Source organism: Salmo salar, chromosome 02, assembly GCF_965601325.2.
Source record: "Salmo salar chromosome 02, fSalSal1, whole genome shotgun sequence".
NCBI classification, from domain to species: domain Eukaryota; kingdom Metazoa; phylum Chordata; class Actinopteri; order Salmoniformes; family Salmonidae; genus Salmo; species Salmo salar.
The window spans coordinates 17,480,081-17,543,632 of NC_138292.1; the positions used below are offsets into that span (position 1 = coordinate 17,480,081).

A 63,552-nucleotide genomic window follows, 5' to 3' on the forward strand; every position below is an offset into this window, starting at 1 on the left:
GAGAACAGAGTACATCTGTGGGCAGATAATATGTGATCCTCTAGCGCCCCCTGTCAGTAAAACAATGTACATTTACATTAGAGTAGTTTAGCAGATGCTCTTATCCAGAGTGAGTTACAGGAGTAATTAGGGTTAAGTGCCTTGCTCAAGAGCACATCAACATATTTTACACCTAGTCGATTACTGGCCTAATGCTCTTAACCACTTGGCCACCTGCCGCCATATACTGTGTTTAAACAGGGATCGTTTTCAACCATGGGGTTACTGTAGGATTTATTAACAGCAAGTAGACAGCGGACAATTATTAACTTTCTAGTCACAATATATATTACAACAGCCATATGCAAACTCCTTACATTTCATCAAATAAAACAATGGGCAGACTAGGTTTTAAAGAAACATACAGCATATTTCTACAAAATTAAATAAATGACCTCTGTATTGATCTCTCTCTCCCTCTTCATACCCTGGGTTGAGCCTATATACAGACAGGCCCTCTCCTCAATGTGTACTGGTCTCTTCAGTGCTTTGTTATTGTATGACTGGTGCAATACATATCATCCCTCTCACTTGAGGTAGAAGTTGACCCGAACCACAGATCCAAAATCAGATTGGCAACCCTCACTTCAACCTCATAGGAGTACAATGCTTCAGTGCTTTGTTATAAGCATATCGAGGGTGCATGTCAATGTTCATTCCTGTCACTGTGGTTTGTGAGGACGGTGTAGTACCACATCCACAGGCCCAGAGGGCAGTGTTCTGATCAAGGTCCAGGCCTCCAGCCTCCTCAGGCCCACCAAGCTCACACCCTCGATCTCCAACACCTCGTCCCCTGGAGACACCTGGTTCACTGGACCACCTGAAAGAGAAGAGGGGCTTATTGTTAGTGGAGGTTTACCTTGATATCTTTATCAGACACCTCATAACCAATGGTCTGAGCTTGGAGTTTGACATGTGTTTCGGCTGACTAAAGAGACTTTCATTTGAATGACCTCAATAGAAAGGTCAGCTCCTCTACCATGTGGTATATACAGTAAATGTGTTTGATTTATTTGGCCATTTAGTAACACAATATGTGTGGACAATGCATTATTGCAGTTTTTAAATCATCGAGGACGACAAAAAACTTTAAACTTATTTCCATTATGGTCCTCTTGAAAATACATGAAAGCAGAATATATACACAAGATGATAACATGAAAACAGAATATATACACAAGATGATAACATGAAAACAGAATATATACACAAGATGATAACATGAAAACAGAATATATACACAAGATGATAACATGAAAACAGAATATATACACAAGATGATAACATGAAAACAGAATATATATACAAGATGATAACATGAAAACAGAATATATACACAAGATGATAACATGAAAACAGAATATATACACAAGATGATAACATGAAAACAGAATATATACACAAGATGATAACATGAAAGCAGAATATGTCATTTTTTCAATAGGGAGGAAAACGTGAAAGGAATAAAATAGATGATCAAGTAACGTTCATTAATACTATTATATTTTGTAGGTAGGTTGACCTCTCACCCAGGAAGAGTTTCTGTACGGTGAGTGGTTTGTCTCCCAGGCTGGAACCCACTCCTCCCTCCAGACTGAAGCCCAGGTCTCTGCTGTGCTTCTCCAGCCTCACACACACCCTCTGACCTGACACACAGGACACACACACACGGTCAAAATGACTCCCACACACACGGTCAAAATGACTCCCACACAAACATTTGCCTACCGTCTCTGTCAAAACTACAGGTTCAGGGTGATAAGAGAGAAGCTGTGGAAAAACAACATGTTCAGGGTGATAAGAGAGAAGCTGTGGAAAAACAACAGGTTCAGGGTGATAAGAGAGAAGCTGTGGAAAAACAACAGGTTCAGGGTGATAAGAGAGAAGCTGTGGAAAAACAACAGGTTCAGGGTGATAAGAGAGAAGCTGTGGAAAAACAACAGGTTCAGGGTGATGAGAGAAGCTGTGGAAAAACAACAGGTTCAGGGTGATAAGAGAGAAGCTGTGGAAAAACAACAGGTTCAGGGTGATAAGAGAGAAGCTGTGGAAAAACAACAGGTTCAGGGTGATAAGAGAGAAGCTGTGGAAAAACAACAGGTTCAGGGTGATAAGAGAGAAGCTGTGGAAAAACAACAGGTTCAGGGTGATAAGAGAGAAGCTGTGGAAAAACAACAGGTTCAGGGTGATGAGAGAAGCTGTGGAAAAACAACAGGTTCAGGGTGATGAGAGAAGCTGTGGAAAAACAACAGGTTCAGGGTGATAAGAGAGAAGCTGTGGAAAAACAACAGGTTCAGGGTGATAAGAGAGAAGCTGTGGAAAAACAACAGGTTCAGGGTGATAAGAGAGAAGCTGTGGAAAAACAACAGGTTCAGGGTGATAAGAGAGAAGCTGTGAAATGAGTTTGGAACATTAATCAATGTTGTTCTGCTTTAGATAAGTTTTACCACAGTTCTAAAAAGTGCTACTGCAACGCTCCAACCAGCTGATCCATCTCACCAGTGTTAGCAGGCTCTGTCTGTGTCCCTCCCCGACTGTCAGTCACTGTTCCTCCCTTACGGGGGTCTGTTACCTCCCCTCTCCTCAAGACAACCACGCCCATTCCCTGAGTCCGTGCCCTCCTTAGTGTCCTCAGCACCTCCCAGTGGGAGGAGCCACACAGCGCTGTGCCGTTGATTGACAGGACCTTGTCTCCCTCCTGGATGGATCCCTCCTTAGCAGCCACCCCTGCCGGGAACACCTTATGGACCTGCAAGACAAACACCAGAGGTCAGAGTTGACCAGGAAGTGAAAAAACATGATGCCTAGGCTTTAGATCAGTGGGCTAATGTGGTCTTGAATTGTGTGGGCGACCTGAGTCGGTCACAGAAACATGGAAGCATTGGTACTGGTTGAGCAGTACTCACAATGACAGGTTTGTTCTGGTCCACTCCTCCTGCCATGGTGAAGCCCAGTCCCACACCAACATCCTTATGGAGAACCACCACCTGGACATCCTCATAGTTCTATAGAGCGGGGAGAGATAGTGAAGGGGGATAGAACAGCAACAGCACAAGATGGCAGCTGAGCATTAACAAATACTGCTGCTATTATTAATGCTAATTAGAATGGAATAACACTAATGTAATGTTTTAGCTGGTTGTTTAGTCTGGTATAGTGGAGATGGTTGTAGTACCTGCAGCGTTGTCGCCCCCAGGCCCTTTACATCGTCCAGCAGGCGGTTCAACTCATCACTGCCCAGGACAGACACACAGGACAGTGCCGACACGTCAGAAGACAGGCTGGCTGACCGGCTGGCTGACCGGCTGGCTGACCGGCTGGACGGCCACTCCTCACTGTCAGAGGAAGACTGGGGATCATAGTCCACCTCTCCGAAGTTACACAGCTCTGCCAGACTGAGGGAGAGAGCCATAGTAAGGGAATAAACAAAGATAAAGTTGAATGATTAGATAAAAAAAGTAACAGGTAGCCTGACAATAATCACACCTTTCTAGCTCTATATGGACTTTTAAACATGGTGCTTGTTGTGTCAGCGTAGTATTTTCATCATCAGTTGAAAACAGAAGTGACCCACCTGAGAGAGAAGCTCCTGCGATGTGATTGGCTAATGGCGCTGGTGACGGTCACCGAGGATTCTGCAGAGTCTGAGTCGTAGGTGGATTCCTCGTCCTTCTCTGTACCTTCATCATCAGTATCCTCATCACTCCATCCCCCCTCCTCTGAGTTCCATCGAGCCAGAGTGGGGAGGAGGGGTAGGCTGCTGGGGGAGGAGGAGGTGAGGGGAAGGGACAGGGAATCCCTCTCTAGGCCAGAGGGTGAGACTGGGATAGCAGGGTCAGTAGTGACCCTAGCCTGGGCTGTGTGTGTGGAGACTGGAGGGTTCTTCAGGGCAACCAGGCCTGAATCTACACCCTGTTGGTGTTTAGGCTGCAGGGAAGTAGTGGGGAGGTGTGGGGAGGTGGGAGGTGTGTTCTGGGGGTGGAAGGGGGAGTTCTGGGGGGTGTTGGTGGGTGTCTTGTCATCATCGCTCACTGGAGATGGCAGGTTAGGTGAGTCTCTACTGTGAGGCCTCCTAGACTGGTCAGGGCCACCTAGAACATCATTGGAGTTGTTCACAGAGTTAGACAGCTGGGAGGATGAAGTATCCTTGGCAGTGACTGTAGTAGTCTTTGTGTTGGTGCCTCTCCTACTCCAGTCCTGGGGTGTGACTGTGTGATTGGGGAGGTCTGGCTCATCAATGGAAAAGTCTCTCAGAGTGTCTCTGGTGGTTTTGCCATTCAGAGGGATGTCTAGTTTACCCGCGAGTTTGGAAAACGTACCAGAGCCAACAGCCTTCTCCCCCACTCTTCCTGTCTCCCCCACTCTTCCTGTCTCCCCCACTCTTCCTGCCTCCCCCACTCTTCCTGTCTCCCCCACTCTTCCTGTCTCCCCCACTCTTCCTGTCTCCCCCACTCTTCCTGCCTCCCCCACTCTTCCTGCCTCCCCCACTCTTCCTGTCTCCCCCACTCTTCCTGTCTCCCCCACTCTTCCTGTCTCCCCCACTCTTCCTGTCTCCCCCACTCTTCCTGCCTCCCCCACTCTTCCTGCCTCCCCCACTCCTCCTGTCTCCCCCACTCCCTGTACTAAACCTCTATAACCCACTCTGCCTATCTCCCCCACTCCCCCGCTCTCCCCTACTCCCCCTCTATAACACACTCCCCCTCTCTCCCACACTCCCCCTCTCTCCCTGCTCCCCAGCCTCACCTCCTCCACTGACATAGACCTCACCACCCACCCTCTATCAGCCTTCCTCTCTTCTCTCACTACCTCACCTCCTCTCCCTCCACCAAGTACTTTATCTGGCACACTCTTCCTTACCCCTTCTCCTCGTCCTCTCACCCCATCCATAGTTACAATCCCTCCCTCTCCTCCTCCTCTCCCTCTCTCCCATACTCCCGCCACCCTGCCTACCTGTCTATCCAACCCCCTCTTCCTGACCCCGTCTCCAGACTCACTGAGCTGCTCCGGGACAGAGAAAGCCCGTCTGGGCTTCAGGTAGTTGGGCACTGGGACCTGAGATGTCTGTGTCAGAGCTTCAAACTGGTGGATCTTGTTCCTCACACTGGCTGCAGAGGGCACTACCAGTTTCCCAGGTAACTTGGTATTTTCAGTGTTCTGTAATGTTATCCTCTGTGGGGTGTTGGCTTCAAACACATCTTCTGACAGGCTCTGTTCCCTGGCCATGCCTCTAGCAGGGGTCTTGCTCCTGTCATAGGTGTCAGTTTTCCCATTAAGCTGATTGGTCAGGAGGGGGTTTGACCCTGTGGTGACCCCTACTCCGGATGTTGTGATAGGCTGAGAGTTCCTGGTGGGTGTCACTGATAGTCTGTGCTGGGGGAGAGAGACTTCAGCGTTATCTCTCCCTCGCTTCTCCACCTCCTTTTTCTTGTGTCCTTTTCCTTCGACATCAGTCCGTTTCTCTTTTTCCTGAGCCATGCTCCCCACCCTTAGTCTCTCCTTTTCGCTGTCTTCACCACTTCCACTCTTTTTGCCAACAGTGTTTGTCACCTCCTTATTCCCTCTCTCCTGTTTGTCTCCTAATGGAGGGGATAGTGAGGGGTCCCTAATGCACACTGATGACCCCTCCACTAACGGTGTGTGTGAGGGTTTGTATGACAGTGTGGGTGTGGTCCACCCTGACACTGGAGATACTGAGGGGCTGAAACCAGACACCTTGACGGCACTATTCTGATGTCTCTGTGGTGTGTGTGCAGTGTGTGTGGTGTTCTGTTCTACCAGGGGTGTGTGTGTGGTGTTCTGTTCTACCAGGGGTGTGTGTGTGGTGTTCTGTTCTACTAGGGGTGTGTGTGAGAGCAGGCCGTTCCTCTCCCCCCTGGATAATCCACTGAGGGGGGAGGAAAAGGGGGAGGAGAGGGGGGAGACAAAGACAGAGTCTGTGGTGGACTTCCTGCGATTGGCTGCTGTATCCTCTCCATCCCTCTCCAATAGAGACCAGTCTCCTACCGGTGCTGAGAGACGCTTGGTTCTGGTTGAGTCCTTCACATCCCTCTCCAATAGAGACCAGTCTCCTACCGGTGCTGAGAGACGCTTGGTTCTGGTTGAGTCCTTCACATCCTCATCTCTGTTAGTAGCTTTATCAGGTCCAGTAGTCCCATAGAGCTTCTGTATCCGGTCCCAGATACTCTGACCCCTGGAGGATCCAAGAGATCCACAGGCTGGTTTTCTGGTTCCAGACCCAGGACCAGGACTAGACCTCAGCCTCATGGGGAGGGACTGGCCCCCACTGGCCCGCTCCAGAGATAGAGCCACATACTCTAGACCCACAGGGGACATCCCTTCACCAAGGGAACACCCTGACCCCCCAACGGGGCTCATCACTTCCCCTGGTCCAACTGAGTTAAAGGCCTTCACCCTGGACAACACATTACTCTCTCCTGCCCCCCTACTCTCCAAACTCTCTGCTCGTTTAAGTGTGGACCCCCCTAGGTTCCCAGAAAACCTCAGCAGCCCAGTCCTGAGCCCTTCGCCAGGGCTAGCCCCCCTTCCTCTCCAGTCTAAACTCTTACTCCTTTTGGGCAGGTTTAGCCTTCTCCACTCTGTCCTGCCCCGGTCTCCAGCCAACTTCCCTGCATTGCCACAGTTTCCTCCCCTGTCACTGCCATCCTCTGGGATCACGTCCCTCACACCACCATTCTGTCTCAACTGTCCGGTGGCCATTGTGGAGCCTGTTGTGTATTTCCCCTCACTGGGGAATGGGTCCAGTGCGAGTTGAATTATTCCAAATGTAGTATGTAGTAAAAGGTAACAGTTTAATAATCCCAGTAATCCTTTTTGCAGTTTAACCACTGGTCAAAATCATCACAGAAGCCTTCGACAGCAGCACAGGCCTGGTAGGAAAGGTGTTTGTCTGCCCCAGCAGAAACATCAGAGTGGTTGAACTGCAATCTTCTCATGTTTGGGGCTCCAGATATCAACAGACACTCACTTGTATATCCACAGGTTTGAGATTCCATCCATGAAGATTCTCTGCATTTCTGTCTCCCACACACTCAGAGATGATTGTTAGTTCTACTTCCCTCCCTCTCTGTCCCTTCCTCTCTGTGTCTCTGTGGTGTCGGCTCCACTGGTCAAACAGAGGTCCTCAGCAGTGACGTTTTCCTGGGTGAGCGGTCACACACAAGCCTCAGAACACTGCAAACATAAAGAAATATATCATATGTCAAATGTTATGTTATGTTATACTTACATATGAAAAACATTGCATATTTTTACTGAGAAAATTCCATCTTTGAAATGAAATGGTTAGGAATGCTGAGGTAACGGTATTCTGGACACTATGGTCAAATGTAATGATACAGTACAGTTAGTAGCACACAGTAGCCAGATTACAGTCATCAGAGAGAGAGAGAGAGAGAGAGAGAGAGAGAGAGAGAGACAGGAAAGGAGATGACAGAAAGAGACAGAGAGATAGAAAGAAGAAAAAATACAGAAAAAGAGAGATATGTAAAGAAGTGAAAGTGTCAACAACAAAAAAAACGAATGAAAAAAACAATTAAGTTGAAAAAAAGAACATTCCAAACTCTATAGTAAGTCTCCATCCAACCACCATCTCAGTGAAGTGAGGTTACCTCATCAGTGAAACTCTGCTGCCTTCCATACATTCCCCTCATACTGACTCAATGAGTCCATTCACATAGAGGTCTCCCTCTGCGCACACACACACACACACACACACACACACACACACACACACACACACACACACACACACACACACACACACACACACACACACACACACACACACACACACACACACACACACACACACACACCACCTAAACACGTCACTTAAATGGGTATGTCCTAACAGCTGTTTACACTAGAAACATGTCCTGGGTCGACTGGACTGGCGACAACCTAAAATCAAACTGGAAAAACCAATCAGACAACAATCCACTCTGACACTAGGAAACAATGTATTACACAGATACAGCCTAATCTCTCTCTTTCCTTCTTTCTCTCTCCCTTTCTCTCTCTCTCTCTCTCTCTCTGTCTCTGTCTCTCTCGCACACACACACGCATATGCATGCACTCTCTCGTCAAATAAAACAATCAAAACACAGACAGAGATTCAAAGTGCTCCACAAAGGGCTCAGTCAAACAGAGTTGAATGTGATCAGATAAGATTGTAACAGAAGCGGAACTGAGTGAAACTGCTTTCCATGCAGTTTGTATGGGCACTGCTTTCAGATGGAGCTACTGATATCTACACTGTCACTACCGTAGGGTACTGTTGACCTGCTGTTAGAACAATAGCATGGTGATGGACTTCTATACCAAGCCACTCAGTATATGGGGGCCCGTGTGGGAATCAGACCCTCAACTCTGGTGTTGCAATCAGCATGTTCCAACCTACTGAACCACCAGTTTATTTACTAATCTATTTACCGTCAGGACAAGATACTCTACTCAGTACAAGATCAAATCAAACTTTATTTGTCACATGCGCCAAATACAACAAGTGTAGACCTTACTGTGAAATGCTTACTTACAAGCCCTAACCAACAGTGCAGTTCAAGAAGAGTTAAGAAAATATTTACCAAATAAACTAAAGTTTTAAAAAATTATAATAACGAGGCTATATACAGGGGGTACCGGTACCGAGTCAGTGTGCGGGGGTACAAGTTAGAGGTCATTTGTACATGTAGGTAGGGGTGAAGTGACTATGCATAGATAATAAACAGCGAGTAGCAGCAGTGTACAAAATAAATGGGGGGGGGGGGGGGGGGGGGGGGGGGTCAATGTAATAGTCCGGTGGCCATTTCATTAATTGTTCAGCAGTCTTATGGCTTAGGGGTAGAAGCTGTTAAGGAGCCTTTTGGTCCTAGACTTGGCACTCCGGTACCGCTTGCCGTAGAGAAAACAGTCTATGACTTGGGTGACTGCAGTCTCTGACAATTTTATGGGCTTTCCTCTGACACCGCCTATTATATAGGTCCTGGATTGCAGGAAGCTTGGCCCCAGTTATGTACTGGGCCGTACGCACTAACCTCTGTAGCGTCGTACGGTCAGATGCCGAGCAGTTGCCATACTAGGCAGTGATGCAACCGGTCAGGATGCTCTTGACGGTGCAGCTGTAGAACCTTTCGAGGATCTGGGGACCCATGACAAATATTTTCAGTCTCCTGAGGGGGAAATGGTTTTGCCGTGCCCTCTTCACAACTGTCTTGGTGTGTTTTGACCATGCTAGATCGTTGGTGATGTGGACACCAAGGAACTTGAAACTCTCGACTTGCTCCACTACAGCCCCGTTGATCCTTAGTCTTGCTCACATTGAGGGAGAGGTTGTTGACCTGGCACCACACTGCCAGTTCTCTGACCTCCTCCCTATGGGTGTCTCATCATTGTCGGTGATCAGGCCTACCACTCTTGTGTCGTCAGCAAACTTAATGATGGTGTTGGGGTCATGTTTGGCCACGCAGTCGTGGGTGAACAGGGAGTACAGGAGGGGACTAAGTACACACCCCTGAGGGGCCCCAGTGTTGAGAATCAGCGTGACAGATGTGTTGATGCCTACCCTTACCGCGGCCCGTCAGGAAGTCCAGGATCCAGTTACAGAGGGAGGTGTTATGTTCCAGGGTCCTTAGCTTAGTGATGAGTTTTGAGGGCACTATGGTGTTGAACGCTGAGCTGTAGTCAATGAACAGCATTCTCACATAGGTGTTAATTTTGTCCAGGTGGGAAAGGGCAGTGTGGAGTGCGATTGAAATTGTGCATCTGTGGATCTGTTGGGGCGGTATGCAAATTGGAGTGGGTCTAGGGTATCCGGGAGGATGCTGTTGACGTGAGTCAAGATCAGCCTTTCAAAGCACTTCATGGCTACCGACGTGGCTACCGACGGGGCGGTAATCATTTATGCAGGTTACCTTCGCTTCCTTGAGCACAGGGACTATGTTGACCTGTTGAAGGTCTTGCTCACATCGGCTACCGAGAGCATTATCACACAGTCATCTAGAACAGCTGGTGCTCTCGTACATGCTTCAGTGTTGCTTGCCTCGAAGCGAGCATAAAAGGTATTTAGCTCGTCTGGTAGGCTCGCGTCACTGGGCAGCTCGCGTCTGGGTTTCCCTTTGTAGTCCGTAATAGTTTTCAAGCGCTGCCACATCCGACGAGCGTCAGAGCCGGTGGAGTAGGAATCTAAATCCTGTATTGACGCTTTGCTTGTTTGATGGTTCGTCTGAGGGCATAGCCAAATTTCTTATAGGCATCCGGATTAGAATCCCGCTCCTTGAAAGCGGCACCTTTAGCTCAATGCGAATGTTGCCTGTAATCCATGGTTGGATATGTACGTACGGTCAATGTGGGGACGACGTCGTTGATGCACTTATTGATGAAGCCGATGACTGAGGTGGTATACTCCTCAATGCCATTGGATGAATCCCGGAACATATTCCAGTATGTGTTAGCAAAACAGTCCTGTAGCGTAGCATCCGCGTCATCTGACCACTTCCGTATTGAGTGAGTCACTGGTACTCCCTGCTTTAGTTTTTGCTTGTAAGCAGGAATCAGGAGGATAGAATTATGGACATATTTGCCAAATGCAGGGCGGGGGAGAGCTTTGTGTGCATCTCTGTGTGTGGAGTAAAGGTGGTCTAGAGGTTTTTTCCTCTGGTTGCACATGTGACATGCTGGTAAATATTTGGTCAAACTGATTTAAGTTTGCCTGCATTAAAGTTCCCGGGCACTAGGAGCGCCGCTTCTGGGTGAGCATTTTCTTGTTTGCTTATGGCCTTATAGAGTTGGTTGAGTGCGGTCTTAGTGCCAGCATTGGTCTGTGGTGGTAAATAGACGGCTACGAATAATATAGATGAGAACTCTCTTGGTAAATAGTGTGGTCTACAGCTTATCATAGGTACTCTACCTCAGGCGAGCAATACCTCAAGACTTCTTTAATATTAGACATCGCGCACCAGTTGTTATTGACAAAAAGACACACACCCCCACCCCTCGTCTTACCAGACATAGCTTCTCTGTTCTGCTGGTGCATTGAAAATCCCTCCAGCTCTATATTATCCGTGCCGTTGTTCAGCCACAACTCTATGAAACACAAGATATTACAGTTCTTAATGTCCCGTTGGTAGGATAATCATAATTGTAGGTCATCAATTTTATTTTCTAATGATTGCATGTTAGCAAGTAGCACTGATGGCAGTGAAAGTTTACTCGCTCACCTACGGATTCTCAAAAGGCAGCCTGATCTGCGTCCTCTTACGTCTTTTCTTCACGCAAATGACAGGAATCTGGGCATGTTAGAACAACATACTCTCCTGTCAGTACAACATACTCTCCTGTCTGTACAACATACTCTCCTGTCTGTACAACATACTCTCCTGTCTGTACAACATACTCTCCTGTCTGTACAACATACTCTCCTGTCTGTACAACATACTCTACTGTCTGTACAAGTTACTCTACTGTCAGTACAAGTTACTCTACTGTCAGTACAAGTTACCTCTACTGTCAGTACAAGTTACTCTACTGTCAGTACAACATACTCTCCTGTCTGTACAACATACTCTACTGTCAGTACAAGTTACTCTACTGTCAGTACAAGTTACTCTACTGTCAGTACAAGTTACTCTACTGTCAGTACACTCTTAGAAAAAGGGTTCCAAAAGGGTTCTTCAGCTGTCCCCATAGGATAACACTTTTTTGTTCCAGGTAGACCGTTTTTGGTTCCAGGTATAAACCTTTTGGGTTCCATGTAGAACCCTCTGTAGAAAGGGTTACAGAGGGTTCTACATGGAACCCCAAAGTGTTCTACCTGGAACCAAAAGGGTTCTAACTGGAATTTAAAAAAAGGTTATCCAAAGGGTTTTCCTATGTGGACAACCCTTTTTGGTTCTAGATAGCAAATTTTTTTCCTACAAGATATTCTACTCAGTGCAAGATACTCTACTCAATATAAGATACTCTACTCAATACAAGATACTCTACTCAATACAAGATATTTTACTCAGTACAAGATACTTTACTCAGTACAAGATATCTTACTCACTATCTACTACAGTACTCACAACCCGTGAAGCATCCGTTCAGTTATGGGTTCTTGACTTGTTATCCAGTCATTCACCTACGGATTGACATATAACCTCCCACTATCAAATATTTCATCTCTGGGGCGTTATGCAAAGCTAAGTGTCTAATGGGTGCAGACTGCTGTCATATCAGTGAACAGAATAACTGTCACCCAACTGTCACCATCCCAGCCAAAAGTAAACAGCTGAAAACATCACAGTACAACTAAGCTACATGATATATCATTATATCAGAAAGTTTGAAGATCCCAAAAATGAATAAATAACACCTACCAACAAGAAGACTAAATCCATGAGCGTGTATTAATTCCATATGGATGGTAATGTGTGTTTTTCTATGTGTGTACCAGTTCTTCTTTGACTCAGGTAAGTCCCAGTGTCAGTTTACAGAAACACCTGTTCTCCCAGCTCTCAAAGCCTCCCACCTGCGTATCCGTTGGCAACAACATGGCCCCATTCACTCTAAAGCCAAATTAAACAAAGACACAGAAACACACCTTACCTTCAGAGAAACTTAGGAGTCCAAGCTGATCCAATCAGAAGCTGTGTTTTGGGTTGTAGTGGGAGAGAGTACTGTTACCATCATCCTCATCCTCCTCCCAGCCTCCTCTTGCAGCTCCCTCTCTCTCTCTCTCTGTGTGCGTGTTCTCTGTCATCTTTGCATTATGTATCTATACAGTAACACAAACCTACCCCACTGGTTTACCCCCCCCCCCCTCTCTCTCTCTCTCCTCCCCCTTCCATTGTTACTCCCTCCTTCCTTCTTGCTCACAGGACGGCATTCCAGACTCGCTCAGTGTGTCACCTTCTGACCACGCACACGCACTTATACTGTATGAACACATGCATATGTATCATCCCCTTCCACACACACATACAGTACAAACACATGCTGCCATTTTGTATTGATCAGTTAACCCTGAAGTCAGTCAGTAGATTTACAACTACACTACATGAGATGTGACGCTGTACAACACACACACGCACACACACACACACACACACACATCAAAATCAATCTCTCTGTGTCCTACTGTGACATCACCACAGCCAGAGGAAGAAGGGACAGGGTTCTGATAATGATGTGAAACTGAGAGAAGAAAAGAGAGAAGGAGAGAGGGAAAGGGAGAGAGCGAGAGAGAGCCTAACCCTTCACAGCCCACCCTAGGTAACCTTTCCAGGTGAAACAACATGGGATGTATAACTCTAACTACAGAGTGAGAATGTTAGATTACATGAGCGGAGACCAAGCTGAGTCGGGTTACCTGTGTAATGGGGAATCAACAAAGGCTTGCATTAGGAGACCTCCACACAGCTCATATGAGCCTATAATTTCAACACTCCTTTTCCCCAGGGGAGTTCCTTTTTGGAGATGTCTAAAAGATAGGTAAGACAGAGGGAGTCTTGGGGCAACGTGAGGGTTGGCCAGTTCAGGGCTCTGACTGAGATAAATAACATCAACTTATCAATAGCACAGGTCAATAGGTCTAAAGGTACTCCCACATATTGATTATATATCTGTCAGTGTTGATGCGCTGGAACAGAGCAGATCTAGACAAGACAATATTTGCATTCTAAGAAATATATGAAAAGGTTGAAAATGAATTTAAAATTAGGGTTAAAAAACATTTACCTCAGACTTGTAGCTGTTCCGCTCTGCCGTCTGAAGCGTGAGCTGAGAGACTTCCTTCCTGAGGGAACAAAGAAGCGTCACACCACCGGTAGAGACATCAGTATCACACTTTCATTTACATATACAGTGTGCTGTGTCCCTAACAGCATCCTTTCCTTGTCTCCTTTCCTTTATGACCACTGTCTCATTAGCAATATTCCTCCTTCATGAGCACTGTCTCGTTAGCAGTATTCCTCCTTCATGAGCACTGTCTCGTTAGCAGTATTCCTCCTTCATGAGCACTGTCTCGTTAGCAGTATTCCCCCTTCATGAGCACTGTCCTCGTTAGCAGTATTCCTCCTTCATGACCACTGTCTCATTAGCAATATTCCTCCTTCATGAGCACTGTCTCGTTAGCAGTATTCCTCCTTCATGAGCACTGTCTCGTTAGCAGTATTCCTCCTTCATGAGCACTGTCTCGTTAGCAGTATTCCTCCTTCATGACCACTGTCTCGTTAGCAGTATTCCTCCTTCATGACCAATGTCTCGTTAGCAGTATTCCTCCTTCATGAGCACTGTCTCGTTAGCAGTATTCCCTCCTTCATGAGCACTGTTTCCTCTAGATGTTTCAGACTGCCAAGGCTGTGAAGGCAGCATGGTTTATTCTCAGTAGCAGAATGTGGTCTGAGAGGGCAGCTGAACAACCACACTGGTTTATACTGCATGGGAATATAAACAGACACAAACAGAGGCAGGCGGGCGAGCAGACATTCACTCAATCAGTCACTGTCTTACTCAGGCACCGTCTCACTCACTCATTCATTCACTCAGTCACTGTCTTATTCAGTCACTGTCTTACTCAGTCACGAGCTCGCTCATTCACTCACTCGTATGTTCAGGAGACATAAGATTTGGCATGAGTCCTCAGATCCTCAAAAAGTTCTACAGCTGCACCATCGAGAAGATCCTGACTGGTTGCATCACCGCTTGGTATGGCAACTGCTCGGCATCCAACCGCAAGGCGCTACAGAGGGTAGTGCTTACGGTCTAGTACATCACTGGGGCTAATCTTTCTGCCATCCAGCAGTAGGCTCCCAAGTGGCGCAGCGGTCTAAGGCACTGCATCTCAGTGCTAGAGGCGTCACTACAGACCCTGGTTCGATCTCGGGCTGTATCACAACCGGCTGTGATCAGGAGTCCCATAGGGTGCACAATTGTCCGAGCGTCGTCCAGGTTAGGGGAGGGTTTGGCCGGGGTAGGCTGTCATTGTGAAATAAGAATTTGTTCTTAACTGACTTGCCTAGTTAAAAAATATATATACCAGGCGGTGTAGGAGGAAGACCCTAAAAACTGTCAAAGACTCCAACCACCAAAGTCATAGACTGTTCTCTCTGCTACCGCATGGCAAGCGGTACTGGATTGTCAAAGTCCAAAAGTCTCCTTAATAACAGCTTCTACCCCCAAGCTATAAGACTGCTAAACAGTAAATCAATTGGCTACCCAGACTATTTTCATTGACCCCCTTTTTTAGACTGCTGCTGCTTGCTGTTTAGTATCTATGCAGTCACTTTACCCCTACCTACAGTTGTTGCCAAAAGTTTTGAGAATGACACAAATATGAATTTTCACAAAGTTTGCTGCTTCAGTATCTTTAGAAATGTTTGTCAGATGTTACTATGGAATACTGAAGTATAATTACAAGCATTTCATAAGTGTCAAAGGCTTTTATTGACAATTACATGAAGTTGATGCAAAGAGTCAATATTTGCTGTGTTGACCCTCCTTTTCCAAGACCTCTGCAATCCGCCCTGGTATGCTGTCAATTAACTTCTGGACCACATCCTGACTGATGGCAGCCCAATCTTGCATAATCAATGCTTGGAGTTTGTCAGAATATGTGGATTTTTGTTTTTCCACCTGCCTCTTGAGGATTGACCACAAGTTCTCAATGGGATTAAGGTCTGGGGAGTTTCCTGGCCATGGACCCAAAATATCTGTTTTGTTCATGCTGGAAAAGGCATTGTTCGTCACCAAACTGTTCCTGGATGGTTGGGAGAAGTTGCTCTCGAAGGATGTGTTGGTACCATTATTTACTCATGGCTGTGTTCTTAGGCAAAATTGTGAGTGAGCCCACTCCCTTGGCTGAGAAGCAACCCCACACATGAATGGTCTCAGGATGCTTTACTGTTGGCATGGCACAGGACTGATGGTAGCGCTCACCTTGTCTTCTCCGGACAAGCTTTTTTCCGGATGCCCCAAACAATCGGAAAGGGGATTCATCAGAGAAAATGACTTTACCCCAGTCCTCAGCAGTCCAATCCCTGTACCTTTTGCAGAATATCAGTCTGTCCCTGATGTTTTTCCTGGAGAGAAGTGGCTTCTTTCCTGCCCTTCTTGACACCAGGCCATCCTCCAAAAAGTCTTCGCCTCACTGTGTGTACAGATGCACTCACACCTGCCTGCTGCCATTCCCGAGCAAGCTCTGTACTGGTGGTGCCCCGATCCCGCAGCTGAATCAACTTTAGGAACTTTAGGAGATGGTCCTGGCGCTTGCAGGACTTTCTTGGGTGCCCTGAAGCCTTCTTCACAACAATTGAACCACTCTCCTTGAAGTTCTGATGATCTGATAAATGGTTGATTTAGGTGCAATCTTACTGGCAGCAATATCCTTGCCTGTGAAGCACTTTTGTGCAAAGCAATGATGACGGCACGTGTTTCCTTGCAGGTAACCATGATTGACAGAGGAAGAACAATGATTCAAAGCACCACCCTCCTTTTGAAGCTTCCAGTCTGTTATTCGAACTCAATCAGCATGACAGAGTGATCTCCAGCCTTGTCCTTGTCAACACTCACACCTGTGTTAACGAGAGAATCACTGACATGATGTCAGCTGGTCCTTTTGTGGCAGGGCTGAAATGCGGTGGAAATGTTTTTGGGGGATTCAGTTCATTTGCATGGCAAAGAGGGATTTTGCAATTAATTGCAATTCATCTGATCACTCTTCATAACATTCTGGAGTATATGCAAATTGCCATCGTACAAACTGAGGCAGCAGACTTTGTGAAAATTAATATTTGTGTAATTCTCAAAACTTTTGGCCACGACTGTACGTTACCTCAATTACCTCGACTAACCTGTACCCCCGCACATTGACTCGGTACTGGCACCCCCTGTATATAGCTGTCACAATCCTCGTCGTCTGACGATAAGGAGAAATCACTGTCAGACCAATACACAGCGAGTTGTATACTCATCTTCTTTTAATCGGAGAAAGAAGGAAAAACAAAACACGTATACAAAAATAATAACAATGATGAACGACAGTCTTGTCAGGCAAAAACAGCTAAACAAGAAACAACCTCCCACAAACACACCCTAATATATAGGACTCTCAATCAAAGGCAACTAGACAACCCCTGCCTTCAATTGAGAGTCCACACCCCAATTAACTACACATATACACAGACTAAGTAGAAAGAACATAAACTAACATAGAGCAGTGACCACAAAACCCGGAAATACTAAATCAACTACCCTACTACATAAACCATCACCCCGAAACACATAAACAAAATACCCTCTGCCACGTCCTGACCAAACTACAATAACAAATAATCTTATTACTGGTCAGGACGTGACAATAGCCTCGTTATTGTTATTTTATTGTGTTACTTAAAAAAATATATATAAATAATATATATAGCAAATATTTTCTTACTTAAAAATCTGAATTGTTGGTTAAGGGCTTGAAGGTAAGCATTTCACGATAAGGTCTACACCTGTTGTATTCGGCGCATGTGACATAACATTGTAACATTTATGTATAATCTGTAATAAGAAAGGTACAGTACTTACATGTGTTTGTGCAATCTGTAGTGAAGCAACAAGTCACAGCCATTACCCCTTACATCCACCAATAACAGACAGTCGGCCAGTAGCAGTCAGCCAGTAGCAGTCAGACAGTGGCAGTCAGCCAGTAGCATAACGGAAGCAGGGAAGTGGTTTGGGTTATAGATGACTAGACTGTCACAGTGTACAGACAGATGTCTCGTGGCTGTGTGCAGATACAGTATCAGCCAAATGAGCCAATCTCAAAGTCTCCCCATGCTATCATGGACTATGGAATGGTGACATTAGCCTATATCTATATCATGACTGACCAAAGTCCATGCAATGACAACACATAGGCAAACTTACTTGTCACCTATATATCACAGAAAAACAAAAAAGAGAAAAATATAATGTTTATGCAGAAACAGTTCAGTTTCAGGAGATGCCAATTAAGAGAAATGGTTTGCTTGCTTGACAGTTCAATGTTTGTATAGGCCATTGTATAGGCTAGGCACCATCTCTGTTGACCACTACCCAAAAGCATTAGCTGTAAATGGAATGTTTTGGTGTCAGAGGCCCAGGGTTTTGCTTTGAGAGATTTCCCACCCAGCCAAGCAATAATCAATAGGGGAAACACTGTAGAGTCCGAGAAATCAGATGGGTGCTACACATTGGTAATGGATGAGGCGAGTTTCTGTTTCCACCCATGTACAGCTTTATTAGTGCTATATAAAATGTAAATGAAGATCTCTGCTGGACAGAGGAGCGCTGGTCTAGCTATGTGAGGGAAAGATCCCAATGTTCACATCTGCAACTCCAGACATCTTTTCAGCCTCCCACTGCAGTCTCCTCCAGAATAATGGCTTCTCTGTCTATTGGGATAAATAGGATCGTAAATCATCAACCAACTCACATTGCCTTCATAGAGAACTGACAGATTCCTAGTATTTCCAGTAGGCTTCAGAGGATAAGATAACCATAACCCCTTTACAAAGGCAATATTAGGCCTACTACAGGCCTATCAAATTAGCAGTTGCAAATGACATTAAACAGTTCATGGCACATGAGAAGATTGTAATACTGTTCTTGTTTCTCACCGACTAACTGGTTCGTAGAGAATGGAGACCACTATAGAGGTTGATACTCACTCATTGGAGAGGAGCGCCTGTGTTTCGTGGGGTTTCGAACAGCAGGTGGCGGTGAAGGACCTTTGTAGGCTACGTCATCGAAACCAGAAGGCAGGGAATAGATCACGTGACAATCCCGGATGTCAACAAAGGATATCAACAACAGGGATGTGTCAACGCTTCGTTACAGATTTTCCAATGGATTAACCGACATTTGATAATTCATTAATGTCACAGTCACTCGTGTACCTTCTGAAAGGAACTATGAGTGCGTTCTGTTGATTCTAGGCTAGTTTAGCTTTTGACGAAGACTTTCAACATGAGGTCCGATTCTCCTCTCTCCAGCGTCAACGTAGTGCTTGTTATGGCCTACGGAAGTCTGGTAAGTCTTTAATGAATGTGTTCTCGTGTTTTTCCTTAATATAAAGAATGCTTGACAAAACTAGCTAGCTGTTGCGTTTCTCCGGACTCCTGTGTAATGGAATTAGCTTGCTAGCTACAGTATAGAGACAGGCAACACAGCAGAAGTGTCAAACAACGTGTAACAAAAAACAGGTTATATGACAGGCAATGAAGACAAACTGGGCACTTGTACGGAAAACACACAACACAGTAAAATATAGCTAGCTTTTATTAAGGGATAATTCACCCAAATTACAAAATGACACATTGGTTTCCTTACCCTGTAAGGTATGACAGCAATCCACGCCTTGGTTTTATTTCCCTTGCTTTGGTTTTGTTTCCAAACGCTAACCATGACTTGAATGGGACCGATGTTAGTATTTTTTTGCGCATCACGTCCAAATCATCCGAAAGTATCTCAAATTGATTCTGAAGCTCATCAAAGTCACTTATAGATGATTTGAACATGCTAAATGGGATTTGTCACATGCATTTGGAAACCGTGCCAGGGAAACTTAACTAAAGCATTGATTGCGGTCATACCATAGACTGCTTACAGGGTATTGACACCAAAATGTCATTTTGTAATTTGGGTGAACTAAGAATGTATCTATTGTGGACAGGGTTTACGTGAGATTTTAGGTTCAAAACGTTTTGCAACGGAATCCGACTAATGAATACCCCCAAGTGGAAGTGCATTCTCCAGAGTGATACCTGCAACTAATCATAACACAAACAATAATTCAAACGGACCAATAAGATGACACTTACAAATCATATGATTACTGTAATTGACTTTATGGAGGCACCTCCACCCTGTTACAGTACATGCAAGCTGTGTCAGTGTATGCTGAACAAAAATATAAATGCAACAATTTCAAAGATTTGACTGAGTTAAAGTTCATATATGGAAATCAGTCCATTTAAATACATTCAATAGGCCCTAATCTATGGATTTGACATGACTGGGAATACAGATATACATCTGTTGGTCACAAATACCTTTAAAAAAAATGTAGGGGCGTGGATCAGAAAACCAGTCAGTATCTGGTGTGACCACCATTTGCCTCATGCAGAGTGGCACTGTTGAGTGTGGCCTTTGGAATGTTGTCCCACTTCTCTTCAATGGCTGAATGAAGTTGCAGGATATTGGCAGGAACTGAAACACGTTATCGTACACATCGATCCAGAGCATCCAAACGTGGTGACATGTCTGGGGAGTATGCAGGCCATGGAAGAACTGGGACATGTTCAGCTTCCAGGATTTGTGTACAGATCCTTGCGACATGGGGCTGTGTATCATCATGCTGAAACATGAGGTCATGGTGGTGGATGAATGACACAACAATGGGCCTCAGGATCTTGTCACGATATCACTGTGCATTCAATATAATGCAAATGTGTTCATTGTACGTGGGTAGAGCGTTGGGCCAGTAACCAAAAGGTTGCTAGATCGAATCCCCGAGCTGACAAGGTAAAAATCTGTAGTTCTGCACCTCAAGGCAGTTAACCCACTGTTCCTAGGCCGTCATTGTAAATAAGAATTTGTTCTTAACTGACTTGCCTAGTTAAATTAAGGTTAAATAAATAAAATACAAAAATTATGCCTGCCCATACCATAATCTCACTGCCACCATGAGGCAGTCTATTCACAACGTTGACATCAGCAAACCACTGGCCCACATAACACCTTACAGGTGGTCTGCGGTTGTGAGGCCGGTTGGACTTAACTGCTAAATTCTCTAAAGCGACGTTGGAAGTGGCTTATGGTAGAGAAATTAACATTACATTATCTGGCAACAGCTCTGGTGGACAATCCTGCAGTCAGCATGCCAATTTCACACTCCCTCAACTTGAGACACCTGTGGCATTGTGTTGTGTGACAAAATGGCACGTTTTAGAGTGGCCTTTTATTGTCCCCAGCACAAGGTGCAACTGTGTAATGATCATGCTGTTTAATCAGCTTCTTGATATGCTTCACCTGTTAGGTGGATGGATTATATTGGCAAAGGAAAATTGCTCACTGACAGGGTTGTAAACAAATTTGTACACAATTATTTTTGTGCATATGGAACATTTTTGGGGTCTTTTGTTTCAGCTCATGAAACATGGGACCAACACTTTACATGTTGCGTTTATATTTTTGTTCGGTGTATATCTTGCCTTGTCAAATTCTATATTGTGTTCCCCTTCTAGAACATACTCCTCTGGATAGGTGATGTCTCTTCTAGGACATACTCCTCTGGATAGGTTGATGTCTCTTCTAGAACATACTCCTCTGGATAGGTTGATGTCTCTTCTAGAACATACTCCTCTGGATAGGTTGATGTCTCTTCTAGGACATACTCCTCTGGATAGGTTGATGTCTCTTCTAGGACATACTCCTCTGGATAGGTTGATGTCTCTTCTAGGACATACTCCTCTGGATAGGTTGATGTCTCTTCTAGAACATACTCCTCTGGATAGGTTGATGTCTCTTCTAGGACATACTCCTCTGGATAGGTTGATGTCTCTTCTAGAACATACTCCTCTGGATAGGTTGATGTCTCTTCTAGAACATACTCCTCTGGATAGGTTGATGTCTCTTCTAGGACATACTCCTCTGGATAGGTTGATGTCTCTTCTAGGACATACTCCTCTGGATAGGTTGATGTCTCTTCTAGAACATACTCCTCTGGATAGGTTGATGTCTCTTCTAGAACATACTCCTCTGGATAGGTTGATGTCTCTTCTAGAACATACTCCTCTGGATAGGTTGATGCCCTGCTCTCCTCGGGTGAGCCCAGACATACTCCTCTGGATAGGTTGATGTCTCTTCTAGAACATACTCCTCTGGATAGGTTGATGTCTCTTCTAGGACATACTCCTCTGGATAGGTTGATGTCTCTTCTAGAACATACTCCTCTGGATAGGTTGATGTCTCTTCTAGAACATACTCCTCTGGATAGGTTGATGTCTCTTCTAGAACATACTCCTCTAGATAGTTTGATGTCTCTTCTAGGACATACTCCTCTGGATAGGTTGATGTCTCTTCTAGGACATACTCCTCTGGATAGGTTGATGTCTCTTCTAGGACATACTCCTCTGGATAGGTTGATGTCTCTTCTAGGACATACTCCTCTGGATAGGTTGATGTCTCTAATGTACAGAGGTCTGTGTCTCCAGGTGTTTGTGCTGCTGTTCATCTTTGTGAAGAGGCAGATCATGCGCTTCGCCATGAAGTCTCGTAGAGGACCACATGTACCCCTGGGCCACAACGCTCCAAAGGTAAGACACACACACACTCAGTCTGACTTATTTTTACATGACTTTTCTATACACGTGTTAATTTTCTCTACTTCCTTTGTCCTTTAGGAGCTGAGACAGGAGATAGACTCTCGTCTGTCCAAGGTTCAGGAGATCCGCTTTGAGCCGCGCCTGCTGTCTGAACAGGACGACAGACTACTGAGTGGCGGTGAGAGAACACATATATACACACACCATGCAGATATCTTTTCTACCCATTCTTTAGCTACAGTAGCCTTCTGTGAACTAAAAAAGATGATCAATGTGTGTGTTTTGCAGGTTGCTATGACTACCTGTACAGAATGAGGGCACTAGATGCCATAAGAGACTCTGGTAAGTCCTCTCCTGCCGTTTCACCCTGGCCTATACATCTCACTGTCATCATCCCAGTCCAACAGCACCCCCTGCTGGGGCATTATGTAGTAACTATGGTATACTTAAGCAATAAGGGCTGTTCTTATGCACGACGCAACGCGGAGTGCATGGATACAACTCTTAGCCGTGGTATATTGGCCATATACCACAAACCCTGTTGCTATTATAAACTGGTTACCAATGTAATTAGAACAGTAAAAATAATGTTTTGTCATACCTGTGGTATACCACGGCTTTCAGCCAATCAGCATGCAGGGCTCAAACCACCCAGTTTATAATGCTGCACATCCTCTTCATCTACTGTACTACCTTATGAATCAGTGGCCTTCGACCTCTAGATCCATAACTCCAATTTGATCATAAAACATATTCTCATCTCCTGTCAGATATTCCGTTCAGTGAGTTGGGAGGGACTCCCACAGCTGTGACAGGGAGGAGATTCCGCGCCTGGCTTCTAGATCTGAGGAGTTCCCATTCCCTGTTCCGCAGCAGCCGCAGTTCCCTCATAGACACACTGCTGGAGGGCTACCACAACGCTCGCCACGGCACCGGGGTCAGTGTGTGTGTCTCTTTATTTTATCTGGGGGAGAGGAAGATGCATGTGTCTGCCACTTACTGAGTGGTCTATAGTGTGTGACTCCTGTCTGTCTCTCTGTGTCTGAAGGTGTTTGGAGAAGCAGAGTTTGTCAAATACAAGGAAGCCCTGAACGAACTGGCCTCTGTGTGAGTATAGACACACACTGCCATTTATTTAAGCACTACTCATGTGTTTTAATGAAGGTTTTTCATGTTTGACTCGAGTAGTTATTCTTCTCTCCCCAGTGTGAAGAGCCACTCCAGCTCCACCAGTCTGGACCAGCATCACCAGTTAGCAGCTAAAGACCTGACCAGTACCCCAGAGCCCACCCCCCCCTCTCCCCCCTCCCAGGTCACATACCTACCGTCAGCTGGGCAACGCACCAAACGACCAAAACACTTCCTGGAACTCAAGAACTTTAAAGACAAGTACAACACCTTGGAAAGCACATTCTGAGAACTACAACTCCTATGGCATAACACGAGGAACTACAATTCCCTACAGCATACCTTGAGAAACCGCAACTCCCTACAACCCTGAGAACTTACAACTCCCTAGAAAACAACCTGAAAACTACAACAACTTCTTTGCTACCACTTTAAATCTGCTTTGTTACGAGTAGTGGACTCACTTTTCCTTCTCTATTTCCAAAGTAGATAGCCTAGTGAGAAAAAAATAAATCTGTCGTTCTGCCCCTGAACAAGGTAGTTAACCCACTGTTCCTAGGCCGTCATTGTAAATAACAATTTGTTATTTTCTGACTTGCCTAGTTAAAGGTTAAATAAAAAAGAAATGAAGGTAGTGATAAGTAGAGCTCCTGTAAGGGACAGATCCTGGAGTGGACAGATCCTGGGGTTTGTGGTTGGTGAGTTGGTCTAGTGAGAGACTTGTTAGTGCCAGCGGAGAGAGAAGAGACTTGGTAGGGTTGGTACTTGGTACAGTTGGGAAGACTGGAGCACAGCAGGATTAACAGTAGCATAGCACAGCAGTATTGGAATGATAGTAACATTACGCTGCCTTACTAGTCCTGAGGAAAAACACTGCCTACTATCTGTCATGCGTCTCACATAATAAATAGTGCACTAGATTTAAGCTTATTTGACCTTAAACATCATTGTGAAGTTTTGCACAGACTTTGCAGGTAGATCATCATGTAGGGCTATGCAAAACAAGATGAGACCAGACAACCTACATGCAGTTTCTATGCAGAATGCATTAATGCAGGGTTTCCCAAACTTGGTCCTGGGGACCCCAAGTGGTGCACGTTTTGGTTTCTGCCCTAGCACTACACAACTAACTCAAATAATCAACTAATCATTTAGCTTTGATTATTTGAATGAGCTGTGTCATCCTGGGGCAGAACCTGAAACGTACATCTCTTTGGGAAATGCTGCATTAACGCACAGTGTTAGAGTAAGACTTGTTTATAGTGTGTTCAGTGCTAACTAAGCTATTGATGGACTAATGTTATAGCAGACCAGCGTTCCTCACAATGGCCCTGGACAGCTACAGTACAGGCTGTGCAGGCTTTTGTTCCCGCCTAGCACTAACACACCTCCAATCAAGATGATGAGTAGAATCCGGTTAGTCACTGTTGAGCTGGAACAACACAGCCTGGAACTCTGCAGGACCAGGACAGAAGAACTATGAATTATTCAAGTATTACTGCTAGACATTTCCAGTATTATTGTCCTGTTGCCAGCACTTGTTTAGGGCAGAGCCATGTATTTACATATATATTGCTCTGGTTTAGGGCGTGTTACAAGGAAATAAACATGCTACACAGTCTGACTGTTGTCCATTTGCTGCATAAAAATGATGATACTTTTTAGTGTCAAATATTTTTTTGTATTCCATTTTTAAAGATAATATGAATGCTTTATTTGAATTAATGAAGTGCCCTTTTTTTCCTTGAATGGAGGATTTTAATACAATTAACTTATTACGTGTATGTATGGTTGAATACTAAAACCGTAATATATTCTTGAGGTGAGTTGGCTATATAGACTGGGTTCCAGTCCGATATATTCATAATGAGGTGTGAGTTGGCTATATAGACTGGGTTCTAGTCCGATATATTCATAATGAGGTGTGAGTTGGCTATAAAGCCTGGGTGCCAGTCAGTTTCTGCTTTAACCAATCCCCACTCTCTCTTACAGCAGAAACAGACTGGTATGGTACCCAGGCTCATATGAATCGTCAGTGGAGTTATCTAAAGCACCTACAGATGTGGGACCAGGCTCGAGATTTATGGTATCTTGTGATTCACCACCAGGGGGCAGACATTCACTATGCATAACCTACAGTACTACACTATACAGAATTATATTATAATAATGAATTTAGATGTAATATAGAAATGTGAATGAGAATATTTGACTCACTAGTACCACCTCAAAAAACAATTATTTTCATAAATTTATTAAAATACTCAAACACAAAGTATATATGTTGTTAACACACACTAAAACGTCTACTGAAATTGTTTTCCCTACAATGAAAAGATGTATTTTCACATAAATACATAAAGATGATTGTCACACACTAAGTGTCAGGCCAAACATTCCTGTCTGAAGGATAAAACAAACAAAAGAAATATCAAATAATACCAGATAAACAAATAAATATAGTTATGTACAAGAGCTGGTGATAGTGGATGAAACTTCAGGTAACTGAAATGCATGCAAAAATGTGGATAATGTCAACAAGACTTCTTGCAAGGTTAGTAAGTACTTGTCAGAATGAATCATCTTCATTTTCTTCAGACTTTAAAGTGACATCAGTATTGGCGAGGGGGACTTCTAATCCACACATATTAGACCAAACATCTCACTTTCTCAATGAACAAAATAACAAACATGGGCTTTAACTTTGTATTCGAAACCATGACACGTCACTGTGGCCGCTGCGTGACCATATAAGTATATTTACAAAAAGTCAAAAGATTGTCTTCCTCCCTTTCAGGTGTCAATTAAAGAGGATTCTAACAGTGGACTCTAGGCCACAGACACAGGAAGTAGGTTAATGGGTTACAGAAGGGTTTGATGGAAAACTATATCCTCTATCCTTAATGTGTTTCTGCTTCTCCAATACCTATATACTGTAGCAACACTCCCTCTATCCTGCCTTGGTGCCATGGTAAAATGATGACAAACTGGTTGTATTCTGATCCATTTAATACAGATTTCTTACCCTCCATCTCTCTCCCTCTCTCCGATCCCCCTCTCACTCATCGGCCATTTTATTTCTCTGTTATGGCCCAACCTGACATGGTTGCCTCCTCTCTGAGGCCAAAGTACAGGGTCTGTTATCAGACCCTCACTGACCACAGGGTACTGCTATCACACTGTCTCTGGTCCTCTCTCTCAGTAGTAAAGTCCTTCAGACTGACTTCAACAGATGACAATAGATTATGACACTGGGTTAGAAAGAATAAATCTGTCTGCTATGAATAAATAGACTTCTATTGTGAATCAACTCTATCAGTATATCTATCTACATCAAAGTCCATACACAATCCAAAACTGTACACACACACACACACACACACACACACACGAGGAGGCTGGTGAGCGGAGCTATAGGAGGAATAAATGGAACGGTATGAAACACAGTAAACATATGGAAACCATTTTGACTGTTCCATGTATACCATTCCAGACATTACAATGAGCCCCTCCTCCTATAGCTTATCCCACCAGCCTCCTCTGACACACACACACACATTGCATAGTGTCCTATCGAAGGAGTGTGGCCATGGGTGGTTGTGGTCACCTCAGTTTAAACTTCACACGTGTACTGTGATGTTGTTGTGATCACCTCAGTTTAAATTTCACACGTGTACTGTGATGATGTTGTGGTCACCTCAGTTTAAACTTCACACGTGTACTGTGATGTTGTTGTGGTCACCTCAGTTTAAACTTCACACGTGTACTGTGATGTTGTTGTGGTCACCTCAGTTTAAACTTCACACGTGTACTGTGATGTTGTTGTGGTCACCTCAGTTTAAACTTCACACGTGTACTGTGATGTTGTTGTGGTCACCTCAGTTTAAACTTCACACGTGTACTGTGATGTTGTTGTGGTCACCTCAGTTTAAACTTCACACGTGTACTGTGATGTTGTTGTGGTATTTATGTGGTGGTGGTCTACTTCAGTCCGTTGTTGCTTAGCTTAGCAGGTTTGGTGTCGTTAGGTTAGCCCCTTCTCACTCGCTTTCACCAGTTCAGGACTTGGTCTCAATGATTTTGATGAAGGGAAGAGGCTTGTTGGACATGTTGGTGGGCTTCAAAGGCTTACTGTGGAGGAGAGGGAGAAAGAGAGAGAGAACAGAGAGAGGGAGAGAGAGAGAAATTAGATCGATGCCAAGGTTTTACTCTGGGGAACACATTACTAGTGAACAGTTGAGGGACACTATGGGGATGTGCTGGGGTTAGAAGTGTGTGTGGAGGGCTGTGTGAGGCCAGGCGGATGTTTCGGGTCGTCAGGGGAATGAGGGGCCAGGCGTGTGGTGAGTTGATGACAGGCCAGGCGTGTGGTGAGTTGATGACAGGTCAGGCGTGTGGTGAGTTGATGACAGGCCAGGCGTGTGGTGAGTTGATGACAGGCCAGGCGTGTGGTGAGTTGATGACAGGCCAGGCGTGTGCTGAGTTGATGACAGGCCAGGCGTGTGGTGAGTTGATGACAGGCCAGGCGTGTGGTGAGTTGATGACAGGCCAGGCGTGTGGTGAGTTGATGACAGGCCAGGCGTGTGGTGAGTTGATGACAGGTCAGGCGTGTGGTGAGTTGATGACAGGCCAGGCGTGTGGCGAGTTGATGACAGGCCAGGCGTGTGGCGAGTTGATGACAGGCCAGGCGTGTGGCGAGTTGATGACAGGCCAGGCGTGTGGCGAGTTGATGACAGGTCAGGCGTGTGGCGAGTTGATGACAGGCCAGGCGTGTGGTGAGTTGATGACAGGTCAGGCGTGTGGCGAGTTGATGACAGGCCAGGCGTGTGGCGAGTTGATGACAGGCCAGGCGTGTGGTGAGTTGATGACAGGTCAGGCGTGTGGCGAGTTGATGACAGGCCAGGCGTGTGGCGAGTTGATGACAGGCCAGGCGTGTGGCGAGTTGATGACAGGCCAGGCGTGTGGCGAGTTGATGACAGGCCAGGCGTGTGGCGAGTTGATGACAGGCCAGGCGTGTGTGGTGAGTTGATGACAGGCCAGGCGTGTGGCGTGTTGATGACAGGTCAGGCGTGTGGCGAGTTGATGACAGGTCAGGCGTGTGCTGAGTTGATGACAGGTCAGGCGTGTGGTGAGTTGATGACAGGCCAGGCGCGTGGTGAGTTGATGACAGGTCAGGCGCGTGGTGAGTTGATGACAGGTCAGGCGCGTGGTGAGTTGATGACAGGCCAGGCGCGTGGTGAGTTGATGACAGGCCAGGCGTGTGGTGAGTTGATGACAGGTCAGGCGTGTGGCGAGTTGATGACAGGTCAGGCGTGTGGCGAGTTGATGACAGGTCAGGCGTGTGCTGAGTTGATGACAGGTCAGGCATGTGGTGAGTTGATGACAGGCCAGGCGTGTGGTGAGTTGATGACAGGTCAGGCGCGTGGTGAGTTGATGACAGGTCAGGCGTGTGGTGAGTTGATGACAGGTCAGGCGTGTGTGCTGAGTTGATGACAGGTCAGGCGTGTGGTGAGTTGATGACAGGTCAGGCGTGTGCTGAGTTGATGACAGGTCAGGCATGTGGCGAGTTGATGACAGGTCAGGCGCGTGGTGAGTTGATGACAGGTCAGGCGTGTGGCGAGTTGATGACAGGTCAGGCGTGTGGCAGGTCAGGCGTGTGGCGAGTTGATGACAGGTCAGGCATGTGGTGAGTTGATGACAGGTCAGGCGTGTGGTGAGTTGATGACAGGTCAGGCGTGTGGTGAGTTGATGACAGGCCAGGCGTGTGGTGAGTTGATGACAGGTCAGGCGTGTGGTGAGTTGATGACAGGTCAGGCGTGTGGTGAGTTGATGACAGGCCAGGCGTGTGGTGAGTTGATGACAGGCCAGGCGTGTGGTGAGTTGATGACAGGCCAGGCGTGTGCTGAGTTGATGACAGGTCAGGCGTGTGGTGAGTTGATGACAGGCCAGGCGTGTGGTGAGTTGATGACAGGTCAGGCGTGTGGTGAGTTGATGACAGGTCAGGCGTGTGGTGAGTTGATGACAGGTCAGGCGTGTGGTGAGTTGATGACAGGCCAGGCGTGTGGTGAGTTGATGACAGGCCAGGCGTGTGCTGAGTTGATGACAGGTCAGGCGTGTGGCGAGTTGATGACAGGTCAGGCGTGTGGCAGGTCAGGCGTGTGGCGAGTTGATGACAGGTCAGGCATGTGGTGAGTTGATGACAGGTCAGGCGTGTGGTGAGTTGATGACAGGTCAGGCGTGTGGTGAGTTGATGACAGGCCAGGCGTGTGGTGAGTTGATGACAGGTCAGGCGTGTGGTGAGTTGATGACAGGTCAGGCGTGTGGTGAGTTGATGACAGGCCAGGCGTGTGGTGAGTTGATGACAGGCCAGGCGTGTGGTGAGTTGATGACAGGCCAGGCGTGTGCTGAGTTGATGACAGGTCAGGCGTGTGGTGAGTTGATGACAGGCCAGGCGTGTGGTGAGTTGATGACAGGTCAGGCGTGTGGTGAGTTGATGACAGGTCAGGCGTGTGGTGAGTTGATGACAGGTCAGGCGTGTGGTGAGTTGATGACAGGCCAGGCGTGTGGTGAGTTGATGACAGGCCAGGCGTGTGCTGAGTTGATGACAGGTCAGGCGTGTGGTGAGTTGATGACAGGCCAGGCGTGTGGCAGGTCAGGCGTGTGGCGAGTTGATGACAGGTCAGGCATGTGGCAAGTTGATGACAGGTCAGGCGCGTGGTGAGTTGATGACAGGTCAGGCGTGTGGCGAGTTGATGACAGGTCAGGCGTGTGGCAGGTCAGGCGTGTGGCAAGTTGATGACAGGTCAGGCGTGTGGCGAGTTGATGACAGGTCAGGCGTGTGGCGAGTTGATGACAGGTCAGGCGTGTGGTGAGTTGATGACAGGTCAGGCGTGTGGCGAGTTGATGACAGGCCAGGCGTGTGGCGAGTTGATGACAGGCCAGGCGTGTGGCGAGTTGATGACAGGCCAGGCGTGTGGCGAGTTGATGACAGGCCAGGCGTGTGGCGAGTTGATGACAGGCCAGGCGTGTGGCGAGTTAATGACAGGCCAGGCGTGTGGCGAGTTGATGACAGGCCAGGCGTGTGGCGAGTTGATGACAGGCCAGGCGTGTGGCGAGTTGATGACAGGCCAGGCGTGTGTGGTGAGTTGATGACAGGTCAGGCGTGTGTGGTGAGTTGATGACAGGTCAGGCGTGTGGCGTGAGTTGATGACAGGTCAGGCGTGTGGCGAGTTGATGACAGGTCAGGCGTGTGGCGAGTTGATGACAGGTCAGGCCTGTGGCGAGTTGATGACAGGTCAGGCGTGTGGTGAGTTGATGACAGGCCAGGCGTGTGGTGAGTTGATGACAGGTCAGGCGCGTGGTGAGTTGATGACAGGCCAGGCGTGTGGTGAGTTGATGACAGGCCAGGCGCGTGGTGAGTTGATGACAGGTCAGGCGTGTGCTGAGTTGATGACAGGTCAGGCGTGTGGTGAGTTGATGACAGGCCAGGCGCGTGGTGAGTTGATGACAGGTCAGGCGTGTGGTGAGTTGATGACAGGTCAGGCGTGTGGCGAGTTGATGACAGGTCAGGCGTGTGGCGAGTTGATGACAGGTCAGGCGTGTGGCGAGTTGATGACAGGTCAGGCGTGTGGCGAGTTGATGACAGGTCAGGCGTGTGGCGAGTTGATGACAGGTCAGGCGTGTGGCGAGTTGATGACAGGTCAGGCGTGTGGCGAGTTGATGACAGGTCAGGCGTGTGGCGAGTTGATGACAGGTCAGGCGTGTGGTGAGTTGATGACAGGTCAGGCGTGTGGTGAGTTGATGACAGGTCAGGTGTGTGTGGTGAGTTGATGACAGGTCAGGCATGTGCTGAGTTGATGACAGGTCAGGTGTGTGTGTGTGAAAGAGAGCTTAAGTACTAATTTGTATATGAGGGGGCAGGTGTGTGCTGAGTTGATGACAGGTCTATGATGGGTGTGTGTCTGCCTGTGTTACTGGATGTGAATTACCTGTAGACAATCTGACAGGTCTATGATGGGTGTGTGTCTGCCTGAGTTACTGGATGTGAATTACCTGTAGACAATCTGACAGGTCTATGATGGGTGTGTGTTTGCCTGTGTTACTGGATGTGAATTACCTGTAGACAATCTGACAGGTCTATGATGGGTGTGTGTTTGCCTGAGTTACTGAATGTGAATTACCTGTAGACAATCTGACAGGTCTATGATGGGTGTGTGTCTGCCTGAGTTACTGGATGTGAATTACCTGTAGACAATCTGTGCGTGGCGGTCTGATGAGAGGTGCGAGTTTGACCTTTCACCTCCCAGGAAGTAGTCCATCTGATCATGCATCTCCCGGTTCTAAACACACACACACATACAGTTGAAGTCGGACGTTTACATACACTTAGGTTGGAGTCATTAAAACTCATTTTTCAACCACTCCACAAATTTCTTGTTAACAAACTATAGTTTTGGCAAGTGATGCACAATCTACTTTGTGCATGACACAGGTAATTTTTCCAACAATTGTTTACAGACAGATTATTTCACTTATAATTAACTGTATCACAATTCCAGTGGGTCAGAAGTTTACATACACTATGTTGACTGTGCCTTTAAACAGCTTGGAAAATTCCAGAAAATGATGTCATGGCTTTAGAAGCTTCTGATAGGCTAATTGACATCATTTGAGTCAATTGGAGGTGTACCTGTGGATGTATTTCAAGGCCCAACTTCAAACTCAGTGCCTCTTTGCTTGACATCATGGGAAAATCAAAATAAATCAGCCAAGACCTCAGAAAACAAATTGTAGACCTCCACAAGTCTGGTTCATCCTTGGGAGCAATTTCCAAATGCCTGAAGGTACCACGTTCATCTGTACAAACAATAGTACGCAAGTATAAACACCATAGGACCACGCAGCCGTCATACCGCTCAGGAAGGAGACGCGTTCTGTCTCCTAGAGATGAACGTACTTTGGTGCGAAAAGTGCAAATCAATCCTAGAACAGCAGCAAAGGACCTTGTGAAGATGCTGGAGGAAACAGGTACAAAATTATCTATATCCACAGTAAAACAAGTCCTATATCGACATAACCTGAAAGGCCACTCAGCAAGGAAGAAGCCACTGCTCCAAAACCGCCATAAAAAAGCCAGACTATGGTTTTCAACTGCACATGAGGACAAAGATCATACTTTTTGGGGAAATGTCCTCTGGTCTGATGAAACTTAAATAGAACTGTTTGGCCATAATGACCATCGTTATGTTTGGAGGAAACAGGGGGATGCTTGCAAGCCGAAGAACACCATCCCAACCATGAAGCACGGGGGTAGCAGCATCATGTTGTGGGGGTGCTTTGCTGCAGGAGGGACTAGTGCACTTCACAAAATAGATGGCATCACGAGGGAGTAAAATTATGTGGATATATTGAAGCAACATCTCAAGACATCAGTCAGGAAGTTATAGCTTGGTCACAAATGGGTCTTCCAAATGGACAATGACCCCAAGCATACTTCCAAAGTTGTGGCAAAATGGGGCAACAAAGTCAAGGTATTGGAGTGGCCATCACAAAGCCCTGACCTAGAAAATGTGTGGACAGAACTGAAAAAGCATGTGCGAGCAAGGAGGCCTACAAACCTGATTAAGTTACACCAGCTCTGTCAGGAGGAATGGGCCAAAATTCACCCAAGTTATTGTGGGAAGCTTGTGGAATGCTACCCGAAATGTTTGACCCAAGTTCAACAATTTAAAGGCAATGCTACCAAATACTAACTGAGTGTATGCAAACTTCTGACCCACTCGGAATGTGATGAAAGAATTAAAAGCTGAAATAAATCACTCTCTACTATTATTCTGACATTTCATATTCTTAAAATAAAGTGGTGATCCTAACTGACCTAAGACAGGGAATTTTTCCTAGGATTAAATGTCAGGAATTGTGAAAAACTGAATTGAACTGTATTTGGCTAAAGTGTATGTAAACTTCTGACTTCAACTGTAGGGTCAGAGGAAGTTAAACCCTACTCTGCGTTGCAGGCATAAAAGACTACAGTTCAGAGCTACAGTAGCTGGTGAACAAAATACTACAAATCCCAGGTATGGTTAGTTGGTACTGACCTCTGCCTCCAGGAAAGCCACCTTCTCCTCCAGGTCTCTGATAACACGGTCCCTCTCCTGGATCACCATACGAGAGTTCTGCAGCTGTACACACACACACATCCATGTTATAGTCCTGTCATAGCATGTTATAGTCCTGTTAAAGCACGTTATAGTCCTGTCATAGCATTTTATAGTCCTGTTAACCTCACTAGGGTAGGGGGCACTATTTTCACCTCCGGATGAAAAGCGTGCCCAAAGTAAACTGCCTGCTACTCAGGCCCAGAAGCTTGGTAGAATTGGATAGAAAACACTAAAGTTTCCAAAACCGTTAAAATGATGTCTGTGAGTGTAACAGAACTGTGGCAGGTGAAAACCTGAGAAAAATCCATCCAGAAAGTGGGATTATTTTATGTTTGTAGTTTTCTATTGAATGCCATTACAGTATCCATCGAGTTAAGACTCAAATTGCACTTCCTACGGCTTCCACTAGATGTCAACAGTCTTTAGACATTGTTTCAGGCTTGTATTCTGAACAATGAGAGAGTAAGACCACTCTGAATGAGTGGACACTGCAGTGTCCCAGAGGTTTTTCATACGCGCAACCGAGAGCACGCCTTTCTTGTTTTCCTTTTATATTGACGAAGCTTTTGTCCGGTTGAAATGTTATTGATTATTATGACTAAAAACAACCTGAGGATTGATTATAAACATCGTTTGACATGTTTCTACGAACTTTACTGATACTTTTCGGATTTTTCGTCTGTTGTGTCTGCATTTGAGCCTGTGGATTACTGATCAAAACACGCAAACAAAACGGAGGTTTTTGGATATAAAAAGGGACTTTATTGAACAAAACAAACATTTATTGAGTAAATGGGAGCTTTGTGAGTGCAACCATACAAAGATCCTCAAAGGTAAGTGATTCATTTTATTGCTATTTCTGACTTTTAAAGCATGTTACAGTCCTGTTATAGCATGTTACAGTCCTGTTATAGCATGTTAAAGTCATGTTATAGTCCTGTTAAAGCATGTTATAGTCCTGTTAAAGCATGTTATAGTCCTGTTATAGTACTGTTAAAGCATGTTATAGTCCTGTTACAGTACTGTTAGAGCATGTTATAGTCCTGTTATAGTCCTGTTAAAGCATGTTATAGTCCTGTTATAGTACTGTTAAAGCATGTTAGTCCTGTCAATGCATGTAATAGTCCTGTTGTAGTCCTGTTAAAGCATGTTATAGTCCTGTTAACCTGTTATGGCTAGGGGGCAGTATTTTCACGGCTGGATAAAAAACGTGCCCGATTTAATCTGGTTACCACTCCTACCCAGTAACTAGAATATGCATATACTTATTACATATGGATAGAAAACACCCTAAAGTTTCTAAAACTGTTTAAATGGTGTCTGTGAGTATAACAGAACTCATTTGGCAGGCAAAAACCTGACAAGGTTTCAGGCAGGAAGTGGCCTGTCTGACAAGGTGTCGTTCTTCTTGTCTCTGTTTATTGAAGAGTGAGGATCTTAGCTGTCCCGTGACACTTCCTACGGCTGCCATAGGGTCTCAGAAGGCGGTAAAAAGCTGAATCGTGGCTTTGCAGGCTCTGGCTGAAACAAAGTAGCGTGTTTGGGTAGTGGCTGGTTACAGTACTGTGAGACTCAGGCGCGTGCCCGCGTCGACCGAATGCTTTGTTTTCTTTCCTCTGTTTAGCTAAAAGGAGATTCCCGGTCGGAATATTATCGCTTTTTTTACGAGAAAAATGGCATAAAAATGGATTTTAAACAGCGGTTGACATGCTTCGAAGTACGGTAATGGAATATTTCGATTTTTTTTGTCACGAATTGCGCCACGCGCGCGACCCTGATTTACCATTTCAGATAGTGTCTGGGACGCACGAACAAAACGCCGCTATTCGGATATAACGATGGATTATTTTGGACCAAACCAACATTTGTTATTGAAGTAGCAGTCCTGGGAGTGCATTCTGACGAAGACAACAAAAGGTAATGAAACTTTTATAATAGTAAAGCTGATATTGGTGAGTGCTAAACTTGCCGGGTGTCTAAATAGCTAGCCCGTGATGCCTGGGCTATGTACTTAGAATATTGCAAAATGTGCTTTCACCAAAAAGCTATTTTAAAATCGGACATATCGAGTGCATAGAGGAGGTCTGTATCTATAATTCTTAAAATAATTGTTATGCTTTTTGTGAACGTTTATCGTGAGTAATTTAGTAAAATGTTAGCGAATTCCCCGGAAGTTTGCGGGGGGTATGCTAGTTCTGAACGTCACATGCTAATGTAAAAAGCTGGTTTTTGATATAAATATTAACTTGATTGAACAAAACATGCATGTATTGTATAACATAATGTCCTAGGGTTGTCATCTGATGAAGATCATCAAAGGTTAGTGTTGCATTTAGCTGTCTTCTAGGTTTTTGTGACATTATATGCTAGCTTGAAAAATGGGTGTCTGATTATTTCTGGCTTGGTACTCTGCTGACATAATCTAATGTTTTGCTTTCGTTGTAAAGCCTTTTTGAAATCGGACAGTGTGGTTAGATAAAGGAGAGTCTTATCTTTAAAATGCTGTGAAATAGTCATATGTTTGAAAAATGGAAGTTTTTGTATTTTAGAGGAGTTTGTATTTCGCGCCACGCCCATCATTGGATAATGGAGCAGGTGTTCCGCTAGCGGAACCTCTAGATGTAAGAGGTTAAAGCATGTTATAGTCCTGTTAAAGCATGTTATAGTCCTGTTAAAGCATGTTATAGTCCTGTTAAAGCATGTTATAGTCCTGTTATAGCATGTTATAGTCCTGTTACAGTCCTGTTAAAGCATGTTATCGTCCTCTTATTGCATTTTATAGTCCTGTTATAGTCCTGTTATAGCATGTTATAGTCCTGTTAAAGCCCTGTTATAGCACGTTATAGTCCTGTTATAGCACGTTATAGTCCTGTTATAGCATTTTATAGTCCTGTTATAGCATGTTATAGTCCTGTTATAGCATGTTATAGTTCTGTTATAGCATGTTATAGCCTGTTATAGTCCTGTTATAGTCCTGTTATAGCATGTTATAGTCCTGTTATAGTCCTGTTATAGTACTGTTAAAGGATGTTATAGTCCTGTTATAGTCCTGTTATAGTCCTGTTATAGCATGTTATAGTCCTGTTATAGTCCTGCTATAGCATGCTATAGTCCTGCTATAGCATGCTATAGTCCTGTTATAGCATGTTATAGTTCTGTTATAGCATGTTATAGTCCTGTTATAGTCCTGTTATAGTCCTGTTATAGTCCTGTTATAGTACTGTTAAAGCATGTTAAAACCTGTTAGGGATAGGGGGCAGTATTTACACGGCCGGATAAAAAACGTACCCAATTTAATCTGGTTATTACTACTGCCCAGAAACTACAATATGCATATAATTATTGGCTTTGGATAGAAAACACCCTAAAGTTTCTAAAACTGTTTGAATGGTGTCTGTGAGTATAACAGAACTCATATGGCAGGCAAAAACCTGAGAAGATTCCTTACAGGAAGTGGCCTGTCTGACAATTTCTTGGGCTTCTTCACTCTCTTTATTGAAAACTGAGGATCTCTGCTGTAACGTGACACTTCCTACGGCTCCCATAGGCTCTCAGAAGGCGGCAAAAAGCTGAATGATGTCTTTGGAGCCCCTGGCTGAAAAACATTAGCGCATTTGGTAAGTGATCGATCAGAGGACAATGAGACTGAGGCGCGTGCACGAGGCGACACCATGTTTTTATTTTCTTTGAACGTAAACAGGGTTTCCCGGTCGGAATATTATCGCTTTTTTATGAGAAAAATGGCATAAAAATTGATTTTAAACAGCGGTTGACATGCTTCGAAGTACGGTAATGGAATATTTTCAATTTTTTTGTCACGAAACGCGTCAGGCGCGTCACCCTTCTTTACCCTTCGGATAGTGTCTTGAACGCACAAACAAAACAGAGGATATTTGAACATAACTATGGATTATTTGGAACCAAACCAACATTTGTTATTGAAGTAGAAGTCCTGGGAGTGCATTCTGACGAAGAACAGCAAAGGTAATCAAATTTTTCTAATAGTAAATCGGAGTTTGGTGAGGGCCAAACTTGGTGGGTGTCAAATTAGCTAGCCGTGATGGCTGGGCTATCTACTCAGAATATTGCAAAATGTGCTATTTTAAAATCGGACAGCGATTGCATAAAGGAGTTCTGTATCTATAATTCTTAAAATAATTGTTATGTTTTTTGTGAACGTTTATCGTGAGTAATTTAGTAAATTCACCGGAAGTTTGCGGTGGGTATGCTAGTTCTGAACGTCACATGCTAATGTAAAAAGCTTGTTTTTGATATAAATATGAACTTGATTGAACAAAACATGCATGTATTGTATAACATAATGTCCTAGGAGTGTCATCTGATGAAGATCATCAAAGGTTAGTGCTGCATTTAGCTGTGGTTTGGGTTTATGTGACATTATATGCTAGCTTGAAAAATGGGTGTCTGATTATTTCTGGCTGGGTACTCTGCTGACATAATCTAATGTTTTGCTTTCGTTGTAAAGCCTTTTTGAAATCGGACAGTGTGGTTAGATTAACGAGAGTCTTGTCTTTAAAATGGTGTAAAATAGTCATATGTTTGAGAAATTGAAGTAATAGCATTTCTAAGGTATTTGAATAACGCCCCACGGGATTCCACTGGCTGTTGAGTATGTGGGACGATTTCGTCCCACATACCCTAGAGAGGTTAAAGCATGTTATAGTCCTGTTATAGTCCTGTTATAGCATGTTATAGTCCTGTTATAGTCCTGTTATAGCATGTTATAGTCCTGTTATAGTCCTGTTATAGCATGTTATAGTCCTGTTATAGTCCTGTTATAGCATGTTATAGTCCTGTTATAGCATGTTATAGTCCTGTTATAGCATGTTATAGTCCTGTTATAGCATGTTATAGTCCTGTTATAGTCCTGTTATAGCATGTTATAGTCCTGTTATAGCATGTGTGCGTCTCACCTGTTCGATCATGTGTCTGACTTTCCTCTGCTGGCTCTTCAGCATGTCATCTAGATGATGGATCTTCTCCTTCAGAATGGCCAGCTCCTTCTCCAACTGCTCTGACCTGAGAAGAACACACAGCGTGAGTGGCTGGGAACACTCCTCGTCTATATGTGTGTGCACTCCTGTGTGTGTTTGTGTCTTGGTGTTTGTGTGTGAGCTCTGTGTCAACTCAAATCACGTACACAGATTTGCAGATGTTATCGCAGGTGCAGTGAAATGCTTGTGTTTCTAGCTCCAACAGGGCAGTGTGTGTGTGTGTGTGTGTGTGTGTGTGTGTGTTTGTGTGTGTGTGTGCTCTGTTTATTGTCCTCCTCACCTCTGCTCCTCGTTCCTGCCCTCCTCTCTGATTTTGCGTAATTCTCTGAGTTCCTCCTCTCTGTTCCTCAGTGTGTCTCGTAGGGCTTGGCTCTCCTGCGCCATGCCTCCCAGCAGCCTCTGGAGCTCCTCAATCCTCTGGTCCTTCCTCTCACTACTCTCCTCCACCCCCTTCAGCTTCTCCTCCTGCTCCCCCAGACGCTGGCGCAGATCCACACCTTCAGCCTGCACAGAAAAAGGACAGAGAGTTAGGTCATAGTTTCATGAGTCACAGCACTTTGGTGTGTGTGTGTGTGTGTGTGTGTGTGTGTGTGTGTGTGTGTGTGTGTGTGTGTATGATGTGTGTGTATATATGTATGTTGGTATGTAAGTATGTATGTGTATGTATGTATGCATGTTTTACCTGCAGTCTCTCCCTCTCCTCCTGGTGTTTCTTCTCGGCCTCCTGTAGCTGAGCATACAGACGCTTACTGACCTCCCTCATCTTCGCCCTCTCCACCTCATCCTCCCCTCCCTGAAGACAGAGAGAAAGAGAGAAAGAAAGAGGGAATAAAGGAACTGTTTGTTTCCATAGATTTGAGTGAAGCTCCAAGAATCCACTAATATCCTGTTCATAAACTAATTCAGCCAACTGACTGATCAAAGCACTGTAAACTCCTGGCTCCCCCGGTTCAGGGAAGTACTGTATTGTATACGGTTGTATACTACTGTATTGTAAAGCCTTGTACAGTAGTGTATTGTATAGTATAGTGTTCGTCTCAGGCCTAACAACACCCGTGCCAATAAATCCTCCAAACACAGTCTACTCTGGGATTATCACTTAAGTACTGTATTGTGTAGTACTGTATTGTGTAGTATTGTTTTGTATAGAATTGTGCAGTACTGTATTGTATAGTATTGGTTTCTCAGTGTTGCTTCTACTGTAGTGGGAGCGGCTCGGCCCTTTGTTTACACATTTGAATCAGATTAATGACGAGAGAGAGAGAATGAGGAATGCAAAATGCTAATATGCAAATAATTACAGAACAATCTATTTTTACATTTCAATGACAGAGGGAGAGTGAGAAAGAGTGAGGTGTGACTATGTGTCAGTGTGTCATAGCAGCGGTTACAAAGGGAGAGATTCTGATGTAAGCTGAACAAAGGCGAAAGTTTTCCACTCATATTTCATGCGTCATTCTCACGCTGCACGCACACAAACTGTTAAAGTCAGCCCTATTCACTCTTATGAAAAGGTTCCTGAATCCTGACATGAATAGCCTTGGGACCGCCCATTACCTGCTTGGCCTCAAGACTAAACCAAAGCTATTAAACAGGCAGTCATCTGGGGAATGTAGAACAATGGAGGGAGAAGAACACAGACTCACTCAACAACACAGGAGGAGAGGAGGAACGGACTGTACCAGGCCTTCCAGATCTCTCTCCTGGGTGGTGTTCCTCTCCCTTACCTCTCTTCTTCTCTCGCTCTCTCACTCTCTCTGTATTTGTGAATACACTCACAATAAAATGGACACACACACACACACACACACACGATCTCGGAACTGGGTCAGTCTAAGACTTGATATGTAGGTGTTAGACACCCACATAAACTCTCACACACATTTAAGCTCACACATACACACACACACACCCCACATGAACCTGTGTGTATAGGGCATGTGAAAAGCCCCTCACCTGCCCATCATCTTTAGCTCCTCCCTTTGAGGAAGAAGAGATGTTCTGATTGGAAGGAGTGCTGACTCTGTAGCCACTAGCAAGAAACTGGGGGGAGAGAAGGATGAAGAAAGAGAGGGAATAGTGAGGGATGGAGAGAACGAGAGGGGATATGAGACACACATTTAGGTAGAAGTGACACAAACAGGACATATTTCATGTCATCATTAGGTATCAAAATGAATGATGACACTAAACAACTGGTTCCATAACAACACGTGTACACATAAACATTATAAATGTGTTCCATAACAACACGTGTACACATTAAACATTATAAATGTGTTCCATAACAACACGTGTACACATAAACATTATAAATGTGTTCCATAACAACACGTGTACACATAAACATTATAAATGTGTTCCATAACAACACGTGTACACATAAACATTATAAATGTGTTCCATAACAACACGTGTACACATAAACATTATAAATGTGTTCCATAACAACACGTGTACACATAAACATTATAAATGTGTTCCATAACAACACGTGTAAACATAAACATTATAAATGTGTTCCATAACAACACGTGTACACATAAACATTATAAATGTGTTCCATAACAACACGTGTACACATAAACATTATAAATGTGTTCCATAACAACACGTGTACACATAAACATTATAAATGTGTTCCATAACAACACGTGTACACATAAACATTATAAATGTGTTCCATAACAACACGTGTACACATAAACATTATAAATGTGTTCCATAACAACACGTGTACACATAAACATTATAAATGTGTTCCATAACAACACCTGTACACACAAACATCATTCACTACTGTAAGTCGCTCTGGATAAGAGCGTCTGCTAAATGATTAAAATGTAAATGTAAATGTGTGCACATACCTTTTGTTGTCCTTTGTTCTTGGTTGCCATCTGTTCCCTCAGGGTCTTCAGACAGTATCTCACCTGAGCAAAACACACACACACACACACACACACACACACCTGTGTTACTGACAGACTCACACAGAGAGAGAGAAAGTGAGAGAGCGAGAATGTGTCTTACCTCCTGTATCTGGGAGACTTCATCTGACAACATCTTGAGGCTCTGCTGGTGTCTCTGCTGCTCCTGTCTACGATCCTCCAGATACACCTGCAACACATGGAATACAGACGTATTACACACACATTACACATTACACACCCTGGTAACACACACACCCTCAAACATTAAGCCCCACCCACCTTGATGACCTCAACCTGTTCAGCCTTCTCCTCAGAGGGTTTGATTGGTTCAGGCTTCAGAGCAGGCCTATCACTGGTTGGCTGCACCAGAGCAAACGCTCGTCCGATTGGCTGAAAAAAATCAGGGAGCGAGAGGAGTTTGTGATACTTGGAATAGTGTGAAAATATTTCCAATTCTCCAGCATGTGTGAACATGAAGAGATTCTGAGTGTGGTGACATGAATGTGTGAGAGGAGTTACGTGTTGCAACACTAGATTAGGTAGGACACTCAGTGACGGACCAACAGGATATGACATCAAGATGTTCCATTCAGTCCCATATACAGTAGTAGGTATGATATTCAGAATAGCACTGAGAATGTCTGACAGGTTAGAAACTAATGGAGGTTCTCTGAAACAGAAGGGGAGTTGTAGAATGTATACAGCATTATAACACATCTGTCATTTAGGTCCACCGCTTCAAGAACAAATTCTGGAAACTATTTATCTGTGTATACAGGATTCCTGTGTTTGTGTGTGTGTGTGGTGTGTGTGTGTGTGTGTGTGTGTGTGTGTGTGTGTGTGTGTGTGTGTGTGTGTGTGTGTGTGTGTGTGTGTGTGTGTGTGTGTGTGTGTGTGTGTATATAAAGCCCCCATAATCAGTAGACATTACATTTAGCCCTGATCGCTATGGTGATCACCACCATTCCATAAACTCTAAACTTCTGTGGAACTGGTCAAAGAAAGAAAGAAGAGGGTTAGAGAGCGCGAGGGAGCGTGAAGGAGAAATAGAAAGCGCAAGAGAAAGCGAGAGAGAGAGAGAGAGAGAGAGTTACACTGTATAAGTTTAGTAAGCTGGGCAGTGGTCTGTCTCTCCTCTCCAACATTGCTGTCTTAAGAACAGTCTTAAGAACAGTTTCAAGAGCAGTTGCATAAGACTCTGATGGAAACCGAATGGCAGCCATGCCATTTTATGACCTGTTTGTGAGTCTGTGTGTGAACTAGCACCCTGTGTGTGTGTGTGTGCTACTCTTTTCTGATTCAACACACTATCAACGTGTGTTAGGGACAGTGACCCCAGCCATCCCCTGGTCCACTAAAACACACTAAAACCCTCAGCGATTTCAGAAGGGCTTAACACCATGTATGTATATTCATTTACAGTAACAGTGAAGGTTCAGAATTCTGTTCTGCCATGGACTTTTATCCACATAGTACACATAGTACACATAGGGATACAATTCCATCCATCCAGGGATGGAGTTCCATGACTTCCTTCCTGTCCCCTCTGTTGTAATTGTAGTAGTCGGTTAATGCAGACAGAATTCTAGGTGTGTGTTGAGAGTCTAGGTCTGGTTTAGAGGTTAGGGTTCTAGGTCATGGTTCTAGGTTCTTACCTTGCTCCAGGGTTGTTCTGTGACCCTCCCGGACTGGTTCTGCTGGTGGAGAGTCAGCCTCAGTCTCCTGCACCCATCCTGACGAACGAGACGAAGAAAAGATTAAATGAGAAGCAGTTACAAAGAGCCCGTTATGGGATGGCGAGAGAGAGGGGTGAGGGTAAGGAGGGAACTACTGTAAACGGAGGAGGGGAAAAAGAGGGAGGAGAAAATGAGTAATACTGTGTAGGACAGAGAGGAAGAGGGAAGGTGGGAGGGAGAGAGGGAGAGACTGACTGGAGGCCAGTACCCAGTAAACTAGTGTGTAGGGAGCCAGTGGTTAGAGAGAGAGAGAGAACAGAAGCATAAAGTTGCTCAGAGACAGAATGTTCCATTTGAATGCATTCCAACTTGGAAAACCCAGAACTAGAGATCGATGCCAGCACCAATAGGAATCTCCATTAGAATTCCGGGAGACAGTGGCCAGAAAAACTGTACTGAAGTGGGATGGAACATTTCCATGGTAACCAAGTCTCCCAGTAACCATAAACTAAACTATCTGGCTCCAAAACAATGCAACTCAGGAAGAGTGGGTCAGGGTGAACACACACACACACACACACACAGTAATATACAGAAACCTAAACTCTCTTCTCACACACATAATACTGTTCCATGAGTCACTATGAGGGCAGTGAGGTCTGGTTGTGTCTCTCCTCTGGACAGGAAACCCCCATATTACCAGCTGAGAGGGGGGTGTGTGTGGTTGTGTCTCTCGCTGGACAGGAAACCCCCATATTACCAGCTGAGAGGGGGGTGTGTGTGGTTGTGTGTGTGTGGTTGTGTGTGTCTGCATGAGGCTGAGGGAGCAGAGTTATAGAGATGATAAACCAGACTAACTGGAAACCAACAACACATCATGTTCTCTTTACTCTCCTCTGTGTACATTTCTGTGTCCTAAAGTCTAAACTCAAGTTAACTCTGAGACAAGACAGACACAACAAATACTGTGGAGTTGTAAAGTGTTTGAACCCACAGAAACACACTGTGGTTAGCTACTGTTCCACTGCATATTGACTGTGTTGTTTTGACCCATCCAGTCAGGCCAGTTAGGAGAGTTACAATATGTGAGGTATGTTGACGTTCACTGTAGCTCTCTACCCTGCCAGCATTATGTTGGCGCACCAGAGTAGTGCATCACAAAGCCTCCTTTCATCAGCGGCCATTTTAAAACCATTACCCAGAAACCACCCACTAAATGTCTCATTCCTCACTACTGACTCACACTGACAGCCATCACAATGACATAATGACACTTTGGCCAAAAACTCCTCCTGGACAGATATAAGTAGCACTACATTAAGTAGTATTCACCTGGTAATTACTCAGGAAGTATGTTTTAAGATTGGGTAGGTGATTTTCGGTATACTTACGTGAAAGAATTCAACACTTAACCAAATGGTATGTAGTAGTGCATGTTTCAGTCAGTGAGGTAGCCATGGGCAGCGCCAGCGGGCATCTCTGGCACATACAGTACACAGTACCTACCAGGCCCGTGTGTATCAGGACAAATGAGGTAATAACAGGTATGTGTGTTGCGTAACGATGATGATTGTGTTGTTAGAGAGAAGTGGTGTATGACAGACAGACACGGGTACCACTGATTGCCTGTTAGGACAGGACACACACTCAACAAATACACATGCAGGAAAAGGAGAGAGGATGGAGAGAGGGAGCAGGGTAGGAGAGGACAAGGGAGTGGGAAGAGAGGGAAGATAGTGTCAAAAAGGGAGAGAGGGTGAACCTAAATTCTATCAGACTGCCGACTGAGCGCAAACAACCCTCCCCCTCTCCCCCCTCTCACCATCCATCTCTCAATTCTGTCTATTGCCACCTGACAGTAGGACTAATCCAGCAATATAAAGAAAGACAGAAAACAATGAGGGAGACAAAGACCAGCAGAGAGACAGAGAGAGAGAAGCGAGATAGAGAGTAGAGATTGAAATTGAATTGAGAGAGATTGAAATTGAATTGAGAGAGAGAGAGAGAGGGAGAGAGAGAGAAGAGAGAAATAAAGAGAGAATGTTCTGTTAGAGGAACAGTAATGTGTCCCTAGAGACAGGTCCCCTGGCCTCTCATATAGAAACCATCATCGCCAAACCCACTGGCTCCAGGTCATCTATAAGTCTTTGCTAGGTAAAGCCCCACCTTATCTCAGTTCACTGGTCACCATAGCAGCACCCACCCGTAGCACGCGCTCCAGCAGGTATATTTCACTGGTCACCCCCAAAGCCAATTCCTCCTTTGGCTGCATTTCCTTCCAGTTGTCTGCTGCAAATGACTGGAACGAATTGCAAAATCACTGAAGCTGGAGACCCATATCTCCCTCACTAACTTTAAGCACCAGCTGTCAGAGCAGCTCACAGATCACTGCACCTGTACATAGCCCATCTGTAAATAGGCCATCCATCTACCTATCATCCCCATACTGTATTTATTTATCTTGCTCCTTTGCACCCCAGTATCTCTACTTGCACATTCATCTTCTGCATATCTATCACAATTTAATTGCTATATTGTAATTATTTCACCACTATGGCCTATTTATTTCCTTACCTCCCTTATCTTACCTCATTTGCACACACTGTATATAGACTTTTTTCTACTGTATTATTGACTGTATGTTTGTTTATTCCATGTGTAACTCTGTGTTGTTGTTTGTGTCGCACTGCTTTGCTTTATCTCGGCCAGGTCGCAGTTGTAAATGAGAACTTGTTCTCAACTAGCCTACCTGGTTAAATAAAGGTGAAATAAATCAAATAAAATAGAGAAGCAGACAAAGGTTCACCTAATCCACCACCAAACAGACACACCTTGGCCTACTCTGTACACTATCACAAACAACGAGGATCGGGTAATGGCAGCCATCCACAGGGAAAACAGACTATGGTGACACAGACCCAGTCTGCTGCCCAGAGACCCAGTCTGCTGCCCAGAGACCCAGTCTGCTGCCCAGAGACCCAGTCTGCTGCCCAGAGACCCAGTCTGCTGCCCAGAGACCCAGTCTGCTGCCCAGAGACCCAGTCTGCTGCCCAGAGACCCAGTCTGCTGCCCAGAGACCCAGTCTGCTGCCCAGAGACCCAGTCTGCTACCCAGAGACCCAGTCTGCTGCCCAGAGACCCAGTCTGCTGCCCAGAGATCCAGTCTGCTGCCCAGAGACCCAGTCTGCTGCCCAGAGACCCAGTCCGCTGCCCAGAGACCCAGTCCGCTGCCCAGAGACCCAGTCCGCTGCCCAGAGACCCAGTCCGCTGCCCAGAGACCCAGTCCGCTGCCCAGAGACCCAGTCCGCTGCCCAGAGACCCAGTCCGCTGCCCAGAGACCCAGTCCGCTGCCCAGAGACCCAGTCCGCTGCCCAGAGACCCAGTCCGCTGCCCAGAGACCCAGTCCGCTGCCCAGAGACCCAGTCCGCTGCCCAGAGACCCAGTCCGCTGCCCAGAGAGCCAGTCCGCTGCCCAGAGACCCAGTCCGCTGCCCAGAGACCCAGTCCGCTGCCCAGAGACCCAGTCCGCTGCCCAGAGACCCAGTCCGCTGCCCAGAGACCCAGTCCGCTGCCCAGAGACCCAGTCCGCTGCCCAGAGAGCCAGTCCGCTGCCCAGAGACCCAGTCCGCTGCCCAGAGACCCAGTCCGCTGCCCAGAGACCCAGTCCGCTGCCCAGAGACCCAGTCCGCTGCCCAGAGACCCAGTCCGCTGCCCAGAGACCCAGTCCGCTGCCCAGAGACCCAGTCCGCTGCCCAGAGAGCCAGTCCGCTGCCCAGAGAGCCAGTCCGCTGCCCAGAGACCCAGTCCGCTGCCCAGAGACCCAGTCCGCTGCCCAGAGACCCAGTCCGCTGCCCAGAGACCCAGTCCGCTGCCCAGAGACCCAGTCCGCTGCCCAGAGACCCAGTCCGCTGCCCAGAGACCCAGTCCGCTGCCCAGAGACCCAGTCCGCTGCCCAGAGACCCAGTCCGCTGCCCAGAGACCCAGTCCGCTGCCCAGAGACCCAGTCCGCTGCCCAGAGACCCAGTCTGCTGCCCAGAGAGCCAGTCTGCTGCCCAGAGACCCAGTCTGCTGCCCAGAGACCCAGTCCGCTGCCCAGAGACCCAGTCCGCTGCCCAGAGACCCAGTCCGCTGCCCAGAGACCCAGTCCGCTGCCCAGAGACCCAGTCCGCTGCCCAGAGACCCAGTCCGCTGCCCAGAGACCCAGTCCGCTGCCCAGAGACCCAGTCCGCTGCCCAGAGACCCAGTCCGCTGCCCAGAGACCCAGTCCGCTGCCCAGGGACCCAGTCCGCTGCCCAGAGACCCAGTCCGCTGCCCAGAGACCCAGTCTGCTGCCCAGAGACCCAGTCTGCTGCCCAGGGACCCAGTCTGCTGCCCAGAGACCCAGTCTGCTGCCCAGAGACCCAGTCTGCTGCCCAGAGACCCAGTCTGCTGCCCAGAGACCCAGTCTGCTGCCCAGAGACCCAGTCTGCTGCCCAGAGACCCAGTCTGCTGCCCAGAGACCCAGTCTGCTGCCCAGAGACCCAGTCCGCTGCCCAGAGACCCAGTCCGCTGCCCAGAGACCCAGTCCGCTGCCCAGAGACCCAGTCCGCTGCCCAGAGACCCAGTCTGCTGCCCAGGGACCCAGTCTGCTGCCCAGAGATCCAGTCTACTGCCCAGAGATCCAGTCTACTGCCCAGAGACCCAGTCTGCTGCCCAGGGACCCAGTCTGCTGCCCAGAGACCCAGTCTACTGCCCAGAGACCCAGTCTACCATTATAATAGAGCAGTAATGTAAAACCAGACTCAGCATGGTCTACAGCCACAAGGGATCATAGATAAGGCTTTTGTTTGTGACTGTGGTGTCAGGAGAGAGGGAGAGACAGAGAGTAGAGAGTAGAGAGGGGAGAGACAGAGGGGAGAGAGAGTAGAGAGGGGAGAGACAGAGTAGAGAGACAGAGTAGAGAGACAGAGTAGAGAGAGAGAAACAGAGACAGAGACAGAGACAGAGAGAGAGTAGAGAGACAGTAGAGAGACAGAGAGACAGAGAGAGAGTAGAGAGACAGAGAGAGTAGAGAGACAGCGAGAGTAGAGAGACAGAGAGAGAGTAGAGAGACAGAGAGAGAGTAGAGAGACAGCGAGAGTAGAGAGACAGAGAGAGAGTAGAGAGACAGAGAGAGTAGAGACAGCGAGAGAGTAGAGAGACAGCGAGAGAGTAGAGAGACAGAGAGAGAGTAGAGAGACAGAGAGAGAGTAGAGAGACAGCGAGAGTAGAGAGACAGAGAGAGAGTAGAGAGACAGAGAGAGAGAGTAGAGAGACAGCGAGAGTAGAGAGACAGAGAGAGAGTAGAGAGACAGAGAGAGTAGAGACAGCGAGAGAGTAGAGAGACAGCGAGAGAGTAGAGAGACAGAGAGAGAGTAGAGAGACAGAGAGAGAGTAGAGAGACAGCGAGAGTAGAGAGACAGAGAGAGAGTAGAGAGACAGAGAGAGAGTAGAGAGACAGCGAGAGTAGAGAGACAGAGAGAGAGTAGAGAGACAGAGAGAGTAGAGAGACAGCGAGAGTAGAGAGACAGAGACAGAGACAGAGAGACAGAGAGAGAGTAGAGAGACAGAGAGAGAGTAGAGAGACAGAGGGAGAGTAGAGAGACAGAGAGAGAGTAGAGAGACAGTAGAGAGAGTAGAGAGACAGTAGAGAGACAGAGAGAGAGTAGAGAGACAGAGAGAGAGTAGAGACAGTAGAGAGACAGAGAGAGAGTAGAGAGACAGAGAGAGTAGAGAGACAGCGAGAGAGTAGAGACAGCGAGAGAGTAGAGAGACAGCGAGAGAGTAGAGAGACAGAGAGAGAGTAGAGAGACAGAGAGAGAGTAGAGAGACAGCGAGAGAGTAGAGAGACAGAGAGAGTAGAGAGACAGAGAGAGAGTAGAGAGACAGAGAGAGTAGAGAGACAGAGAGAGAGTAGAGAGACAGAGAGAGAGTAGAGAGACAGTAGAGAGAGTAGAGAGACAGTAGAGAGACAGAGAGAGTAGAGAGACAGAGAGAGAGTAGAGAGACAGTAGAGAGACAGAGAGAGAGTAGAGAGACAGAGAGAGTAGAGAGACAGCGAGAGAGTAGAGACAGCGAGAGAGTAGAGAGACAGCGAGAGAGTAGAGAGACAGAGAGAGAGTAGAGAGACAGCGAGAGAGTAGAGAGACAGCGAGAGAGTAGAGAGACAGAGAGAGTAGAGAGACAGAGAGAGAGTAGAGAGACAGAGAGAGTAGAGAGACAGAGAGAGAGTAGAGAGACAGAGAGAGTAGAGAGACAGAGAGAGTAGAGAGACAGAGAGAGAGTAGAGAGACAGAGAGAGTAGAGAGACAGAGAGAGTAGAGAGACAGAGAGAGTAGAGAGACAGAGAGAGAGTAGAGAGACAGAGAGAGAGTAGAGAGACAGAGAGAGAGTAGAGAGACAGAGGAGAGTAGAGAGACGAGAGAGAGTAGAGAGACAGAGAGAGTAGAGAGACAGAGAGAGTAGAGAGAGATAGAGTTGAGAGTAGAGACAGAGAGAGAGTAGAGAGACAGAGAGAGAGTAGAGAGACAGAGAGAGAGTAGAGAGACAGAGAGAGAGCAGAGAGACAGAGAGAGTAGAGAGACAGAGAGAGTAGAGAGAGTAGAGAGACAGAGAGAGTAGAGAGACAGAGAGAGTAGAGAGAGATAGAGTTGAGAGTAGAGACAGAGAGAGAGTAGAGAGAGATAGAGTTGAGAGTAGAGACAGAGAGAGAGTAGAGAGAGATGGAGTAGAGAGTAGAGAGAGAGGGAGAGACAGGCAAAGCAGAACAAAGGAATAGAGGGAGAGCTGTGTGATAGAGGCTGAATGACTCTTTCCACCCCTACACTGGAAACAGCAGACTACCTGCTTACACCAGTTGATAGGAGAGTGGAATAGAGACCCATATAAACAACATCAACACAGACATGTCAGTAAGAGCTCAGCGTCCAGTACTGTCCCTCCTCTGTCATAAATGGAACCTGAGAGAGCTGGAAACGAGGTAGTGGAGCAGGTATCAGTACCACATCACCTAGTACCTACGTTCCAGTCAGTACCACATCACCTAGTACCTACGTTCCAGTCAGTACCACATCACCTAGCACCTACGTTCAAGTCAGTACCACATCACCCAGCACCTACGTTCCAGTCAGTACCACATCACCCAGCACCTACGTTCCAGTCAGTACCACATCACCTAGCACCTACGTTCCAGTCAGTACCACATCACCTACGTTCCAGTCAGTACCACATCACCTACGTTCCAGTCAGTACCACATCACCTAGTACCTACGTTCCAGTCAGTACCACATCACCTAGTACCTACGTTCCAGTCAGTACCACATCACCTAGTACCTACGTTCCAGTCAGTACCACATCACCTAGTACCTACGTTCCAGTCAGTACCACATCACCCAGCACCTACGTTCCAGTCAGTACCACATCACCCAGCACCTACGTTCCAGTCAGTACCACATCACCCAGCACCTACATTCCAGTCAGCACCACATCACCTAGTACCTACATTCCAGTCAGTACCACATCACCCAGCACCTACGTTCCAGTCAGTACCCCATCACCCAGCACCTATGTTCCAGTCAGTACCACATCACATAGCACCTACGTTCCAGTCAGTACCACATCACCTAGCACCTACGTTCCAGTCAGTACCACATCACCTAGCACCTACGTTCCAGTCAGTACCACATCACCTAGTACCTACGTTCCAGTCAGTACCACATCACCCAGCACCTACGTTCCAGTCAGTACCACATCACCCAGCACCTACGTTCAAGTCAGTACCACATCACCCAGCACCTACGTTCCAGTCAGTACCACATCACCCAGCACCTACGTTCCAGTCAGTACCACATCACCTAGCACCTACGTTCCAGTCAGTACCACATCACCCAGCACCTACGTTCCAGTCAGTACCACATCACCTAGCACCTATGGGAGAAAACCCTCTTCCTCTGTACTGCATTCCATAGGAGAGAATGAACCGTCCATAACCAATCTTACTGTGTGTGTGTACATGTGTCTGTGTGTGAGTGTGTGTGTGTGTGTGTGTGTGTGTGCGTCTGTGTGTGTGCTTCTGTGTGTGTTAAACCTTATAAATCTGTCTCCAGTTAACCTCCGGAGTGGTCTGATTCCCATACCTGAGTTCAGGTGTGATGTGTGCAGTGAGGGGTGAGGAATGAGGAACAAGGGGTCAGGTACAGCGAGAGACACGTCAGAAAACGAGGGAGCAGAGAACAAACATTCTCTGAGACATTCCTATACAATCACTGGTGCAGTGTTACAGTCAGAAGGGAATACAACAGATGGCCTAGAGTAAACGCTAGGACAAAAGGGATTCCAGTTGAAGAGAAGCTGTAAGACCTGCACACGGGTAAATAAGACCTGCACACGGGTAAATAAGACGTGCACACGGGTAAATAGGACGTGCACACGGGTAAATAGGACGTGCACACGGGTAAATAGGACGTGCACACGGGTAAATAAGACCTGCACACGGGTAAATAAGACGAGCACACGGGTAAATAGGACGTGCACACGGGTAAATAGGACGTGCACACGGGTAAATAGGACGTGCACACGGGTAAATAGGACGTGCACACGGGTAAATAGGACGTGCACACGGAGAAAATAGGACGTGCACACGGGTAAATAGGACGTGCACACGGAGAAAATAGGACGTGCACACGGGTAAATAGGACGTGCACACGGGTAAATAGGACGTGCACACGGAGAAAATAGGACGTGCACACGGGGTAAATAGGACGTGCACACGGAGAAAATAGGACGTGCACACGGGTAAATAGGACGTGCACACGGGTAAATAAGACGTGCACACGGGTAAATAAGACGTGCACACGGGTAAATAAGACGTGCACACGGGTAAATAGGATGTGCACACGGGTAAATAGGACGTGCACACGGGTAAATAGGACGTCCACACGGGTAAATAAGACCTCCACACGGGTAAATAAGACCTCCACACGGGTAAATAAGACCTCCACACGGGTAAATAAGACCTCCACACGGGTAAATAGGACCTCCACACGGGTAAATAGGACCTGCACACGGGTAAATAGGACCTGCACACGGGTAAATAGGACCTCCACACGGGTAAATAGGACGTGCACACGGGTAAATAAGACCTCCACACGGGTAAATAAGACCTCCACACGGGTAAATAGGACCTCCACACGGGTAAATAGGACCTTCACACGGGTAAATAGGACCTTCACACGGGTAAATAGGACCTCCACAGGGGTAAATAGGACCTCCACACGGGTAAATAAGACGTGCACACGGGTAAATAAGACCTCCACACGGGTAAATAAGACCTCCACACGGGTAAATAAGACCTCCACACGGGTAAATAGGACCTCCACACGGGTAAATAGGACCTCCACACGGGTAAATAAGATGTGCACACGGGTAAATAAAGAAAGTGTTATGAGCATTGTCTGTTCTTTCCTCTGGGGGTACTAGGTGATAAATCTGTACAAATGATGACAGAGTTATGGTTTCCTGTGGAATGAGTTCTAGGCATGTACCTATTCATCTTTACTGAGGGAGTAGTACTTTCTACCCTAGCAACATACATACTTAGCAACAAGACCTGCATGAGTTACTGCTTCCTATAGTGTGGAAATGGAATGAGGTTGTCTTGTTTAGTGTCTGAGTTACTGCTTCCTATAGTGTGGAAATGGAATGAGGTTGTCTTGTTTAGTGTCTGAGTTACTGCTTCCTATAGTGTGGAAATGGAATGAGGTTGTCTTGTTTAGTGTCTGAGTTACTGCTTCCTATAGTGTGGAAATGGAATGAGGTTGTCTTGTTTAGTGTCTGAGTTACTGCTTCCTATAGTGTGGAAATGGAATGAGGTTGTCTTGTTTAGTGTCTGAGTTACTGCTTCCTATAGTGTGGAAATGGAATGAGGTTGTCTTGTTTAGTGTGTGAGTTACTGCTTCCTATAGTGTGGAAATGGAATGAGGTTGTCTTGTTTAGTGTCTGAGTTACTGCTTCCTATAGTGTGGAAATGGAATGAGGTTGTCTTGTTTAGTGTCTGAGTTACTGCTTCCTATAGTGTGGAAATGGAATGAGGTTGTCTTGTTTAGTGTGTGAGTTACTGCTTCCTATAGTGTGGAAATGGAATGAGGTTGTCTTGTTTAGTGTGTGAGTTACTGCTTCCTATAGTGTGGAAATGGAATGAGGTTGTCTTGTTTAGTGTCTGAGTTACTGCTTCCTATAGTGTGGAAATGGAATGAGGTTGTCTTGTTTAGTGTGTGAGTTACTGCTTCCTATAGTGTGGAAATGGAATGAGGTTGTCTTGTTTAGTGTCTGAGTTGACTGCTTCTTCTACTAGTTCCTGGTGGTGGGAAGACTGTTTCTGGTTCCTCCTCATAGATGAGTCAGAAGGTCATGTCTTGCACAGTTCCAGACAGTGATGTCACATTCTCCATAGCGAGGTAATGTGGAGGGATGGGTGAGCTCAGTAAACATGAGGAATCAGGGTGGATCATGAGGCATTATTTAAAAAGTAGGAATGCTGACAAAAGCCTAGTGACGGAAAAGAAGAGAATTACCAAAACTCTCTGGTGACTGGATGGATGTTATATTTAAGAATGAATGAGAGTGTGGATTAATAGATAGTCATGAGGAATGTACTGGCTGTTCTGTCAATGTTCTGCATAATATCAATACTCACTCTCACACAAACAGTGTTCCTTCTATCCAGGCATAGTTCAACTACAGCTGGAGGGCACACATACCTGCATACACACAAACACACCCTTCACTGTTGCAATTTTGAGAACATTTATTTTCCTTATATTTCGCAGTCCTCCTCTTCTCATAACGTTTAGCCTAAATGGACTTTAAAGGTCTTTCACAAGGCTATAGCACAGAATCAGCCCGTCCTCCTATATTTATTCCATGTTGCTGTATCTCCCTGGCCTTAATAACCATATTCCTCCTATATTTATTCCATGTTGCTGTATCTCCCTGGCCTTAATAACCATATTCCTCCTATATTTATTCCATGTTGCTGTATCTCCCTGGCCTTAATAACCATATTCCTCCTATATTTATTCCATGTTGCTGTATCTCCCTGGCCTTAATAACCATATTCCTCCTATATTTATTCCATGTTGCTGTATCTCCCTGGCCTTAATAACCATATTCCTCCTATATTTATTCCATGTTGCTGTATCTCCCTGGTCTTAATAACCATATTCCTCCTATATTTATTCCATGTTGCTGTATCTCCCTGGCCTTAATAACCATATTCCTCCTATATTTATTCCATGTTGCTGTATCTCCCTGGCCTTAATAACCATATTCCTCCTATATTTATTCCATGTTGCTGTATCTCCCTGGCCTTAATAACCATATTCCTCCTATATTTATTCCATGTTGCTGTATCTCCCTGGCCTTAATAACCATATTCCTCCTATATTTATTCCATGTTGCTGTATCTCCCTGGTCTTAATAACCATATTCCTCCTATATTTATTCCATGTTGCTGTATCTCCCTGGTCTTAATAACCATATTCCTCCTATATTTATTCCATGTTGCTGTATCTCCCTGGCCTTAATAACCATATTCCTCCTATATTTATTCCATGTTGCTGTATCTCCCTGGCCTTAATAACCATATTCCTCCTATATTTATTCCATGTTGCTGTATCTCCCTGGCCTTAATAACCATATTCCTCCTATATTTATTCCATGTTGCTGTATCTCCCTGGCCTTAATAACCATATTCCTCCTATATTTATTCCATGTTGCTGTATCTCCCTGGCCTTAATAACCATATTCCTCCTATATTTATTCCATGTTGCTGTATCTCCCTGGCCTTAATAACCATATTCCTCCTATATTTATTCCATGTTGCTGTATCTCCCTGGCCTTAATAACCATATTCCTCCTATATTTATTCCATGTTGCTGTATCTCCCTGGCCTTAATAACCATATTCCTCCTATATTTATTCCATGTTGCTGTATCTCCCTGGCCTTAATAACCATATTCCTCCTATATTTATTCCATGTTGCTGTATCTCCCTGGCCTTAATAACCATATTCCTCCTATATTTATTCCATGTTGCTGTATCTCCCTGGCCTTAATAACCATATTCCTCCTATATTTATTCCATGTTGCTGTATCTCCCTGGCCTTAATAACCATATTCCTCCTATATTTATTCCATGTTGCTGTATCTCCCTGGCCTTAATAACCATATTCCTCCTATATTTATTCCATGTTGCTGTATCTCCCTGGCCTTAATAACCATATTCCTCCTATATTTATTCCATGTTGCTGTATCTCCCTGGCCTTAATAACCATATTCCTCCTATATTTATTCCATGTTGCTGTATCTCCCTGGCCTTAATAACCATATTCCTCCTATATTTATTCCATGTTGCTGTATCTCCCTGGCCTTAATAACCATATTCCTCCTATATTTATTCCATGTTGCTGTATCTCCCTGGCCTTAATAACCATATTCCTCCTATATTTATTCCATGTTGCTGTATCTCCCTGGCCTTAATAACCATATTCCTCCTATATTTATTCCATGTTGCTGTATCTCCCTGGCCTTAATAACCATATTCCTCCTATATTTATTCCATGTTGCTGTATCTCCCTGGCCTTAATAACCATATTCCTCCTATATTTATTCCATGTTGCTGTATCTCCCTGGCCTTAATAACCATATTCCTCCTATATTTATTCCATGTTGCTGTATCTCCCTGGCCTTAATAACCATATTCCTCCTATATTTATTCCATGTTGCTGTATCTCCCTGGCCTTAATAACCATATTCCTCCTATATTTATTCCATGTTGCTGTATCTCCCTGGCCTTAATAACCATATTCCTCCTATATTTATTCCATGTTGCTGTATCTCCCTGGCCTTAATAACCATATTCCTCCTATATTTATTCCATGTTGCTGTATCTCCCTGGCCTTAATAACCATATTCCTCCTATATTTATTCCATGTTGCTGTATCTCCCTGGCCTTAATAACCATATTCCTCCTATATTTATTCCATGTTGCTGTATCTCCCTGGCCTTAATAACCATATTCCTCCTATATTTATTCCATGTTGCTGTATCTCCCTGGCCTTAATAACCATATTCCTCCTATATTTATTCCATGTTGCTGTATCTCCCTGGCCTTAATAACCATATTCCTCCTATATTTATTCCATGTTGCTGTATCTCCCTGGCCTTAATAACCATATTCCTCCTATATTTATTCCATGTGGCTGTATCTCCCTGGCCTTAATCCTGGCCTTAATAACCATATTCCTCCTATATTTATTCCATGTTGCTGTATCTCCCTGGTCTTAATAACCATATTCCTCCTATATTTATTCCATGTTGCTGTATCTCCCTGGCCTTAATAACCATATTCCTCCTATATTTATTCCATGTTGCTGTATCTCCCTGGTCTTAATAACCATATTCCTCCTATATTTATTCCATGTTGCTGTATCTCCCTGGCCTTAATAACCATATTCCTCCTATATTTATTCCATGTTGCTGTATCTCCCTGGCCTTAATAACCATATTCATCCTATATTTATTCCATGTTGCTGTATCTCCCTGGTCTTAATAACCATATTCATCCTATATTTATTCCATGTTGCTGTATCTCCCTGGTCTTAATAACCATATTCCTCCTATATTTATTCCATGTTGCTGTATCTCCCTGGTCTTAATAACCAGATCAGATACGATAAGTCAAGAATGTGGGTGTAGAATGTTTGTTGTTCCATTGTATCTGATAAGGACGACGTTGTATTAGGCGGTGATTCTAATTTGAGAGCTGCATCGTTCCCACACCCCTAGTTGTTTATGTTCAAATATAAAACAAGATAAACCCGACTAGCATGAACAAAGCATAGGTTATGTATCTAGCCGTGTGCTTCATCATTTGACTGTGTACCTTGACCTTATAATCCAGTTTTATAGCCCTATACCATGCTGATAGGTAAGTTAAGTTCTTAAATTCTGATAGCCTGTTGCTCCTGGTCGAGGTTACCTACAGGCACATATTTAGGATCAGTGTATCATTCTTAAGTCCAAACCTTGACCAAAGGGGGTGAAATGTTAAGGGCCAACATCATGCTGTTGTATGGCTCTGCAGGAGACTGTGTTTATCTGGTGAACGTGTCATGTTGTGGGCCAATGGTCAGGCCCCAGATAGAACACAGACCATCATCAGAGCCATTTGTCTAACAGGGTCAATGATTAACCTTCTCCAGCCAGACAGGAGATTAAGAGCTTCTATACCAGGGATAATGACTGGTGATGTAAACATCTAGGTGGAGCAGAGCTCAAAGGACCTTATAAGGTTGTATAAGCCTGGTTCTCAGTCTGGATGTAGTGTGCCTGCCCTGTGGATCACTGGTTCAATGCCCCTCACAGATGTGTTCCACCCTAAATCACTACAATTATGGTACATGACAATGTCTAACGGGCATAGAGCAGGGGTGTCAAACATACGGCCTGGATCCCGCCCGCGATGGGGACCAATCCTGCCCGCTGCTGGTTTAAGGAAAAATACAAAAATAAAATGTTTTTATACTTTAAAATGACTAAAAGCAAATAATGGACCTACATTCATACAGTTTATTGACTGTGGCCAGCTCACTAATAATCACAGAGGAAGGAGGAAGACCGAATGCGCCCCCCCAGGACAAAATGAGTTTGACACCCCTGGCATAGAGAGAGGACACTGAGGAAGCTGTCTTACTGTAGGGTAAGTAGGCTAGTCTTCTGGCTGACACTACTGTAAGCCCTACATGAAGATGCTCACTTGTGACAGCAGTCTGGTCCCTCTGGCCAGATCACAGATGTTATTTGGGCTAATAGGGTGTGTGTGTGTGTGTGTGTGTGTGTGTGTGTGTGTGTGTGTGTGTGTGTGTGTGTTAATACTATAATTACTAGAAAAAGCCCATTAACACCAGAGGAAGCTAGTAAGCCTGATAAGACTTCAGTCAGGAGGATCTAAGACCAATACTCAGAAGGAAATTCATCTCTTCTTGTTTATTCTTACTTTAGGGGTATCATTTTGTGTCCCAAAGTAAGGTATTGTGCTATCGGTTAAATTAAATATTGTAATTGATGTCAGATTATAATGTAAAACAATTTGCATATCCAACTGGTTGGCATGAATAAATGAAAAAAATATATTTAAAAAAGTGGGAAAAATAAAGCAGCCACATAGTGATAACATAACATAACCTTTGACACACGTACGTGGCGCCTCTCCATCTGCCTGCCTGCCAGACTGTCTAGCCATCCGGAACGCAGTGAGAAGGATAGTAAAACATGTTCACTTAAATAGTTTTTGTCTTACCGCTGTTCTCTCATCAGCTCTGATGTCCTCAAATGTACACAGACTCCGCGTTACCCCGTTCATCTTCACACAGATAAGATATAATTATTTATCTATAGCTTAAATATGAAAGAGTTGTTCAACGTTGCTTATATATAATTATTTTCTCTAAACAAACAGGGAAAACGGGTTTTCGTCCTCTTGTCTCCCTCTAGCCCTCGCAGACGGAAGATCACGGTTGATTTGAACAATAGTCGACGCTGCTCTTTACTACCAGTTTAATCAGGCAGTTCCCTCTACTCCCGCCCTCCCTCAGGAATGTATGCGCGTGACCTCAGTGCACAGGCAGCAGAGATGTTGGATAACTAAAGACAGTTCACTCAGGACGTTAACCATCGAACAAAAAATGATCAGTTCCTGTCTACTTAAGGGGGTGGCTCTCCCATAGACACCAATACGAAAGCAGCTGGGTCTGGTATTCTTCTTAGTTCATTGACGTCCATGAAACAGAACAAAATAGGGAGTGGGATGTCTCGCTGCCTCTTCTTTCTCTGTAGCCAGCTCGCTCTGTCTCCCGTCACGCCCCCGCGCTGCGCGCTACAACTGAAAAAGTCAGAGGAGCGCGGACTACGCAGGTAAATACCTGTCAGATAGCAAAATAATAAAACTCAATCTCATTACATCCGAAACTCAATCTCATACCATGCCGATCACATATTAGGAAAATTGTTAGGAAATTACGATTTTATTTCAGTTGAGTATTGCATTCAGGTTTGAGGGACACAAATATAGTTGTTCCACAGGCAAATAGGCTACTCATGACCACAAAAACACAGGGAAACTGAACCAGACAAAGTCAGACAGACAGACACAGAGAGAGAGGGAGACAGTGCTCCATCAGTGTGTCCACAGCAGCAGTAGCATGCAGGTCTCAGTGTTCTGATCCAGAGCTCAGGCTGCACACAGAACCCAAATTGGATCAAAATGTATTAATGGTCATTAATGGTTGCGCAGGAGTCTCCATCTTTTTTTGTGTGTATGTTTGTGTGTGTGGGGGGTGGGGGGTTCAATGTCCCAAGTATCCATCAAAACATTCCGATACACACCCAGTAAATCAGTCTCTTAAACCCATCACGTTGTCAGGCATATGCCTGAATGAGGACAGACCCAGACAGCTATGGTCTCAGAGTGAGGACAGACCCAGACAGCTAGGGTCTCAGTGAGTAAAGACCCAGACAGCTAGGGTCTCAGTGAGTACAGACCCAGACAGCTAGGGTCTCAGAGTGAGGACAGAGCCAGACAGCTATGGTCTCAGTGAGTACAGACCCAGACAGCTAGGGTCTCAGAGTGAGGACAGACCCAGACAGCTAGGGTCTCAGTGAGTACAGACCCAGACAGCTAGGTTCTCAGAGTGAGGACAGACCCAGACAGCTAGGGTCTCAGTGAGTACAGACCCAGACAGCTAGGGTCTCAGAGTGAGGACAGACCCAGAGAGCTAGGGTCTCAGAGTGAGGACAGACCCAGACAGCTAGGGTCTCAGAGTGAGGACAGACCCAGACAGCTAGGGTCTCAGTGAGTACAGACCCAGACAGCTAGGGTCTCAGTGAGTACAGACCCAGACAGCTAGGGTCTCAGTGAGTACAGACCCAGACAGCTAGGGTCTCAGTGAGTACAGACCCAGACAGCTAGGGTCTCAGAGTGAGGACAGACCCAGACAGCTAGGGTCTCAGAGTGAGGACAGACCCAGACAGCTAGGGTCTCAGAGTGAGGACAGACCCAGACAGCTAGGGTCTCAGAGTGAGGACAGACCCAGACAGCTAGGGTCTCAGTGAGTACAGACCCAGACAGCTAGGGTCTCAGAGTGAGGACAGACCCAGACAGCTATGGTCTCAGTGAGTACAGACCCAGACAGCTAGGGTCTCAGAGTGAGGACAGACCCAGACAGCTAGGGTCTCAGTGAGTACAGACCCAGACAGCTAGGGTCTCAGAGTGAGGACAAACCCAGACAGCTAGGGTCTCAGTGAGTACAGACCCAGACAGCTAGGTTCTCAGAGTGAGGACAGACCCAGACAGCTAGGGTCTCAGTGAGTACAGACCCAGACAGCTAGGGTCTCAGAGTGAGGACAGACCCAGAGAGCTATGGTCTCAGTGAGTACAGACCCAGACAGCTAGGGTCTCAGAGTGAGGACAGACCCAGACAGCTAGGGTCTCAGTGAGTAAAGACCCAGACAGCTAGGGTCTCAGTGAGTACAGACCCAGACAGCTAGGGTCTCAGAGTGAGGACAGAGCCAGACAGCTATGGTCTCAGTGAGTACAGACCCAGACAGCTAGGGTCTCAGAGTGAGGACAGACCCAGACAGCTAGGGTCTCAGTGAGTACAGACCCAGACAGCTAGGTTCTCAGAGTGAGGACAGACCCAGACAGCTAGGGTCTCAGTGAGTACAGACCCAGACAGCTAGGGTCTCAGAGTGAGGACAGACCCAGAGAGCTAGGGTCTCAGAGTGAGGACAGACCCAGACAGCTAGGGTCTCAGAGTGAGGACAGACCCAGACAGCTAGGGTCTCAGTGAGTACAGACCCAGACAGCTAGGGTCTCAGTGAGTACAGACCCAGACAGCTAGGGTCTCAGTGAGTACAGACCCAGACAGCTAGGGTCTCAGTGAGTACAGACCCAGACAGCTAGGGTCTCAGAGTGAGGACAGACCCAGACAGCTAGGGTCTCAGAGTGAGGACAGACCCAGACAGCTAGGGTCTCAGAGTGAGGACAGACCCAGACAGCTAGGGTCTCAGAGTGAGGACAGACCCAGACAGCTAGGGTCTCAGTGAGTACAGACCCAGACAGCTAGGGTCTCAGAGTGAGGACAGACCCAGACAGCTATGGTCTCAGTGAGTACAGACCCAGACAGCTAGGGTCTCAGAGTGAGGACAGACCCAGACAGCTAGGGTCTCAGTGAGTACAGACCCAGACAGCTAGGGTCTCAGAGTGAGGACAAACCCAGACAGCTAGGGTCTCAGTGAGTACAGACCCAGACAGCTAGGTTCTCAGAGTGAGGACAGACCCAGACAGCTAGGGTCTCAGTGAGTACAGACCCAGACAGCTAGGGTCTCAGAGTGAGGACAGACCCAGAGAGCTATGGTCTCAGTGAGTACAGACCCAGACAGCTAGGGTCTCAGAGTGAGGACAGACCCAGACAGCTAGGGTCTCAGTGAGTACAGACCCAGACAGCTAGGGTCTCAGAGTGAGGACAGACCCAGACAGCTAGGGTCTCAGTGAGTACAGACCCAGACAGCTAGGTTCTCAGAGTGAGGACAGACCCAGACAGCTAGGGTCTCAGTGAGTACAGACCCAGACAGCTAGGGTCTCAGAGTGAGGACAGACCCAGAGAGCTATGGTCTCAGTGAGTACAGACCCAGACAGCTAGGGTCTCAGAGTGAGGACAGACCCAGACAGCTATGGTCTCAGTGAGTACAGACCCAGACAGCTAGGGTCTCAGAGTGAGGACAGACCCAGACAGCTAGGGTCTCAGAGTGAGGACAGACCCAGACAGCTAGGGTCTCAGAGTGAGGACAGACCCAGACAGCTAGGGTCTCAGAGTGAGGACAGACCCAGACAGCTAGGGTCTCAGAGTGAGTACAGACCCAGACAGCTAGGATCTCAGAGTGAGTACAGACCCAGACAGCTGGGGTCTCAGTGAGTACAGACCCAGACAGCTAGGGTCTCAGTGAGTACAGACCCAGACAGCTAGGGTCTCAGTGAGGACAGACCCAGACAGCTATGGTCTCAGTGAGTACAGACCCAGACATCTAGGGTCTCAGAGTGAGTACAGACCCAGACAGCTAGGGTCTCAGTGAGGACAGACCCAGACAGCTATGGTCTCAGTGAGTACAGACCCAGACAGCTAGGGTCTCAGAGTGAGTACCACAGAGAAGAGGCAGCACAGATATGAACAGGAGTTTGAACAGTGAGACAGACTACCACTGAATATGTCACCCTGAGTCACTGTTCTCCATACATCCCCCTGTTCCCACCCAGTAGTCCTATACAACACTGAGTCAGAGATCTCTCATCCAGACTGTCATTCAGTCCAACAGGAGACCTGCTGCTCTCAACTATGCATATTACATGATTTAGCAGAACACACTATCCATGCCATTTAACAGGGAGAAACTCAGTTCAACTTCAGTCAATTTAGAACAATAATTGACTAACCCAAATACTTGCCAATGAACTTAGAACAGTAGGATTGATGGGCAAGTTTATGGCCACAGATAGGGGGAAATGACAGAGAAATATATCAGGGTGAATAGGCTAATCTTTCTGTTCTTCTGGCAGGGTAGAATACATGCTGTGCTGAACAAAAGTGGGTTGACTGAGATAGGAAACAGATGATATCCACTCCTCTGCTCCTCTGGTATCTGGTTTTATCTTTCAAAATCCATTCAAATGTAGTGGTGGAAATATTTGCATTATGTCACATGAGAATATAGAAATGTGAATATCTGTAGTGATCTAGCAGGTACTGTATATATCACTCCCCTATGGAGAATGTTACAGCACAACATAGCCCACTTACACAACACTAACACACCCTGGGGAGGATTTCTATACAAATATTGTTTGGGAAACATTGCATTCCATAACCACAGGTGGGGACAGCCCAGTGTTCCACTGTACTGTCAATATTGACTGGTTTACCATCAGGAAAAACTGGAATACTGGCAGGACATAGAGTACTGTACATACAGACTACTGGTATGGAAACACTATTGCAAAGTGCTTTGTGCAAAATACTAGAGAACACAAACATATAAATGAATAATCAATTATTATTACAGAAAAAGTGTGGAAACATAAAAATGTATCACAGATAGAACTGGGATGTAGTAACTCAAAGTAAAGAGTTTGG

At 45.8% G+C, this 63,552-nt stretch overlaps 3 protein-coding genes across 11 annotated transcripts; 1 reads left to right on the forward strand and 2 right to left on the reverse strand.

The window, feature by feature from the left end:
* Positions 1-256: 256 nt before the first annotated feature.
* Positions 257-18,704, reverse strand: LOC123733507 (uncharacterized). 8 transcript variants are annotated; one of them, XM_082960388.1, is made up of 11 exons: positions 17,605-18,704; positions 13,771-13,828; positions 12,640-12,680; positions 11,271-11,339; positions 11,056-11,136; positions 3,611-7,227; positions 3,212-3,431; positions 2,943-3,041; positions 2,536-2,785; positions 1,569-1,685; positions 257-859 (listed from the first exon to the last, which is right to left on the reverse strand). In XM_082960388.1, exons 6-11 carry the CDS (start codon positions 6,751-6,753, stop codon positions 702-704), a joined length of 3,987 nt encoding a protein of 1,328 aa, XP_082816514.1. In that variant the 5' UTR covers positions 6,754-7,227; positions 11,056-11,136; positions 11,271-11,339; positions 12,640-12,680; positions 13,771-13,828; positions 17,605-18,704; the 3' UTR covers positions 257-701. The 8 variants fall into 8 exon arrangements, with proteins under 8 accessions (XP_082816514.1, XP_082816513.1, XP_082816515.1 ...); XM_082960387.1 differs by having other exon boundaries at positions 12,640-13,402; XM_082960389.1 differs by lacking the exons at positions 13,771-13,828; positions 17,605-18,704 and adding an exon at positions 13,403-13,764.
* Positions 18,705-18,829: 125 nt separating this feature from the next.
* LOC106575458 (lipid transport auxiliary protein 1) lies at positions 18,830-25,134 on the forward strand. 2 transcript variants are annotated; one of them, XM_014151978.3, is made up of 7 exons: positions 18,830-19,089; positions 22,275-22,376; positions 22,464-22,563; positions 22,674-22,727; positions 23,156-23,322; positions 23,434-23,492; positions 23,574-25,134. In XM_014151978.3, the coding sequence occupies exons 1-7, from the start codon at positions 19,027-19,029 to the stop codon at positions 23,800-23,802; spliced, it is 774 nt and encodes a 257-aa protein (XP_014007453.1). In that variant the 5' UTR covers positions 18,830-19,026; the 3' UTR covers positions 23,803-25,134. The 2 variants fall into 2 exon arrangements, with proteins under 2 accessions (XP_014007453.1, XP_014007461.1); XM_014151986.3 differs by having other exon boundaries at positions 18,831-19,089; positions 23,592-25,134.
* Positions 25,135-25,751: 617 nt separating this feature from the next.
* On the reverse strand, positions 25,752-59,152 carry LOC106575420 (tuftelin). Its single transcript, XM_082960405.1, has 12 exons — positions 58,668-59,152; positions 43,274-43,351; positions 41,898-42,008; positions 41,719-41,805; positions 41,556-41,618; positions 40,645-40,731; positions 39,371-39,481; positions 38,969-39,192; positions 38,608-38,713; positions 33,611-33,694; positions 31,758-31,852; positions 25,752-27,644 (listed from the first exon to the last, which is right to left on the reverse strand). The coding sequence occupies exons 1-12, from the start codon at positions 58,728-58,730 to the stop codon at positions 27,572-27,574; spliced, it is 1,182 nt and encodes a 393-aa protein (XP_082816531.1). The 5' UTR covers positions 58,731-59,152; the 3' UTR covers positions 25,752-27,571.
* Between the last annotated feature and the right edge of the window lie 4,400 nt (positions 59,153-63,552).

Bases quoted from the DNA above. Each gene is read 5' to 3' on its own strand.
- LOC123733507 (XM_082960398.1), bottom strand. From the start codon at position 6,753: ATGGCCACCGGACAGTTGAGACAGAATGGTGGTGTGAGGGACGTGATC. The intron at 3,432-3,610 runs GTGGGTCACTTC...TCTCTCCCTCAG, and splicing joins CGCAGGAGCTTCTCTCTCAG to TCTGGCAGAGCTGTGTAACT. The intron at 1,686-2,535 runs GTGAGATGGATC...CCTGTGTGTCAG, and splicing joins GACAGAGCCTGCTAACACTG to GTCAGAGGGTGTGTGTGAGG.
- LOC106575420 (XM_082960405.1), bottom strand. From the start codon at position 58,730: ATGAACGGGGTAACGCGGAGTCTGTGTACATTTGAGGACATCAGAGCT. The intron at 42,009-43,273 runs GTAAGAACCTAG...GATTTTTTTCAG, and splicing joins CAGAACAACCCTGGAGCAAG to CCAATCGGACGAGCGTTTGC. The intron at 31,853-33,610 runs GTCAGTACCAAC...GTGTGTGTTTAG, and splicing joins TGGCTTTCCTGGAGGCAGAG to AACCGGGAGATGCATGATCA.
- LOC106575458 (XM_014151978.3), top strand. From the start codon at position 19,027: ATGAGGTCCGATTCTCCTCTCTCCAGCGTCAACGTAGTGCTTGTTATG. The intron at 22,377-22,463 runs GTAAGACACACA...TTTGTCCTTTAG, and splicing joins TGGGCCACAACGCTCCAAAG to GAGCTGAGACAGGAGATAGA. The intron at 23,493-23,573 runs GTGAGTATAGAC...TGACTCGAGTAG, and splicing joins CTGAACGAACTGGCCTCTGT to TTATTCTTCTCTCCCCAGTG.